At 42.4% G+C, this 60,948-nt stretch overlaps 1 protein-coding gene and 2 long non-coding RNA genes across 3 annotated transcripts in view; 2 read left to right on the forward strand and 1 right to left on the reverse strand.

Annotated features, from left to right (window-relative positions):
• The window catches only part of LOC141747793 (uncharacterized), an 18,597-nt gene extending 13,225 nt beyond the window's left edge, over window positions 1–5,372 (forward strand). The window contains exon 2 of the long non-coding RNA XR_012588808.1: window positions 4,538–5,372. This is a non-coding gene — a long non-coding RNA (uncharacterized LOC141747793). The remainder of the gene's footprint in view (window positions 1–4,537) is intronic.
• An 11,527-nt stretch (window positions 5,373–16,899) lies between these two features.
• LOC141746994 (uncharacterized) lies at window positions 16,900–24,568 on the reverse strand. The gene is made up of 3 exons (XR_012588567.1): window positions 24,450–24,568; window positions 18,472–18,647; window positions 16,900–18,027 (listed from the first exon to the last, which is right to left on the reverse strand). It is a non-coding gene; the product is annotated as an uncharacterized LOC141746994 (long non-coding RNA).
• RNF11 (ring finger protein 11) lies at window positions 24,472–58,157 on the forward strand. The gene is made up of 3 exons (XM_074596374.1): window positions 24,472–25,027; window positions 54,691–54,860; window positions 55,442–58,157. Exons 1-3 carry the CDS (start codon window positions 24,905–24,907, stop codon window positions 55,611–55,613), a joined length of 465 nt encoding a protein of 154 aa, XP_074452475.1. The 5' UTR covers window positions 24,472–24,904; the 3' UTR covers window positions 55,614–58,157.
• The last annotated feature ends 2,791 nt before the right edge of the window (window positions 58,158–60,948 follow it).

Raw genomic sequence — 60,948 nt, forward strand, 5'->3', positions numbered from 1 at the left:
TGTCTGTAATAATTTCATTTTGTGGAAAAATAGACTTGTCTATTTACTTCAGGCTGCTGATGCACGATCAAGTGTAAGGGAATCCCTGGCCAGCTGCAGCCTCTGCTCCTTTGTGGACCAAATTCAGAGACAGGAGAGCAACCCGGATTATTACCTAGATGGGCTCCTAGGTGTAGGAAGAAATACCATTTTGCCTGCAGTGATGGTAGCTGACAGTGTTTTGGATTAAAATGAGCCTTAGCATCCTGACAATTAATTGAAATTAAACCTTAGACTCTGAATCCCCAGGAATTTCTACTGTCACGCTGACAAAGTGCTAATCTCTTTTCTCAGTTTATCCTGACCACTTTATTGTCATCTAAAATAACTGCAAATGGGTTCAGACATAACTTGTACAGTAGATCCCAGGCCCAAGTGATTACTTACCCAAAATACGGAAGAGCGCACCTGGCAGACTTGCTGGGCACCAGCCTGACAGCTTTATTAACGCGGTAAATGCAAGAGGCATGGCTCAATCTGATCTTTAAGCTCTGTGTCTTCTAATGCTCAAGAACCTCTTAGCTTTGAGATATTTAAACCAAATATTTAAGCCGTAAAGATACCTCAGGTGTTTTAGAGTGATGTCACACTGCTCAAGCAAGACAAGGAAGCCTCTGAGTTATCCAAGGGCTTCGGGGCTCCGCGCAGTTCCCTGCAAGCGACAGAACTCATGGGATTTTAATGACGAGGACTCATTAGAGCACTTCAATTGGAACATACATTTCCACTAAAAATTTAGTGACAAGTTGCTCTTACAAACTCAAACAAAATCCGACAGATTTGAGACAAGGCAAAATTAAAAGTAAAGTAACTTACGGATTTTCTCTGGATATCCCGAGCTAACGACAAACAGCAGAATACATATACCTGTTCCTTTCCTGTGACTCACACAAATGCAAATATATTCAATTATATTAAAGGTAAAGTTATTATTGGTCTATTTAGTAAGCAGACTTATGAGAAAAAAAATAAACATTTCCTAGTGTGTTCCAAGTAAGGATCTTTACCTGATCTTTGCTTTTAAAGCCCTGATCCCAGCAACAAACTTCGAAAACTGGCATAGCATTCTGTACTTGAAGTACTATTGAAGCTGCTCCTTTGTTAAACAGGGTATTACGAGTTTATAGTAGGGACAGAGGTTCCTATTCAGAAAAATACTGAAGAACATATTTTAAATTAAACATATCTTCACATTATCTTGCAAATCAAAGCTTACCTAAGCAGGTGACGCTTCCAAAAAATATTATAATGAACCTCCCCCAAAAAAGCAAAGGCATATTAGTGTTAATTTAGAGGGATCAGCCACCTTATTATTTTGAACTTTTGCTAATACGAGATCTGACAAAACTGAAGTTCTGTCCAGTGTTAGCACAAAAATTTTTGAAAAGTAGCATTTATAACTTCATAAAGACAAATGTATTTTTAACGTTAAATAATATAGGTGGAAAATGATAAAAAGTTTTTCATTAAATCATAAAGCAAACCATTGCGCTTTGGGCTATTTTTGATACGTGTTTATCACGCTGTTAGATCCGTTAGTAGGTCAATCCTTTATTATATGTTGCAGTGTCTGTTTAGAACCTCACTCGTAACTATGAGCTCAACATACCAACTCACGCAGTACAGCATGGTATCATTGACCCGCAACAGTACTACCAGCTCCAGGATTACGAACAGGGAAAGTATCAAACATCAACTCTAAATCTGATTTTACCCTGCCATACAATTGAAATCATGCTGCAGTATGGATATAGATTTGGCCATGGCTCTGGGGTTAATATTTTTTGGATTTATTAATTTATTTGTTTCACAATTCTACTGTTGCTTTTCTCATGTATTAATACAGGCAAGAATGTTTCACAATGCTAAAAACCCCCTTGTTTAGCTGGAAGGCCTTTTGAGAGAATATCGTATGCTCTCCTCTAATTATTCCATAAAGTTAAATCTTTGTCATCTTCTCTCTTCCCTGGTAATTTTCCACTGTTGAGAGGAACAAGAGGGAAACTTTATACCGATTTTAATCTATTTTCCCTAGTGAAACAAAGTAAGAAATAGGCATAGCACGCATAATATGTTAGCTACGTTTTGTCAGTTAGTCTTGCCTGTAGAGAAGAGGCTGGCATACAAAATCTGATGGACGTTTCCTCCCTCTTCTAGTCAGATCCATAGCCTCTTCCAGGAGGGAACTTGGGAGACCCCTGACTTGATCAGTAACTTTCCTAAGTGCACAGATAGGTCTGAAGCCTCCACCATCAAGAGAAATGGTGAGAGATGCTCTGAGAGGGGCTTCAACGTGTGCTGTCTCCAGCTGCAGGGCTGAGGATGAACCCAAATCTCACATCCCGGAGCAACAGCAGAACGGATGCCTCTTCTCAAGCCAAGGTTGGAGCCAATCTGTTCCTGAATTGCAAGACAGGGCTGGGGATGTTGCATGGAGAAAACACCTGTTCCTGAATCCTAAAATTAGACAAGCAGGCAGAGAGGGACTCGAGGAAAATGGGTATGGTGGGTAGGCTTTCTCGGAGCTGCAGAAATAGGGCGAGATTTTAAATGGGATAATTTTATTGTAGAATATATAAACTGCCCTATCAGTCAGATGAAATTATTACCCACTCACAGACTTCTACACAGCTAGAACGGTATTACTCATTCTCCTTGACAGAAACCTAGTACTGTGGTTTTGGTGACACACTGAGAATTTATTTTGATCTTTCTTGTGTTTTCAGATGGAAATGTACTGTCTCCTTCCTGATCTTGGCTTAGAGTCCACGCTGAAAAAAACAATTTTAAAGGGAATAATAATAAAAACTTATGTGGGTTTGTTTGTAAATGCTGGGTTTGGGCCTCCCATAATTAATCATTTTTTTTTTTCCTAAAAGTCTTTCTAAGTACTAATAAGAATGGTCTATTCTCTCTTGCAAATGACGTATTATGTATGAGTTTTTCGACTAGAATAAAATATTGCCTTTTAAACAGGAGTGGATGTTATCACTTCCAATGTGCTTATATGTATTTCCTGTGCTTAGATATGGCCTAGCAATAACAATACCACAATTACCAGAACGTATAATCTATAACGTAGTCCTGTGTAAATCAACACATAGCCCAACGAGTTGCACACATCCTGCAGGATACCACTGCCATTCTAAATTGTTTCCGGTTAATACTGTGCATCTGGAGGATGATTGCTGAGCCATGCTCAGACTGACTCCTAAGTTAGAATACTGGAAGTTACCTCCTTCTAACACTTAACGGTATCTAAATATAAATTTAGGTATAGATATAGAGCTAAAGCACGTTTTGTTCACGATTGCCTAAATAGGAAAACAGAAAACCAGACTCAGAGGAAAACCAGTTTTGATGTTTTAAAAAGACGGGATTTCCAATAAGAATGCAAAGTCATTGCAAACATTGCAAGGGCAAATGTTCAGGATTTCAATTTAGTTGTTAAACTGCTAAAATAATGCATACCTGAGTTTGCATATAGTAGAGACTTTGGATTTTTTGGAATAGAGCATAATTTCTTCTTGATGTAGAATATCTGAAAAATACACATAAAGTCAGAGAAAAAGCAAAATCCAAACTAAACCAGAAATATGTCATTTTAATTGCAACACACATTGCTGCCATACAGTCAGAAAAACCTTACAGGAATACTCTGACGAAATGTCACTGTCATGATTCAGTTAGTCCAAACTAACTAACTGCACTGGCTGAGAAATGAAATCTAGTTGCCCTGTTCGGTGACTTTGTACTTTTAGTTAGTTCTCTGATTCTGACTTTTCCAATCTGATGTTAAAACCAACACGAAGTTTTAAAATGCTGAAAACCACTCTAAAATATGATTTTAAAAATATTATCTCTTTTTTAAAAAAAAAACCACAAACCAACAGAGGTGACCATTGTGTCATTTGATAACTTTTAGAACTGGGTTTACTGAGCCTCTAACTCTCATTCCAGTTGATACCCAGGAGACAGACCATGATTCATGGGTGTATATAACTTCCACTGAGTCTTACAAGACACCAGAATTCTAGTGTATTTAAAAATAATAATATAGCAATTTAGAGAAAATAACTTATGCAAAACCTGATATTTTTTCTGTTTCTAATACAAGTCTACTAAACCAAAAAGAGATTCTAGCAGGAAGCAGCAATCAATGCAGTGCTTGTTTGAAAGGCATTTTTAAATTACCCTTTTTTTCTTGCTGCCTTTGGTACAAAATAATACGATGAATAAATGACTCAAATAAATGTTAGCATGCGTACCTGCACTGCAGAGGTCATGGAGAGGAGCAGGGCAGGGGTAGCTGAAGAACTGAAGACACACGTCTGATCTTGTCTGATCTCTAGTCTGATCTTGTGCAGGAAGGTGCTCAGAAACTTGATCACCTGTACTAAGCACAGTTTGAGATGGCTGCCTTTTTAACCATGATTAAAGAAAAAGGACTACTACTAAATGTTACCTGCAGATACTAATCCAGCTGCTCTCATTCCAGGTCCTCCTGTAAGCACTTCACACCCCTTTGGAATTAACCGTACACTATGATATGACAGGTGATGGGGAGCCTGGCTACCCCTGGCTGTAGAAAAAAACTCTGAAAATTAGGCTCCGATGTGCCATAGCCCCACTAGGGTGACTGCACTGAAGCTGAGGATGAACTACTCTGCTTGTCCAGATTCAGGCTGACTCCCGCGGTACTGCCAGACATGCATCTCCTCGTGCTCTCCAGGAGAAGACACATCCATGGGGCACGGCGTTTGCCCTGGTAACCTTGCTAGGACACACACAGCTCTCCTGGTCTCAGTCTCTACGGATCCAGCTCTTCATTCTTCATCAGCCCGTCTACGTGCCCCTGAGCTGCCTCTTCATTTCTGTACATGGTTTTGGACAGTCACAGGTGTGTGGGTCTTGCTCCCACTCAACACAGACCCAGCTCTGCTTACACGAGTGACTTACAAAAAAAAAAAAAAAAAGCCTGCAAACCTGTGATGTAATTAGAAATGCAGATGATACAATGCTTATAAAATAACTATTAATTGTTTAATAATGCAGGTACTTGAATCAGTTATAAAAAGCAGGTATAATTATAAAATTTTATTTGTCTTATTCATTGCTAACTTTTTAGCTGTGGCACCACCTTGTGGACATTACTACAGGGAATGAAAAGTTGACTAGTAGCAACAAAAGCAACTAAAACAGAGCAGGCATTTTTGAAAAACAAGTATATTTACATATGATTTGCTAAAGCAGAGTAAAATAAATAAATTCAAAACCTGATTCCTAAAAATCCAGTCATGAAATAAAATGTATAATAAATGTTGTCTTCAGCGTACTCAGTTGTCTCTGCAGTTTTCACCAACTCTTCTGAGCATTAGCCAAGAAGAATGGTAGCCTTCAAAACTATTTTTGTTCCTGCTTGATTGATTAATTAGCAGTGTCTGAACCTTAGTTCTGCAGTTTTTGTGCAAACAGACACTACTTGTGCAACTATCCCAAGCAACAAGACTTCCAAAGTCAGAATTATAACACTGAACACATGGAGAAAACCTTGGGTCCTGCTCCATTAATGTAAACTCAACAGTGAGATTAGTGTCAAAGCTAAGCCACAAGAAAAATAATCTGACAGAGATGAACTGTTGGACCTTTTAAATGCTTGCTGAAAAACAAGAACAAAAAAATCAAATTAATTCCACTCTATTGGCCATCAGAACAAACCCTTTACACTTGAGATAACAGGCTGTTACTGTTAGGAGTACTCTATTTGCTATACAGACAAATCAGTAATGCACAGAGGAGCCGGAATTTTAAGCAGATGTCGTCCCAGTCGTGTGTAAGATATATCCATCCTGTGTATGCCTATCTGACTACGCTTTGGAAGCATAATATTAAACATGCAATTGCGTTTTCTCTTCCTGTTTCTTCAAAAAGTAACTACATACAATTTGTGAAGGTGGTGAAGGGGAAGATGACAGCTTGGACTGAGTTTCCTCCCCTCTTGGATTGTCAACGGGCCGTGCTGAGCTCTGCCTGGGGATCTCACGTGGGTGAAAACCCTGCTGGGTCTGAGCAGCTCCCGTGTCTCTGTCACAGCACCAGGGGGTGCACACCCTTCTCTCATGGCTCTTCTTCAAATACAGATCTGCAGCCCAAACACTGCAGGACCTTCCACTAACACTGACAATACCACAGTCCCAAACTGTCCTTAGCAGTATACAAAAGCCATTGCAGATAATTCACCCACCAGAGCGTTTCCATTTTTAGTCAAACTCTTTGACAAATATATAACTACTAAAGCAAGGCACGGAAACTCTGCAGCCTTCAGCTGAGAAAATTTCTTTCAAGTAGCTGTCTCAGTTGATTTTTCTTTCTTTGTCTTTTAAAATGAAGTTTGCAGAAGCTTCTGTCTTCTCACCTCTTCTGGATTTTTGTGCATTCACAAACTCTTCCCAATTAATCATTATAATGATAGAATAAATCAAATTTTGCTGGCAGCCTCAGAGGCTGCTTCACAACTGCCCATTGCCCTCAGAGGCTGCTTCACAACTGCCCATTACCCTTGTGCCATTTCTAACTGAAACGGAGTATTACAGCAACCATCAGAGTTCAGTAAATGGAATGAAATGAATAAATACATGCAGTTAAGAAACTTTTATGGGGATGCTTGTTTGACATCTAAGGTAGCTCTTAGAAGAAAGCAGTCTAGCATTTGAGAAAACCAGACCACTCTGGGAAGAAACCAAGTACAGAAGATCGCAGGCTAGCTAAAACTACATACTGAGCACTGTCAGCCAAGGAAGCAAACCCATCTGCCGTGGAGTCTGCAGACCTTACCCAGGGGCTCTGGCTTACTGGGTTTTGGCGACACGTTACTCACACGGATTCCACAACCTACATACCTTCTCTGTTCTTACAGCCATGTATCTTTAGTAAAGGAGGTAAACGATCATTGCTGCCACCCACTGCATAGTCTTGGAAGAAGAGGGATGAGGAGTAGAGCTAAGGCATTGGCACAGCCTCTGAAGACTCCGTTAGCTGACAATAATCTGATTTACAGATACTGCACCAAGAAAGAAACCTAGATGACAATGGAACTCAAGAGCCAAATTTACTCTTTGTTAAATGACCACTTTTTCTAATAATAATGTTAATTGTCAGACAAGTTACCAGCTGACAAATGAAGACTGGAGTGGATTACAGGAATGGAGTTAAAACAGCTAAAGCAACCTCCCAGGTAGTTCATTCCATAATAATGTCACCCTGAAACAGATGATCAGGAAAGATCAGAATATACATCAACACAGATTTTTTGGAAGTCAGTTTATTAAAATGACATGTAATGCAATTAAATAAATTGTTTGGTATAAAGTCTGTATTAGAAAACACCGGAAAATCATCTTTAGCTAACATAGCATAGCTAAACATACACAGAGATGGTTAGGCCAAAAGAACTTTGCAATTAATGAAAGAAAGTTTGAGGAGAAAATAACAAGGTTTATTTTAAAGGAAACAGTTCCATTAATGATGTAAAATGATACGATGTCATACCTGTTTGTTTTCCTGGGCCATCTGAAACAGAACAGCCTGAACACAGTGGATGCTGTTACATAAAATAACATTATTTTCACATTAAGTGTTTCTTCTTTACGTAGATATTTTGAACCATTTATTCTTCATTCTAGAACAGACACCACTCTTGTTGCAACCAGTGTCTTTCCTTTGGGAATGGAAGTATTGTACCTGTTTTATGAAAGAACATAGAGTAAAATGTTGTTTTTTTCCTTTAATATCTCATAAAATTAAAATATCTTTTGAAACATGAAGACGACAATAAAATTTTTACAATATAGATACTTTCAGAGTTTTTTCTTAGAAACTCAATTTTATTTTGTTTATTCTGTTTATGCTGGTAAAATTGTTTTCCTTTAGTATCATCTTCCTACAGTGAATATTAGAGTTATTTTACTTTTTGTGCTCAGTAGTTCGCTACTATAGCCGCACTGTTTGGAGAAAATACAGGGCTTCAAAATTCTTACTGATTATTCTTAGAGATTGACTATTACAATTATTTTCAATTTAACTTAATTATTTGTTTCTGAAAAAAATAAGGCATTTTCTACCACTTATTCATACTGAGTGCAGAGATTCTCCTTAGGCACCACCAAGGGAATTCTGTTCCACATTGCAATCAGTTGCACTAGTGCAGCCTTGTTAATGGCCCTGGATATATTCCGATGGAAGTTTTCATCCAGAAAATCGCAGCACCAGTTACAGTAAACCCAAGGTGAGCAACACAGAAGAGACTGTGCCAAGTCTATTCTTACACTGAACTCTGTTTATAAAAATATCTTGTTTCTCGTCTTCTTGAGCAGGTGAAAATGTTATTTTGTGCCCATTCACATTCAGCTGATTTGCTTTTTCGAAAGGAAGCTAATAAGCTGTGTTGTAAAAATAGCCTTTTATTTCCATAATGGTATTTGCTCCAGTCTTGTAACTCCCTTGAATGTTTTAATTATATCTTTCCTGAAAGTCAATAAAGTAGCATGGCGCTATATTAAAATAATTTTCTTTGGGTTTCTGCAAGAACTGATTTCTTGCTGAATTAGCATACGAACTGCAAAACCAATTTCCACAGCATCGGTGACCTTATGTCACCTTACATATTACAGAACCTAGACAGAAGGGGTTTCAGAGGCCTATAACAGTTTAAAATTATTCAGTATAAATCCATTTATTACACTGATACATGTAGGAGACAAAGTTCTGAAATTATGGTGCTAATCTGCACGGCTGAAAGCCAGATTTCTGCATTTTTAAATGCCGTACCCACCGACACAGAACCGCAGGGGCTACTAACAGAAAATGGGATGGGACAGGCAGAAATCTGGTCAGGCTGGAGGAAATCCTGGCAGGGAGAGAATGAGTGAGAAAGCAGCCAGCACCCCTGGGGTAAGACCTCGGGGTACACAGCCCTTGTGTTGGGGAACAAAGGGGGTTCCTACCACCGGGAGAAGTAGAGAAGGGCACCAAACCCTAGACCTGGAGGTTTCAGGGGGTCCTTCAACAAGCGCAGAATACTGAGGCGACATTCAGAAAGTTGGTGGAAGGGGTGGATAAAGCCCAGCTCCTCTAGTCCAAACGCAGAACCTATGTGGTCTGCAGAAAAACAAAGTGCTCAACTCTCTAGCTATCAAAAGACAAGGTAATAATATTAAGTTATTTAATACTTTATTCAGTGAACGAAGGTTGCATAAGCCTCTATGCTTATTAGGCATTAGATTTAATTTCCTGTATTACTGAGAAATGGGTGACTTGGAGCTATGCCAGGCTTGGAGAGGTATAATAGGCTATAAATTTATAAAAGGAAAACAATAGAAGTAGGAACTGCTGCTAGAGGTGTCAATTTAAAGGAATACTCTCCCCACCAAAAAACCCATCCCACGCAAAGACTATTACAATCAGAGGAGATATGCTGTAAAAGCAGTAAGTCAGGGAAAAGTGGTGGCAGAAGATGGGAACTTACGAGTAAGTTTATTTCACCTTCATACGTTATTTATGTCTGAAGACTTAATTTTGTGGCTTCAGGTCTTCCGATAATTAGCATTTATACATTTCTGTCTTAGTCTGTAAGACACCATGTGACTCCATGTATTGATAATAAAGTTATTATCTTATTGTTACTTACTGTTTCATTTGCTGGAATGTAAAAAAAAAAAAAAAAAAGAAACCAAGTGCTTTACAATCCTTGTGTAATGTTCCTCAACTTCTTGTTTTCCAGAGTGCTCTCCCTCTTTCTTAAAGGGAAATGAGGCAATATGAAAGACAAAGTTTTCTAAAGAAGGAGGATCCAGTAATTCTCAACACTGCAAGTTGGTTCCTCAGCATCTTCAGGATGAAAAACCACAGGTGAATCTTCCTATCACTGTTCAGCTGATGTAAAAAAATACGTTATCTCACCTTTCCATATAAATCTCGTGTCTATTAAGAAATGCAAGCCACTTTTTAATTTCAGCTTTGTTCTTATTCTGAAGGTGCTAAAAGAATAGTTACAAGCTAAGTGTGTAGTGCCATAGAATATGCAATGTAATTATATATTTTGATTTTTACCTTGCTCAAATGATGATATTCTCAATTCTCTGAGACATAGCATGTGCCTGTTACTGCAGCAATATGTCAAAAGACATTACAATTTGTTAGTATCAGTACTAGTAAGGAAACAAAGCGTTTACTAAACCAACAACCGAATTCTGCATCATAAAGCACCAAATATTCATTTCTAGAGTAAAGTATATGGTAAGGTTTTCCAGAGCAAGACTAAGCAAAAATAGGTGTTCAGATGGAGAGAGGCTGCTACCATCTGCAATCCAGCTGAAGCGAGAAATCGTTATGGGTATTCGGTGTCATTGATAGTAAGACCCAAGTGATTTCTGTATTTGTATTTTTAAGTCAAATATCACTCTGATGAGATACCCAAAATGCTCAGCAGCTCCCATTATGCCTTTTCTGGGCCTCAGCTATCTGGATGTATTTCTAGGGTCACAGCCTTTGCTTTCTTTAGGATTCCTACACAGGCAAGTTCCAACCAAAACACCTACAAGACATAAGCAAACTGCTTCAAATATTCACAGCATCACTGAGGTTGGAAGCACCACTGGAGATCATCCAGTCCAACCCCCAGCTCCAAGCAGAATCACCAGGAGCAGGCTGCCCAGGACCTTGCCTGGTTGAGTTCAGAGTATCTTCAAGGTTGCCAACTCCACAACTTCTTTGGGCAACCATATGACAAATCTCCAGCCTCTTAAATCATCTTCACGGCCCTTCCCTGCACTCGCTCCAGCAAGTCCATGTCCTTCTTCTTGTGGGGAGCCCAGAACTGGGCACAGTACTCTCACTGTGGTCTCATCAGTGCTGAGTAAAGGGGAATAATCACCTCCTGTGACCTGCTGGCAATGCTTTTCCTAATGCAGCCCAGAATGCTGCTGGCAGTCTTTTCCAATATATCTGTTTACAGACATAACAGAATATTAATGACATGATTAGTTTTGTATTTCCAGGGCCTACTATATACCAGGGTAGTACAAACTGTATCATTCTGATAATACATGTTTTATGTCAGTATCAGGGATTATACATGCTTTTCCTAAATAACTGTCACACTAAATATAGTTTGGGATGATTATATACTGCCTTGTAAAAACATCTGTGCACAGTGTATTTCTAAAGGTTAACGCTGAAAACCTCTAACGCTGAAAACCTCTAACAGTGAAAATCTGGGTATTTTAGTTGGAATTAAGGCATCTTGGAAAACCGCAATTCTAAAGAGTATGAATTCTCATTTTCATCATGTTGTTAATGCTGAGATCTAAAGATAGCAGATTAATTACCATTATGTTTAACTCACAGATAACCTTTTGTAGCAGTAACATCCAGCTCATAAACTTCCAGTTTCCAAAAGCACTCCATACTGTTCCAGAAGCCAAAAATCCATTTCTCCCTCATGTATTTCTGAGAACCTTCCACTTCCTCTGCAGCTGCCACAGTGCAACTGTGGACAATACACTTATGTACTGTCAACACACAAATTTTCTGTGGAGAAAGGTCCATAGACTTTCCAGTGGGTCCTCAGGCAGCCTAAAGCAATGAGATGTTCTACCAGATTTGTTTGTCTTGGCAAGGAAGAGAGCAACCTTGTTCTTGAAAAATCTACATTTAGTTCCTCAACTATAAACAATTTTCATCAGTTCTTCCATCTGCAGTATACGTCTTTGTTTGGAAAACAATTTGCAGTGTTTCTTGTTATACATGTAAAATTGTTTCTGTTCTGCATGAGCTATGACTTAAGGGACCAAAGTTTCATGTGGTGGAAGGAGTTTGTTCCCTCTGAATCCAGTGGTACCCTTACTGCGTGGGCTGGTCTACAATTTCTTTGCATTTCTCACAGTCTGTGACTGCAGAAAACAGAAACAATTAGGCAAAGCAAAACTCCCTGCCATTAGTGACATAGCAGTACACAAGCCAATATGCAGTCTAGCTAATGTCCTTGTACCTTCTGGAATAGTTTAAAGCAGGATGCAAAATATTCTTCCAAAAATACACAAAGTCGTTTCCATCCTTTTTCCTATAAAGCTATGCCAAAAGCCCCGGGAAAGCCTTTCGACTCTTCAGCTAACATGCTCAAAAGAAAACTGGGAGACTGGCAAAAACCCATGACATAATTAGGACAATGCTGGGATTCAGATTAACATTATGAAAAGCAAACACCTTTCATACCACTCCCAGCTCTCACATACCTGTGCTGAAGTGAGATTAAAATTCAGATGCTAGGAAGCAGAGTAGCTCTTCCCAAAACAACATTAGATTGGCCCAGATGGCCACAACCTGCACGATTTTTCATAGTCTGACTTTCAAAGTGCCTCGTAGCTGCTGCCTCTCGGTCTCAGAGATGTTGAATATCTTTCTCAGCTTTTTCCAATGCAGACCAGATGTTGTATTATGATAATTCTCTCACGGGCCTTTTCCATTTTGACTCTCCATCAGCTAGGGATCCAAAGAGACGTTACTTGAAAAACAGGAACCATAAAAGAGCCAGGAACTTATAAATTAAAACATAAACATTAATTTGTTTTCCAAGATACAGATGTCTTTTGTCAGTTCAAGCCTTGATCTCTCCACCAGTTAAAGGCAACGGTTGTTCTGTGGAGGCATGCACTGGAAATTAGCCAACGGGCATTAACTTTTGGTTCTGACTGAACTGGGGAAGATTTGAAACAGAAACCCAGAATTAAAAGTTGCGATCGTAATTAATGGCTGATGCCATTTTAAAATGGTCATGACATCAATACCAGAAAAAGTGTCTTACTATAAGGAACTGTAGAATTATCAAGCCTGTTAGAGAGGGCTCGGAAGAGTTTCAAGTTGTCTCTGGTGATGGCAGGGGCCCTTCCTTCCCCTTACCTTGCTGATTTTTTATGCCCAGGGACCAGGATCCATCTCTGGGGAAGTGGATCCTATGGTGGTAACTAATGCAAGCGGTAGTGGGGTTACGGCAATGTGGCACCACCACAGCTCCAGATAAAGGGACAGGGCTAGAAGAGGAAGGGACACAAGGCAGTGACAGCACAGGTGCAGAGCAGTCGAAAAGGCTGATAGCACAGACGTAAAAACATAAGTAACTGCATACTTTAAATAACTATTCTGGTAAAATACTACAGTAACATCAATACTGTCCTTTAATAGTTTCTACAGCACTGTATCCTTGCAGCAGTTAATTGCAAAGACAAAACACTGTCTGGTCAATAAAATATGAACTTTGATATGAAGGATTGGCTCTGGTGAGTTTATAAAGAGGTAGAGCAAAAGCTTTCCTCCTTTTGATTAAAAAGAAGAATCCGCTCGAAGCGCAAGCCACCTAGCTGCAAAAAACTATGCTGTTGAAAATCAAACATAAAGTACTATCCTAAAATTACATACCAAAGTTGGAATTCAAATGTCATTATGGAGACACAGCTTTAAGAGAACATTCTCATATATTACAAACAGAAGTGCTCAGAGTTCAACTGCATATATTTAATTTTGTAGTAACGTAATGCATCAAACCTTGTTTTCAAATGGCCACTGAAAATCTTTGTATCTTTTTTAATGTTAAATCACTTGGTATATCAGTATTATTACATCTCTTAGCATTTCAATATCAATAAAAATTTAATATACAAAGATTTAAAATAGTAGAAAGGCTAGAGGCAACCAAAGGAAACATTTACAGAAATGTACATAATAAAGAGATAAGGATAAAGACTTACTTTCTTTTCTAACACGACCTACGTGTGCTCTAATTTTTTACCTTTAAAAAGTAGCAATTCACAAGTCACACCTCTTCATTCCCTTTCAAATCAATTTTATACACCTACACAACTCTTCTGTCAGTGGATTACTGCAAGTTCACACTTAAACTCTGAGTTTCCACTTCTGCTGTATTTTCTTGATAAAATCTATTAGTACACAAGATTCATATTACTCTGCAACTTTTAGCAATTAACCCTCTGTTTATGATCCACTGCAACTGAACATTTTATTGTACATATTGGCAGAGGAACGTACAACAGATCACTCTGCAGTATCTTCATGTCATCATTTTCCTTCCTTCTCATATGGGCACATACAAGCAACTGTGATTTCTAATACAGTCTAATATTCAAAGTATCACTGAATGCTTGCCTTTGTCTTATACCCCTCCACAGACTTCTGCTTTTAACACCAGTTTTTTCTGGAGCCTTCTGCTCTAAAAATAAGGGAATAGTCTGTCCTTTATACCTTTATCCTCTCTCTGTACTACAATGAATTCACTTGGTGGAGCAAGGATTCTGAGCAATCGTTACTCCCTCTTGGACACCTCTGGATTAAATTCTTGCTCTCCAACACCCTTTTAGTACAAGCTTTACATATTCGTTTTCTTTTTCTAGCCTACAGCTTCTTCTCTAGATTTCACATCACACTAATATCTGTCTGCACTCCTCTTGTTGAATTGCTCATGCTTCATTATTTAAGCGCAGGGAATTATAAGTAGCTGTTCCCACTTCATATGCTCTTCCCTTGAGGATTGAACTAGCATCTGCTGTTCCCCATCTCTGGAGGAAGAAACACCTTCCACAAAAAGGAACTACGAAGCTCCTTTTATGACTTCATTTCACACCAAGAAAGACTTCTATGTGCACATGCTGGTTCCAGCAGAATTTGCTTTCAGGTAAAAATTTTTGTCCTGTACACTGCTAAAGTCTTAATATTCTCTCCCTTAAGGAACAGACCGAGGTCAAAATTCAGAATACGCATTTTTCTCAAAGCTTTTTCCCTGGCTCAGACAATTTCTCAAAGATGCCTTTCACCAAAAATGTAGAATTCTATTTCAAAAGAGACTTTGGATTGCCATGAGGAACAAAAGGAGTCAGTCAGGAACTCCTAAGCATGCACAGGCACTTCTGTGAATTTTTTAATAATATGCTGGTAACGTGCATTATAGTTTTATCTGTTAATTTTTTAAGAACAGTGACTTTTTTAGATCTACTTATGTTACGAATGACTTGTGTTTATGTAATTCCCAGACTACTGAAGGATGAAAATCTAAGTCTTTAGATTCAATATGAAGGAAGTACTTATTTTAAACTAAACTGTAAAGTGGCAGACGTACGCTCACTTTTACAGGTAATTTTAAGTATTAAAATACATTGTACCTGGTATGTCTTTGAAGTGAAGATTTCATCCAGACCTCTCTTGATACAAACTAGGAAATTCTTTCTTGGCTTTGAGATACCCACATCATGAACTTTTGTCTCTTTTTAATCACGATGCTTAGTCAGATATCCACCTGTAGCAATAGCAACCTCTGTTCTCCTCCCAACAACGGGGCTGGTATGGCACCCTATTCACACACCATATTCCTCTTTATTCTTCTCATCCCTTCCGAGCAAGCCACTCTGACCAAACTTTCCCTGGGTACACTACCTTCACAGAAAAAAAAGCGGTTACATTTTCAGTCAGAGATGCAGGATGTCTTTTGAAGAGTACATTGGATTTAAGCACATACCTGGCTCCTGCTTAAAATTCACACAGATCTAACTTGCAAATTCAGTGAAGAGCATCTCTTTTCTACTATCACTACTCAGAACTCCCACTGGGATCATATTAAAATCTTAACATAAAGACCATATTCTCATATTCATTATCTTTGTTTCTCAAGAGGTTATGTTGCTCAAGACATTTTTGTTTTTCTGTAGAGTATAACTGTCAAATGCCAACCTGAGAAGTAAAAAAAATGGAGCTACAGATGTTTTAGCATGGAGGCACTTCTGCCAAACTTTCCCTAGATGTCGCTACGCTTTCTGGCTACTTCATCATAGCCTTTATTATTAAATGGAAAACGATCATATAGTTTCCTAATTTCTTCATATAGAAGAAATAGAAAACTATCATATAGTAACCCAGTTTCTTCAGAGTGACAAAACAATATTCTAATCATATGTATATATTATTCTATATGACAGAATATATGTAATATATTCTACTAATTCATACTGAAATCTGAAAATAACTTTTATCATGGGCTTGTTTTCACACTCTTTTTACCTTCCTAAAACTCTTTTACCAAGTATGTTGGCTCACTGAGTCTGGAGTTGCTTGCCCTTTTCCATTACCTTGTGCTGAAACCAAGTATCTCCTTAAGGACATTCCCAAAGTTTCCCGATTCAGCTTTCATGCATGCTTTACTATTCTTTCTGTCTTAACAATTTTTTTTTCACAGAATGTCCTTCTGCCCTTATATGATTTTGCCATCCAAAGACTCATTTATACTATACAAATGCTAAAGGAAACTATTCTGGGAATTCAAGGCAGGATTCAGGCTTGTTAGTGTTTTAGCTGATTCAGACTTAAAACAAGAGTTCTGGGGACAACATCCTTGTTTCCATCCCGGTTTATCACCTCTCTGCATTTCACTGTTTCTTACCTTTGGAAATAGCCTTCAAAAAGCACATGCCAATTTCTACACATGAATGCAGTTTCCATATTGTCCAGCAACATGAAGACTCTCCATTTTATTGCAAAGACTACCAAAATACCTTCATATTTTCTCCGTATTTCAAATCTCAGTTGTGCTGAAGTAGTCATTGATTGGTTGTCCACAAGATGGGGCTTCTACAACGGAGATCTTTGTATCCAAATTCAAGATTCTGACGCAAAAGCTATGAATGGCACCACAGTTGACAGGAACACTTTTGGCCCATGCCTTCAACTTCTGGCACAGAACAGTCCTCACACAAGGAACCCCACTCCCCATTTCTTGCGTAAAAACAATAATCTCTCAAGAAATCAAAACAGCAGAAAGTGATTTTACCTTGTCCTTAACCCTTGTGTTGTGCTGGTGTACAGCTTACGACTCAGAGGCAATACGCACCACTACAATCATCCCGCATCTTGCAGAGATTCTGTAAGGTCATCTATTTCTACAGGAGCTTTTGTGGACAAGTACCAGCGAAGTGTATGTTGTTTTGAGACATTTCCTAAGTCAGTATGTAGCCCAATACACGAATTTCTAAAGCAGTCTGCAAGTCCACTGTTAACAATGTTCCTGTTAAGATGATAACACCTCCAAAAAAAAAGTTAGAGAAAAGTAGCTCCAGAGAGCCTACAATTTCTACAAACTTAACCGAAAGAGGGAAATATTTGCTGTTACAAGAACTCACTTTAGGTATGCACTTCAAAATAAATGAAAAGAAAAATAATTTAGACACAAAAATTTTGAAACATTTTTTCAAAAAAGTCGTAATAAACTTACAGTACCTTTAGCTGTCTTTCAGTGTGTGGGAAGTGTTTGTTTAAACAGTATGTGATTTGTTCTGCTAAAAAAAAAAAAAGGCCTCCCTCCTGTTCTGTCAGATCTTAGCAGCTTAAACAATCGAGATTTTCATGTCTTATAGGAATCTCCACACAACCGAAACCAGGACTGACTAACTGGGAGTGTACAACTACCCTCTTGTATCCTTTCTTGTAGCACTACAGAAATCAGGAAGACTTAATTTATGATCATTCCTGTGTTCTGCACGATATAGTTGTTTTCTAGAAATTTTTGCAGTAAGCACAGTATTCCGTCAGATAACAGAAGTGTTGGTGCATGCAAAAGCAAATATTGGTACAAATTTCCAGCCTGCTCTCCCTCCACAAGGAAGGTGCACACACACGGACTGTTCAATAAGTAAAACCGAATCTTAAGAAGAGGAAACACTTCTGGCCAGACGGTAAAGTTAATTTCCCAAAGATCAACGCTTCCCCAGTGCCAGAGGCAGTCATCCACAATCACCTAATACAAAATCTTCAGTGGTTCCTCCTTGCATTCCTTCTGTTCAGTCTCCAGAAACTTGTCTTCTGCAATTCAGCTGGCTAAGCCATCATAGACCAGAGTTTCAACAGGAAGTCCAAAATAGTACCCTTCAGAATAATCATCTGGAGAAGCATAAAATAAGAAAATCTGAGTAGGCAGGAATTACCCTGAGAAGGATAGAGAGTGACAGTGCGCTACAAACTGAAGTCAACGATGTTGTATTATGAAAAAGGATGGACGCTAAGTTTGATAAAGGGCATTTTTTCACGTACTAAATAATATTCTCTTTACTCAACACTGAGGTTTTAACTGGAGTACTCTGTCCAGCTTTGGACGCTTACTGAAAAAGTGGACCAAAGAAAGAGTCTGCATGACAGTGAAACGAAGGGGAGATTTACAAGTTGCGATCTGTATGGAAAGACTGAAACAAAGCAGCATGATAACAGTCTTCAGATATCTAAAATCACTGCAACAATGCGGACAGGACACATAATACAGAGCTTGACTTATATCAATCTTAGATATTAGGAAAGATTTTGAAATTACAAGGGATTAGAACACAGTACCTACAGATGTCATTCAGTATCCAGAAACAGTTTCAACAGTTTTCTGACAAGGAACAACAAAGACACAGGCGATCTCGGACTGGGAGAGTTGCACGCAGAGTCACACTCCATAGCTTCTCGGGAATCTTTCCATGCGTCATTTTATCAGTCTGTTACTGCAGAAGACCGATAGCTACCTACAGGAAGAAAACAGAGATTTTAGGCTGCAGGAAAAATGGTGAAAATCAGAGAAACAGGAAGACTTAGGAGAAGGTGAACAAGAGGTATTTTAAGTTGTGCAGCGGAAAGCATATTCAACTTGGACAAATAATAAATGCTCCAATTCTGTTTCAAAGAGGAACAAGCATTTTGGATGCTACCTTACTGTTGCAGTGAACTGAAGGCTTTGTGAGGAACCAAAAGTCTCCAAGACAGAAGTAAATTCAGATGAAACAATATCATGTTCAACTTCATACTCCTCATTAGTTGAGGTAATTTTGGCTTCTGGGCCTGCTACTCCAAATATCTATCTTTTCCCCACATCTTGGGCAGAATATCCCTGAACCCACAGTGATGGCACCTGGTGACTAACACACTGGCCACTGGAAAACTCTGGATAGAGCTCACTCCTTGCAAATTCAGGAAGTATTTACACATAACAAAAAGTGAAGAACAACCACCACTGCCATTAAAATTTAAAATTAAATTAAAATTTATTTAAATTAAATTAAAAATTAATAGATGAGTTGAAACATAGATTTCTGTGTATTGAATATCCACTACTTGTTGAACGCCAGCCCAGTACTGGGGGCTCCCACTGATGTGTCACCGAGTCACACTCCCGCTCAAACACAACACTTATCCTGCAGTAACTGTGATTCCTTAATATTCTGCTACTGGGAACTTCACCAGCCATTCTACTTATCCCAATTTTTACCTACTGCCTTGCTTTCTTACTGGTATTTTCTAAGGATATACGGAACAGTGAGAATTAAAGTGACACAGCAGTAATGCATCTGTTGTAAATCACCCGAGAGAAACGAAACAATATAAGCCAGTCCGGAACCTTCTGGGGTTATCTGTATACAATCTACTGCAACTAAAACCATTCCTGAGACACTTTACCTAACCCGCTTTTCAAAACCTTCAGTAAGCAAGATTCCCAGGTAATCATTTCCAGCGCTAAACTACTTTTGCAGTTTGAAATATTTTCCTAATGTCTACCTTAAATCTCCTACTCCAAGCCCATCACCTCTTGCCCTAGACCCACTGAACATGAAGAAAAACATATTCCTTCTCTCTGAGGAGAAACTTTTAAAGAAGATTTTTGAAGATCATTACCACTTTTCCCCAACACTTTAATTTTCTTTAGACTAAACAACCCCAGTTCTTTCAGTGTCTCCTCTTATCATGTTTTCTAGGTCTCTGATCATTCTTGAAGTTGAGACTGTGGTGGTACGTGGTACACTGAGAAAAAGGAAAATTGACTCCTACACAAAATTCACCATGAAGCTGTCTGACAGAGGGTTTGTTTGAAGAGGTTACTTTTGTATGATGACTGTCTGCTTTGTTGTTTCAGTTTTTTAATGCCAAAATACACGTTCTTTTTCTTCTTTGTGACATACAGTGGAGGTACCCCAGTGCCTAGAGTAGGTAGGCACTACACTCCTTGGTGATAAAACATTTTGGATCTGGGGAAAACACTTATTATGGAAGGCAACTTATTTATGACAATAAAGGACAACATATCCTTATCAAGATGGTATCCTTGGGATAAATTGATACAAGTGGTATTTGTGATACCAGGATAATTTAAGCAGAAATCGAAGTAATTTTTAGAAACATGAGCAAAATGCTGCAACCCAAAGTGCATTTCAGGGAAATATATTAGTTCCATAATTACTTTCTAGTGCTGCATTCACTCTCTCTTGAAAAACAATATATACAATTGTAATACATACTGAGAAATGTCTACGGTTCAGCTAAAATCAACAAAACTAAAAATAACCATGTGCATTTTAGAAGATGCTATGTTCTTTATAACCAGATAAATTAACTCAGTCATTCCCATAATCAGATTCACATACCTAACAGAAGAATGTTGTTTATTTCCATTCTCCACAGGTATACAAGGCCCTTTTTTCCAGAAAAATGAGTCTTATTCACCAACATTACCTGAACAAACAGTGCTATCTCTGAACCTATAGGTACGATGGCATGCAAAGATTGCACTCAAAAGTTAACTGGGCTTCTGTATATGAATTGAGAAAACAATCTTATCCAGAAGAAAGATAAGACACAATAAGAGGTGATAAGTACTGGAAAAATAAGGCTGATGGAAGAAAAGGCAGTGAAAAAACTTTTCCATGCTGAGGACAGAAAAGGTCTTTCAAAAACTTTTGTTGAGCATGACACATTAAACATATACCAAATGTTGTCCAACAACAACATGACCACGGATCACATAAAATGAAGTTACCAAAGGGTCTTTTATCTATAAATTAGGCAATTTATGATGTCCATTTTGCAGAGGAACTATTAACAAGAAAGATTTTTCATATCCTAAGTGGTTTTTTGATTTTTAACTCAAAAAGAAAGGGATTTTTCAGTAAGATAGCTCATCATCTCCGTCTAGCCCAGAGGAGCCTTAAGAATATAGCATTATGTGACTCGTCTCCCCTCGTATCAAGAACCTCGAAAACAAAACATAACCATTCAACTGTTCGCATCCTTTAAAAACATTTTTCATTAATTCCCATTTTGTTTTTAAAAATACATTTCACTTAGAAGATGCTAGGTGCCAAAAAATGGTCAGAACAGATCTGTACATGACATTGTCGTATCCAGACTTACCAGAACATAAATCCTGCACACTGGAAAATTTCAGGCTACCTCATTTCCATTCTGACAACAGATTATAGGTAAATGTTTACAGGTAAGAAGAAGTTTCATGGACTTAGGTTGCCAGTTCTGTATTTATACTAGTCCGATACAAATTTTTCTATTTGCATTCATCTTTTCTATCAGTAGTATCTATGCAGGCCTAAGACACTACATGGCTCTTTCTTCCATCTGTAAGATCATTTTAAGGCTCTAGAAAATCCAGTCTGATAATTGTTTGTTCCCCAAATTAAGCAGGGGAAGCAAAAACCAAAGAGAACTAAAGCCATCGGTTAAATTGTCCTATGGTTCTGCTGGAACAGGGAAACTGTATTTGTAAATCACATCCTCTCAGAAAAAAAGGACCATATAAAACCTATTTGTGAGCCTCCAAGTCTATCTGGAACAAGGATCTCCTACAGCCTGAACAGCTCATAAACAGGGGCCTGGTTTTTTTTGTTCTGTAGTCTATTTGGTCCATAGTCACCTCCAGCATTCTGCATATGCAAGGACCACCTCTGTGTCTGTTTCCACAAAAGCAGATCCTTCTAAGCTGCCTCTGTACTTAAAAACATTATCTACCAAAAGCAGGTACAGTGAAGCCTGCCGTGTCTGTTGAATTTTCTGTAACTTAATTCTGAGAAACAGTGAAAACAGTTCATGCGTTCTCTAGAAAAAAAAAAAAAAAGACTCCCATCAAATAGTTATTGAGCAATAAGAACAACCAGCCTCAACTTGAAATGCTCTTCGCTGCTTTCTTGTCCCCAAGAAATGTAGTAGCAAAAGGACTAGCCTCACAGTCCCACCACAGCATACGCAGTGAAATCAAAAGACCACATTTGTGCATTTGTGAACACCAGAATTTTTCCATTCTCCATCTCCTGGACTGCTGTACAACTGTTGAGCTGGTGGTGCAAAGCCGTTAACGGCCTACCTGACATAACAGGAGTGAATGGCCTAGAAAACAAGTGGCTTAAACCATCCCTACTCCAAAGAACTGGTAATGACTGCTAACAGCTCTTCCTCGTTCAGAGCTCTCACGGGTGCAGTCTGTCACGTTGCAAAGCCAAACGTGAACTGTTGCTTCCTCTTGGGGCTCTGTGAGCCCACCACGGGAAGCAGACATCTCACGGCATTTCACAAGTCTCCATCTTTGAAACATAGCCCAGATTTGGAGCATCCTGTGCCTACTAATGGGAAAGCAGCTTAGCAGTTATTGCTTTTGGACATCTGACTCTAGGTAAATAAAGGCAACATCTATACTGTGGGACCCCTGAGTGACCCAGCTGTGTTTCGACCCATGTGTGAATGCTGGTTTACAAAGAAAGGAAATCTTGGCATGCCAGCCAGCGAAGAGGCACCACATGCTCCCACAGGACCTCCACAGTGTACAGGATCCCGACTGGAAAGCACACTGTGGCACATACCTGTGGTCTACAGAGCTACACCAACGACAAAGGATGAAGCTCCACAGAGAGAACAAACCATGAACTGACAGCTGAATGAGGAAGTCTTTCTAGTTGCCAGTAGTCTTGTTCCCGTTGTTGCCACTGCACCACTGGAAACACCAGTAACAGAGCTGGAGTCTCACCACCAGGCTCTCACAGCAGCCAGCTCTGACATTGCCTTAACCTTGAAATCATGACTGGGCGAGGCAGTGGTTCGCTGGATCCTCTCCAGCGATTGCTTGCCTAATTCTCCTATTAAAAGTCAACATACTCACAGGATAAACACCCAAATGACCAAGTCATGTACAGCTGTCATTATTGTTTACAGCAGCCCATTGCAAAGCCTCTCCATCATGAGCAACAGTCACAATTTGCGCACAATTTTTATTCTCAACAGAGAGTTGAACATCTTAGAGAAGCCTAAAACTGTGTTTGAACCCCATAAATGCCAATAATAAATTTTCTGTTGCTACGGATTTCACACTGGGGCTGTTTTAAGTTATCCATTCATAAGAGCAAAACAAAACTCCTAAACAGTAATAAAGTGAAATCTTCAAGAAAGAACTCACATGGATAATCAGCAAAAAGTCTGTTCCCAGCCTGCGAGGTCCACCACAGGACCTCTCCAATGCTTAACTAAAGGTTGCAGGGCCAAATATGTCACCGTGGACAACTGCTGTGTGGATACTTTGACCTAAGATGGAAGCTTGAGTGCAAAGTGGGACTGACCTGGATCAGCAGAGAAGCCCGCGATAAACAGTGCCCATGCTGTTACTGCGTTACAAACTGTACTTTCTAGCTGTCCTCATCTGCACCAAATTTGTTTCACTTTAAAATATACTGTGACAAAAGGGGATTTTTAAATATCGTCCATGGTCTGAATCTGAAGGCCAGGGACGGATTCTGAGGAAGGGTCCCAGATGACAGAAAGAACATTTAAAGACTCATCCTGTAATGGAAAAAAAGTGAGTATTGTTCCCTCTGTGGGGGTCTGTGCCAGCACAACAATGCAGGGAAAGAGGGGCATTCAACTCTATTGAAATCTGCATTTATCTATACTTATCCATACTTATATCCAAGCGTGAATACATTTTTTATGAAGAAAAAAAAAGGAGCTAAATACATGGTTTATCTTGACACCTGCTTACAACACAAAGAGCCTTCAGAAACACAGCAGTGATACAAGTGCCTGTTGCCCTTTTTGCCCCACGCTGGGGGCCAGTGCCCGGCCCCTACAGCCACAAACCCCAGCAAGGCCAGCGACCAGTACCGGAGGAGCCCCCGCTCCTCCCCGAGCGCCCACCCGGGGTGACCCACACGATTCCGGGCAGACCCTCACACGCACCACCGCCACCCGGGGCGGGGGCTCCCCGGCGCCCCTCAGTCCCGGTACCGCCGCCCGGGCCCCTCCGCCGATGCGGGGCGGCCTTTCCTCCCCGGCCGCGCCGCCATGCCCGGAAAACAAACAAAAACAAAGCGCTCCCGGGGGTGGAGCGTAAGCGGCACCCACCATTTTGGGGGCCGGGAAGAGCCCACCGCACCGCAGGCGGCGGCAGCCGGGCGGATACCCCGCCTCACCCTTCCCACCCCTCCGCCCCGCTCCTCCTCGTCCCGCCGTGGGGCGGGCAGGGCTCCCCCCGCCGCGGGGCCGGGGCCTTGTCGGTTGCTAACCTGGCCCGGCGGGGAGGAGTGAGAGGAGGAGCCAGGGCGGCCTGTGCGACAAAGCCCAGTGCGCAGGGAGCTGGTGACCAGGAAGCAGAACAGCGCCGGGGCTGCCGCGGGGCGGGCGGACCCCACCGGAGCCCCGCTGCCCCCACGCCGCCGCCCCCCTGCCGGGGGTGGGAGGCCGGTCCTGCCGCCCCCCCTCCCCACTCTCCCGTCCCTGTCCTCCCCCCGTCCCTGCCCCCGGCTGCGGGGGGTCGGGGCGGGCGCGGAGCGAAGCGGGAGGCGGCCGGGCTGCTGTTAAGCCGCTTAGGGCCGGGGCTGGCATGAGCCTCCCCGGCGGGGCGGCTGCGGGCTGCGCGCTGCGGCGGGGAGGCTGAGGGCGCGGAGCCGCCGCCGGCGGGGGCTGGCGGTCCGTCCCTGAGGAGGAGGGGGAGCCCCGCTCCCCGGGGCGGGGGGAGAAGATGGGGAACTGCCTCAAGTCCCCCACCTCAGATGACATCTCCCTACTCCACGAGTCGCAGTCGGACCGCGCCAGCTACGGGGACGGGGCTGAGCCGGATCAGGAGCCGCCGCCGCCATATCAGGTAGGGGAGGGGAGCGGGCGGCGGGGCCCCGGGGAAGGGGCTGAGGAGCGGGGCGCAGGCCGCTCGCCCTGAGGGCCGGGCCGCGGACTCCCCCCCCCCCCGCCGCTCCTGCGCTGGGCGGCCCGAACCTCTCCCTTTCCGCTCACGCGTACCGGGGAGGTGGTCGTGGGGGGAGCCGCTTTGTCTGCACCGCTCTCACAGCTCGGGCCTCTGGGCGGGCGGGAGGCTCGGGCCGGGCCCGGCCCGGCGGGGGGCGGTGGGTCCCGGAGGGGGCCGGGGACAGGCGGTGTCCGTCCGGCCGGTGCCGCGTCCTTTGTTGCGTGCCGGCGGTGACATCACCGTCTGGCGTTGCGCTGCTCGGGTGACGCTCCGGGACGGGGACGGCTTTGTCCGGGCGCCTTCGCCATCGCCCGGGCTCCGCTCCCGTATTTTTAGCAGCATCTGATCCCCAGTAAGTAACTGGATCCCGTTTCCCTCGGCCCCCTGGGGCGCCAGCAGGGAGGGGTTTCCCATCGCTGGGGTATAGATATATTTTTTTTTTTTTTCTTCCGTCGCTGAGAGAATCTGTTAATTGACGTCTTGATGACGAATCGAGAGAAATAAAATGGCCAGGTGTTTTCCTCGGGGCGGAGGATGAGGTTGCTGTAGAGTGTGGGGATGGCCGCGGAGAGGGGAAGCTGAACTTGGGGTTGCACTTGGCTGCTCCTTGCCATCTCCATCCCTTATATAGCAATGTATATAGCCCCGAGCGAGCCCTCTACAGTACATCTTCCAGCGTGCAGCGCTAAAAAATGAGGAAAAAAAATAAATAATAATTCTAGTAGCATAACGGCACATTTTGTGCAAGTTCTAAAAGTATTTTCCTACCTGCGGTGATTGGGTGCGTTCCAGGGAAATCTATAGCAGTGACACAAATTCTGGAGGGTGAGTTGGGAGCTCTCTGTTTTCTGGGGTGGGAGCCATTTGGTGCTTGCAGGCCTTGACGTATAATTAACAAAAATTGCAGGAAGCGTTTAACTGGGCAGACGTGTTATCTACAAACGCTTTAACACGTTCAGGAATTACAGCTCTGATAGGATGCCCCTCAAGAGGAGCCCTACGCGTAGCAGCCCTCGCTGGGGCAGGGAAGCCATGCTGGCGCCCGTTGGTTTTGTTTGGGTGCAAAAGCTTAATATTAGAATAAATTTCCTGGTGTGGGGAATCTTTTTTGGTTTTTTTCTGACTTCTAAACTGTGTCTCCTGAAGTCCAATAAAGGAAAGCGCTTGGTGGCAGACTAAGTTTTTTAAAGGTTGTGTTCTAAATTAAGCCTGAATTGTCCCTGTGGTTTAGGAATGCATTGTATTTTTGTCAAATCGATGTATGAAGTTTGGCTGTTTGTACTACTTGTTGCATTTATGTCTGTGATACAAGAAAGAGTTGTGGAGGTTTTTTCCCCCTTTGAAAACAACCCGTTAGCTCTTGTCATAATCACAAATTGGGTGTATGCCTTATGCAGGCCTTCTCGTGTGGAGGTCGATGTAGATAAGTACTCTTCCTCTGTCACTGTTTTTTTTTTAAATTTTTTTTCTTGATGAAGAATTTCTTGTTCGCAAGTGTGGATGGTTGACTGAGGACACAGTAGACAGTAAAGTAAATGAACCTACAGGTGTCTGTTATCGGGTGAGTGTATTCATAGCAAAACTTCCCCCACTTGAACAGAGCTGTGTCGCATTGGGGGATGCGCCCGCAGGCACTTGGCTGCCTCGAACATCGAACAGCCCCTCCTGAAAGCCCCTCCTGAAAGCCCCTCCGCTGATCCCGGCAATGCCTAAAGCTTCACCTTAAGGCAGCATTTTGTGTCTCATATAGACAAAATTGAAAGCTACAGATTTTGATCACAATGGTTTGTGACTTTTTTTTTTTTTTTTAAAGGCCTTACCTACAATATTATGCTGCATTTCGTGCACTCCCAGGTCACGATTTAGAATTTTGAATTGTTTGGAGTTTACAAGATGCACAAGCCAGATTGCAAGTGTAAACAATTCCTTATGCTTTGTTATTGCTGTTGTGCTAGCGATAGGTTACTCTCTCTCATTTTAACTTTCAAGTGGCAGCTTTCATTCAGTGTTACAAATGGGAATTTAGGAGTTTTGTCCTTGTGTGTGGTAATAATTTCTTTCACGGTGTCTTAACCAGAATTAGAGTATATATGAGGCTATATAGACCTGAGGAAGGAAAGCAAGGGAGAGGATAAAATGAGTTTGAAAACTAGCTTGTGGCAAGAAACTGGGAGGCTTGTGGCAAGTGTGTGCAAGAAACTAGGAGACGAACAACTTAAAATTTAACTACTGAAATTTCAGCTGTAAAATGGATATATCTTTAGGAGAGGATAAAATCTGGTATGTTTGCTTCTTTTGGGTTTGCAGCGATGATGTGTCAACTTCCTGAAGAGGTCTTGCAAGGTATGCAAACTAGGAGAAGGAAGCTTCTTGGGTGAAGATACAGAGTCATAGAAAATTACTTCTATGTCTCTTATAATACATAAGTTAGTTACTTTGACATTTAAAATACTCGTTTTGTGTTCTGACAGGATTCTGCCATGGGCATCCATCTGGGAATCTTGTTAAGCCATAATTTTTATTTAGCTATTTATTTCTAACTGCGCCCCCAACAATCATTTCAGTATTGCATGTCAAATTTCTTTTTATCAGCGAGTGCTATTGAATGGGCTGTGTAATTAAAAAAAAAAAATAAAAAAAAATTCCTGCTTCCAAAAGTGAGATTGAAAATTGGGTTGGCAGTATGGACACATGGAGTAACAGGGAATGTAACTTCCATTCAGAGGCACTGCGTGTACCTGTCTCTGCTCTTGGTTTCTGTGGCAGTACGTGTTAGAAGCTTCAGTGGAAAGGCTTCAGAGAGGAAGCATCTTTTTAAACAGGTATTTGAGTTAACGAGAACGTGGTCCATTAAAACATCAGCCATTTTCCACTGCATCAAGCTTAACAGCTAACGTGGGAAATAATTAAAACCCACCAAAAAAAAGACTGTGTGGGGAAAGGAAGTGATTTCAAGAGTGGACCAACATTTTCATAGACAGATGCTAATTTTGCATGCCTCCATTTTAGAACCCAGAAATTACAACTGTTTTTCTAAGTGCTAAGCACATGCAACTCCATTTTTAACCAGTGAATCTGTGATTAGGAAAGAGTTAGCTTTGGGTTTGTTTTTTCTCAAGTCCTCAAAATTGAGTATGCTTTCAAGTTTGTTTTCCTTTTCTGTGTATGACTTCTTCGCCATCTGTTGGCAATATGCCTTCTGCTGTTTTTCCATACAAGTTCACTGTTTTTTTTCCAGTTTCTCTTACTTCTAGTAGCTCGTCTCAAAGAATTTATTTTGCAGAACAGATGTGCCACTCTTTTTAATTCTTGTCTCCTATTTGTGTTCTTAAGTAGTTCCTTAATAGTTGCAGGAAATAATTTGCCAGTTTATTAAACTTTGGAATTTTATACAGTAAAGTAAAGAATACTTTACATCTTTTCTGTCTAAGTTTCTAAAAAGTACTGCTGCGGACAAAGTACACTGCACTCTTCTGAAAAAAGACATAACCACTTGCTAAATTAACATGCTAGAAGCATGGGAAATAAATGCAGATTCTTGGCATTGGTACTGAATTTATAAAAGCACATTTGAAATGTTGATGTGGCAGATAGACCAATAAAATATTTTACCCCTTTACTTGAAGAGGTCCAAAGTGTTATCTTACAGGCCCAGATAAAATGTTTTAGTGGAATCTAATGGATTTTTTTTTTTTCCTATTTGGAGGGATTAATTTAAAAGCTTTTGACCTGGATACTCCTTTTGATTAGGCCGTAGGCACAAAATGAGACGAGAGATCACAAACATGAGCTTAACCCGATGTCGTGCTCCCGTAATCTTCCAAAAGCTGTTGGGGACAGCAGGTTTTGAAAGCGCAATTTAGGATGCCTCGTGGCTTCTCTTGAACTGAGGTTGCTGCGGTGGCCTCCTTGGGCTTCCTCTGTTACCTGAACATCACCCATACGTGTTGTACCCTCATTCCCATCCACCTGTCTTGTGGTGCTTCGTGCCAATCCTCCCCAGTTCAGGGAGGTGGCCCAGCAGCCTCCGGTGAGGGTGCCCGGGGTCGATCACTCTCCGGGATCCCTCAGGCTGGGCACAGGGCAGTAGATGCAGCCCTGGAGTGTTGCTTGTCCAAGGCGCTGGAGAAATCCCCAGTTTGAACAGTCAGAAAACTTTCCTGAAATAGTCTACTGCGTTTCTATGTCAGACTTGCCTCCATGGGCACGTGTGTTGGATGTATTTTGCTCAACAGAGAAGCAAAGTTTTTTATTACGCTCTCATCATGACTTAAGTAATGTATTACATTGATGTTCCCATGCTCTCTTCTCAAAGGCATGGTAATTAATATCATTAAAAGTTGCAAACCAAATTAATTCTGATATAGGAGTTGCACCCATTTATAGAAACATCTATATGAAATTCTCTTGGGCGGCGAATGAGATGATTTATCATCTGTGATGGTGTGTATTTTACAAGAAGGAAGACTACAGTAGTATAACGTGTTACAGTTTGACATTGAGTGGTTGTGCAAAGCTAGAACTGCTGGTATATGTTGGAACAGCATAAGAGGAGGAAAGACGTGATGGGAAAACATTACATACAGAAAGCTAGCCATGAAAAAAGTAAACCAACTAGTAAGTTTACTTTCACATAAGAGAAAGGGGTATATTTAAAAATTGCATATGCAGGTTTTGCCCTGTTCTCTGCTTGTCCTCCACATCTCGCTTGATGACGTGTATGATTTACTGTTGCGTTTGTGGATGTGGACTGAAATACCACTTCAGTCCATAATTCCTCATTCCAGTGGAAACTTCAAAGGGCTTCAAACAAGAGCGTCTCTCTGTTGGTGAGTTACTGGCTGGTGCCTTCTAGCAGCAGTGCCCTACCTGCAGATTTGCTTCAGCTGGGAGAGAAAGGGACAGGGGAGCTGAAGCTGGGTTTGCTGCATGGATGAGAAATGTTGGAGGAAGACAGCGATGTTTTGTGTTTACTTCTTTTCAAGAATATGATTGCTTGAGCTACTGTATATAACTGGTTCTCAGAAGTGAACAAGCACTGTAATAATATTCTGGAATTATATCTCTAACCGTGAAAGACCAAGCACTAAGTGCCGAAGTCACTCCTGATAAATTGTTGTGATACAATTTAGATGGCTGCATTCAGAAAATCTATAGGCCCTCCATGTCTTGTGGTGCTGTTCTGGTAAATTATTTGTATGTGCAAAGCAGTAATAAGCCTTTTTTTTTTTTTAAAAATGTTTCTATAGGGATATACAGTTCATTTTTCCAGATAGTAATGAATTATATGTATTATGAACTTCATTGTAATAGCATCCAAGGATATTTGGTTAGTGAACAGTATGCCATGACAATTCTTGCTCCTTCCACGTCTGAAGAGCTTAGCAAGTTGTCTAGAGAATTTTGTTGCTGGTAATCAGCGCTAGACAGAGAGTTTCCTGCGGCTCCTAAGTCTGGCTTCCCTTCTAGATAACAGTTAGAAAAAACTGTGCACCTGTATTTCCTGTCTTAATGCATACTGGTTTCGGCGTAGCCTGCCAGGCTGGCTGGCTGGTGCCATCTTCCATTTTGCTAGTGAAAAAAGCTGGGGGGGGGGCAGGGGAGAAAAGAGGAAGGAAAATAAAGGATACCAGATGGGTATCACAGAGTTAGGTAACTTTAATCTTGAAAATACCCATTCATAAACTGCTTTTAATGAATATTTTAATGAATATTGGCTGAATATTGTAATTCTTTGCCTGCTTAAAATAGATTTTTAACTCCAATTGGTTATAAATATGCATTAGATGTGGCTAGAGGAAATGGGAAGTGTATGCTGATGTTCTCCATGTTATCATCCTTCTATTATGAAAATCAGAGCCAGTTTCAAGACTCAGTGTTGTTGAGTTGGCAATCGGTAAAGATCTATTCCTAGCCGTTTTGGCCAGAAGGTTTTCCAAGAGGAATTTTGAAAAGAATAGGATATGTTTATAATTTTATTTGATGAAGCATTGCTTGCTGTTTTGCATGGATTTCTGCAAGAAATGTCTTGAGTTGGATGAAGATGCTATACAAGGTCCCTCCCTGTCTGCCCGTGTCCCTGTTCATCAATTAAACAAAGGAAATAAGCTCGGTTTAATGAACACTTTTGCAGACCTTGGTAATGGTTGTAGTCAAACTGGTTGCAAAGTGTAATGTCAAGAAACGAAAAATAACACCACTTGCTTGTGACAGACTTGTGTCTTCCAATCTTTGTGCTTGTCCTTGTTATTGCCTCCCCATAGACACACAAAGAGAAACGTATTTATATTTTGAAGAGGTAATGGTCTGTGGAATAGACTAAAGCAAATCAGCCGTGACTTTTCTATGAGCTAATGAAACGGTTCCTAAGAGACCAAAGAATTACAAAATGAGCAGGTTTTTAGGGATGTCATGGCTGAGTTAGAATAAAACCTCTCGGGGGGGAAAAAGCTGAAGAGTCACCATTCTTTGAGTCTAAAAGGCAAAGTGAGCTTCTGTCTTCATTTAGACAGCAAGAAAAATTTGCCCTGACATTGTGAAGATCTCAGAAATGAAGATGTGTCTTGCTTCCTGAAGAAGATGTAGAACATGCTATCTTTTTGTAGAAGACGCTATCTTTCTTGTTGTTCTGCCAGCCTCTTGGGGGGCAGCCGCAGCAGCAGCAGCCTGTCCCGGCAGAGCGAGAGTCGATGTGTAGCTTCTTGCTGGGTACAGCTGTACTGTGAACTACAACCAAAAAATCAGTCCAGCAGCCCTAGCATAGGCATTCATCATTCTTAGTTCAGTCTTCTCTTTAGTTTGTAACTTTTGGCAAACCACTTAACTGGTCTGTGCTTTAGTCTCCTCAGTGTAAAATGAGGAGTAAAGGAGTAATAAAGTTTATCTTTAGTGCAGGCATGCTTGGTAATTTAATTCCAGTTGGTAAAGTGTTCCATGATAATTTGATTTTAATAAAATAATATTGCTCCATTATAAGATGAAGCTCTGCAGGAATTTACGACAAACCTGCTGCTGTAGAGAGGAAGCTTTATCGGACGATCTGTTTAAGACAGTAGATAAGTCTCCTAAAATCTGCTTTGGAATCTGATAGTTCAGCGTTTATTTGGCAGCCTGTGCTCCAGATGCTCGATTAGCAGGAATGAAGAGGCCGTGGAGGTGGCAATAAGAAATCTTGCCTAATCAAGATGATGAATCTTCATTGTGCTGGGAGATCGTGCATTCTTTCAGGCAAGCCAACCCAAACAAGCAATACTGCCCTCCCCAAAATCCAGGACCACCATGTGTTTAGGAAGCTCTTGTTTCCCGTATGTTCCACTGGTTCATTTCTGTGATCAGCAGCTGTTGTTGGCCGTACATCTGGACTTCAGTTTTAGAACCACGGAAAACAAACTAGTTTTATGTTTTGAAGAGATAATGATCTGTGGCACGGACTAATACAAATCAACCGTGACTTTCCTATGAACTAACGAAACAACTTCCAAGAGACCAAGCAGTTACAGAGAGTGGTTGTTTTATTTACCAGTCCTCCATAGGAATCTGCCGGCCGCTCTGTTCCTCATCAGCGAAGAAGAAAGTCGGAATGCTGGTGGCATAAAAGCTGCTGGGCCACGATCCACGCGCAGTGACACGGACAAACAGCAGATGCGTGCAGCAACTGGAGGAGGAGATAAAAGAACCGTCCTTTCAACCGCAGTTGCGTCAGCCAAATCACAACCAGCTGGTTTATTGCATCGGGCATTTCTGCTGATCCACCAGACTGCTTATGCACGCTCTCTGCTTCGCACACGTGCACGCACGCATACCATCGTATCAGAGGCTGGGCTGATCTTTGAGCGTTCTCATCCTGCCTCTTGTTTTTAGCCACTGGTTTAGTTTAGGGATGATGTAGACCTGAGGTGCCTGGGGGAGGACTGAAACTGTGGGAGGAATGAGAGAAACTGTGACTCAGGAAATTCAGTTTCTCCCTTAGCCCCAGCATGCGGTGATGAATGTGCAGGCTATTATCCCTGCAATACTGAAACCTCTTTCCTTTGATCGTATTTTTTGGATACTGGAGAGGCCTCTGTGTCCTCTCAGCTGTTCTTTCCCCACTCGGAGCAATTTTTATTTCTAGAGGCATAGTTCAGAAGAAGTCTTGTACGTACTTCACTCAAGTCCAAGGCCAAATGCCCATGCAGGGACAACCTCCTCCTCAGTCAAAGAGAAATCTCAGCTGGCTGACAATGCCAAGTTTTTTAGAGCTTGGGATTGCAGCTAGCCCACATGCCATTAGAGTTTGGACTGCTAAGAGAGGTCCTGGAAGCATCAAGGAAACGCCCGGTTTATGACTAATAAAACTTAATGAAGCCACGTGAATACCCAGTGGTGAGCAAAAAGTCATTCAGGGCTGGTTTGGACAAAAGCAAGGAATCTGCTATCCTGCAAGCCGTGATTAAAACCATTAAATTTACCAGATACTGTCAATTTCTAATCTTTGTCATGGCATAACTGCTTAAAAAAAAAAGTCAAGACTAGACTACAACCCATAAATATATCTATAATATAGCTACATATACTTGGACAGTAGTTCTGTAGAAGCTGTGAGGTTTCCCTGTAGTCCTCACCACTATCGCTCTTTATAGCTCTCTTGATGATTTGTATACAATCTCTAGCCAGAAGGAAATGGAGCAATATTTACCTGACTCTATTTATTCCCATAAGATGCATCTTGGTCATGAGGGATAGAAATCTCGTATGACTCAGTGTGTGAGCACTGCAGAGTTGGATGAGGCTGGGTGCTCTTGCCCTTTCTGTTTCAGAGATGCGTGAGACTTATCTAAGAGATCAAAGTGCATCAGATTCCATTATTTCAGTATCTATGAGCCAGTATAATGCATGACTACTCTGGGACGATGCCTGTGTCTGACTTTTATTTATCATTGTAATTAAACCCAGATACAGAGTTCGTTCTGTGTACTGAACGTTAATCACAGCATTTTATTAACACGGTTGACGAAATCTGTAATTCAGACAGTGGAGAGTAAGACTGGTATTTGTTTTGCCTGAATAAATTAATTTTATTTAAAGTTCGGAAAGAAAAGTGATTGCTCTCAGGTTTTGAGCAAACAGGTGTAAGCATTGCTTGACTACAGGCGTACCAAACTGCCGAACTGGTTCGGTCTGTGCTGTTGCTTAAGAAAAAGCAGTTAACTGCTGTACTCAGTGGAAACTATATAAAAGGCTCAGATCAGCAAACTAATGCTCTACGTTCAGGTTTAGTTAAGACATAGATATTTAACACCTGTAGACTTTATTTTGTGCTATAGAATAGTACTTGCTTAATTGCCGTTGCCAGTTTCTGATGTTCTGGGATTTCTTATGGTGGTTTTCTGTTTAGGTGTTATGATTTGTATTGCAGTTGCTTCTGTGTATCTTCACTTTAGCTTATGAAATATGACTAAGTCATTGCTTTAGTGTCTGCTTCAGAGTTCTGTAATGTTACATCTATAGAGTTGGAGACCTTGAGGCAGTTGCAGGTTGTCCCACAATGAGTGGCATCCTTGAAAGTATATTGTCCTTCTTGAACAGAAACAATATCACTTTTAAAATTAAAGCAAAAATACTTAATTTAAATTAACTGTTAATTCTTTTCTAGGTTAGTGCTTTTTTACCTCTTAGCTCCTGGGTCTCTGAGGCTCTATGGGCTGTTTTTACAGTGCTCACAAGAGCTAATAAAATCCCCTCTGTAGTCACTAAACTGAGAATATAGGTCCACACCCCTACTTGAAAATTTTTAGGGATCTGTAAATCGCAAACTAGTAAGAAGCACTGCATAGGTAGTGTTACTCTAAGGTCTGTCCTGAGCCAAGAAAACTCCTGCTTGCCCTGGTAGAGGCACGCCTCTAGCTAATGGAATCCAGGTGATGCTGCAGTGGCTGTGATGGCCAGGTGCCCTCCAGCAGCTGGGCTGAGTTAGATGGTGGCCTTTGGCCTAAACATGAGTGGGATGCTCGGTTGCTCTCCCACCCCATGCTTGGCTGGAAGTGGTAGTGGGGTAGTTAATCCATTAGAATGGATTCACATGGTAACTCACCTGGAGCTCTGCTGGGTTGTGTATGATCCTTGCAGCCAGTCATCTGTAAGAACGAAAAATTTTTTATTCTGTCTGAATTTAGGCAAACTCTGGAATTTCTAAGAATTTAAGTTGTATTTATTTTGCTGTGTGGCTAAACTACTGAAAGTAAGTTTACCAAAGAATGCCCATTCCTTTTGTAAATATAGTGGGGCTCTTGATTTATGGTAGATGGAGTTAGTTATTCAAAGACACAGTGTTTAATGACTAATGACTTCCTTTAGGGTAGAAAAAAATACTATCCACACAAAATTTCATGCTTCAAGTAATCTTTGTTTTCCTCTATAAACTGTATTCTTGTTCAATGAGTAACTTGTTTTTTTTTTTCTATCTCCCAGAAGAAGGAAGATGACCTAGATCTAGAGCTTCCTGGGGAAAAGTTCACTTCAGCCCATATATAGCTTCTCCCGAAGTGTCTTTATGTAGCTGTCACCTACTCTGAGCTGATAAACTGAGAAGAGAAGAGCTATAGTTTTAGGCTGAGGTAGGAAAGGACGGTGGTTTATCCTTCCTCTTAATTTTTTTGGGTCTAGTAAACACATTTTACGCATATGCCGCTGTCTGGATTACAGCATGGTGAAGGCCAGGCTTCCAAACTCCCAGCTGCAACGTACAGAACTTCATGTTTCTGTGTCTCCTCGATGTGCTGCCGCTGAATAATGACCAATTACCTCTTGGTTAACGAGTGAATTGGATCATGCCTTTGTGCTGGCAGGCATTTCTGCAGTGGACTCTGAACGTGATGTCCTGGGGTCAGTGTGTTCTTTGCTCTGGTCGGATCACGCAGATGGAGATTCCTCCAAGCAGCACTGCTGGCGCGGTGGTATTTTTGTTGGAAAGTGAAAACTGGGAAAATGGTAGTAACAACTATGTCACAGATGCTACAAATGTTTCCACCGCAGGGTAAGGAGTCAAATGGTGAGGAGTACTGTAGGCTGAGGGAAATTTGTCCATCCCTCTGTCAGCGTAAGGCATTTTTTTAAATATAGGGGAGTTTATCTAAGTCAGCGCATCAGCAGCTCGAGCTGTTTGGGTTTCTGCAGCCTTTCTGGGGAGAGAAGGGTACTTTCTGTGCTTCTAAAGAAAGAGCCACTGCCTGACGAGACCACAGGCTCCTTTCCTGGGTCCTTCACCACAACGGGGACGGGTGCCAGTGGAACCCATGGGTGCTCCTGTGTTGGGGTGTGTACACCTCCGGCACATGGGGAAACTAGCATCTGTGTTCCTTTATCTTGATTTGAGGCCGGATTCTGCTCCAGGATTTAAAAATAATGGCTTTGACAGACATTGCTTGGGAGTGAATGTGGCCAGAGCCAAAGGAGAGGCTTGGGGACCATCTCTGTGTTCAGTGGGCCACAAGCTGAAAGCAGGTGAAAATGTGGCCTGCCTTGTGATCAGCATTGCGTGGTCTGATCGAACTATCCGCTGCTGCCAAAAGGGAGGGCTTTGCTTTTCCCTCCTGTTTCCCACTTGCAGCCATGTGCTCTGCAGTGGCTTTGTGGTGGATTTGGTGCTTATCTGATCCCTGGGTGAGTCAGCTCAAACCCTTCAAGTGTCTGAAATGGGTTCTCTTGCTCTTACTTTCCTCCTGTCAGATTAGTGAACCAAACTGACTTCTTGGTGGAGATGAGATTTATCTGCACTCTTTGCCATCTGTGTATTGTGTTCTACTTTGTGATATCTCTGGAAAAGTCTAGAGGTGTCAGGTATTAGATGTGTGCTATTACCACCCAGTATTACCGGAGTTTTGGCTTCTCCGTGTTGCAATTAAGGATATTCTCGAACTTAATTGCATACCAGAGCAAGCACAGAAGGAATATCTGATACTGGTTTAGGCAGTGAGTGCATTTGGGAATGGTCTGTAGATGAAATACAGTCTAAAGGTGCCATTTCTAACTTCAGTGCAGTGGTGATTTTGGTTGGAGGGATTTTGCTGCGTCAGGACAAATCTCTGATGTAGACAAAGCCTTAATTCTGTTTTTCTTAAATGGGATCGTTCTGGTTTAAAAACAAAACACCAACAAGAAAGCATAATGAAAGAATACAAATCTGTCTACTGCAACCACCATTAAAGTCGCTTGGATGCTTTTCCTTGCTATTTTCTTTTTTGAAGAAGCTTCATTAACATTACCGAACAGTAGTTCGTGAGCATATTTGGTAAGGAGAGGAATGGGTGAAGGCTTTTGCAGCCTGTTCATGTTGCGCAGCAGACTGTGCTATCCCTTGGGACACAACTGCCCACAGTAACACCATTCATCTGCTTTGCGGGGTGCTGCTCTGCCTCTTTCCTCACACAAGCCTTCCAGTTATGACTCCGTGGATGGGTTCCAAAGTCTGAACATAACTTGGCAAGCTTTGTCGCTGCTGTTAGGAGCTTGATTACCTTTGTGCATATGTATGTGAGGACTGCCAGTGTATGTGGCTTTTAATAAAACAACCTGCCTGTTGTCTAAAATGTTTAAAATTAAGAAATTATTTAAGTATGCAAGAGCAGAAGCTAAGCTGGCCACCTCTTTTATGTGTTGCGACTCCTTATTCTGGTTCGGTGTCTCTCAGGAGAGGCCACCAGTCTCCTATTGAAGCCAGTCTTAAATTAAAACAAATTGAGGGACAAAACCCTGTTTCAAGAAATAAACTTGGGAAGCAGATCTTGCAGCTTCTTCATGTGTCCACTTATGCAGTGTTTCTAACTCTTGTAATTTCTGCGGTAATGCCACGCTTACACATAGCTTGAACCCTCTTGCTCGGTACCTTTCTGTTTAGTTTTTTGAATTCAGAACCAGTAACGCTGAACATGAGCAGTAAATACCATCTTTACATCTTTTTTTTGGATTTCGTGAACTGAGTCAGGTCAGGCTTAATTTTTGGCTTGGAGACCTACAAAAAAAGCGACAGGAGATGTGGCTGCTGGGGCAGTGAGGGACACCCTTCCTCGTTGGTCACCGGTAAGCAAATGGCCCAGCATCTTGCCGAGGCTGTGGGGTGCTGCAAAGCTGTAGAAACCATTTTCTGAATGAGACCACTTGCTGCCACTAACGTTTCCTTGGTTTATTTCACAAAATATACTAGCTAGGTTTCAGTCTGAATATAGTAACTCATTTCAGCTGGATGGAATATATCTATTTAAATTAGACCAATAGCTATTGCCCTTTCTTATTTAAGAAGACTTAAGTAACACATCAAACTGAAGTAAGGTACATATTTTTTTAAATCCTAGATGCAGAATGGTTACCATGTTCCAGCTATAAAGTGCCTGTAGTCGACATAGAGTGCAATAATCCCACGCGTACTTGTTCACAGATGACCTTACATTTTGCTTGCTGCAGGCCAAATCCCCGCCAGTGGTGCAGCTGCCCGGTGCTACTCAAGCAACACAAGTGGGTTTATAAAGCTGGAGATTCAGAATGTGCTAAAACTTCCAGCTAGCATACGGTCAGCAGAACAAGCTTTATAAAGGTCTTTTTTTCAGCCCTGCCTCCACTCCTGCTTTTCTACCTGTAGGTTGTACTGAAGGAAACGGGCTTTGGCCAAGAACCTTTGTCCTTCTGCCGTAGGTCTCTTCCACCAGTGGGCTATCGAAAACCCAGCAGAGATCAAACCAGGATTGGTAATGGGAAATTATTTTGTCCAAAACCACGTTTTCTGATTTCTAAAGCTTTTGTTTTGTTGGGGTCTTAAACTTCCAGGTGGATGTGACAGTGTCTGCAGACATTTATAACAGCTTCAACAAAACGAGGCTCAGATTTAATAGGCATTATTTTCTGTATTTTATTTAAATTGGCTCGGAGTTAAATATGACAAGTATCACTGCTAGTTGTTATACTGCATCATAGACTATATTACTTCGGATAACAGCCCGGTTTGGTACAGCGTTGGGAATTGCATATTAACAAGTGTGTGAACTGGACTGTTTTCTGGTGTCTGTGAACAAGGGGATATGTGGATAGTTATGCGTATGCTCAGCGAAGTTATTTTCTGCAGACAACATATGATTTTTTTTTTTTTTGCAAGATGATGGTTAGGCTTTGCCCTTACTGCTCACGGGGAGCCTCTTTTGATCAACCAAGAACTAAGGCTCAAGAAGCTATTTCACAATTACAGATTATTTATGGCAAACTTGCACCTGTTATTCTGGTACTGAAGAGATCTTTAGTTGTTTTTCTGATGTTTACTCTCCTGATTTATTTAGAGATTGATCCTGTATCCTTTTCAGCCTTTGTTTTTCTAGGCTAATGCTTCTATTTTTATTTTGTTTGTTAGTGGATGTGATATTCAAGCAACTTGGTTTTCCTGAAAAACAAAATCTGTCTTATCCATAGTCAGTGAAACTAAAACACCCAAAAAAAGAAAAGAAAAAAGATTAAAGTAGGGTATGTTTTAAGCAATTGAGGGATTGTTGACTGACTTCTCAGCATCTTGTGGTCAATTTTGTCATGGTGACTGATACTGGAAGCCATAGACAATATTCACTTCAAATCTGCAAAACGTGCAGGTCAGAAGTCCAAGGGGGCAGCACCTTTTCATGTGCTGCTAACCGTTATTCTCTCTCATTGGGGTAAACCATCCCATAACATGCTGAAGACCTCAGCAGGAATGCAGCATTACATGAAGCGATACAAAACCAAAATCAGGGCCAGGCCTAAGTTATTTCAAGGCTAATTTCTATACAAAGCTTCAGTGGAGCGAAGAAGTCTTCTTCAACCTGATCTGCCAGTCTGAAATTGCTCAGACGGGGACTTGCTGTATGGCTTTCAGCAGATTTCATTTGATGAATGTCAGACTCGTTTTTGCCAAAGTTCATGGAGAAAGCCATGCCCAGCCCTTGTCTGCCCCCAGGGAAGCATCTAGAGCTGCCCATCTCCCAGAAGGATCGGTTTATTTCTGCTTCTGCTGTCTGATTCAAAACAACAGATGACAGAACAAAAAATTGTTTGTGGCAGTAATTTCTATTCGTGTAATTACTGCAGGGGAGATCTGCGTATAGGAAAGGAGGTATCCCAAGTAAAGACAGGAATTCAGACTCACCTTGCTGCCTTGCCTGTTGGGTTCAGAGGTTACTCAGCAAATCTTTTACTGTCCCTAGGGAAGCGCCTTCTGCGACGTCACTTAACCACAGCGGTGCGTAAGGAGACAAAGTGAGTTTTGTCCTGTAGGTCCTGGGTCTTGGAGAGGCGGCACTAAATGCCGTCTGCTTCCCGGCCTGCTCTGCTGCACCCACCGCCTGTCGCAGATGCATTGGAGAGGTGCCCTTTTGGGGATTGTACGGTGAGCTAAAAAGTCTAGAAAGATAACAAAAATATTTCTGTAGATATTCAGTGGTGATAGTTCTGCTTATGGAGTAAAAATCCCAGCAAGAAGCTTCTTTTTTGCCTCTCTTTGAGCCTATCTAGCTATTACGGTTACCTCTGTAGTTACACCCTAAAGACTCCCAAGGTAACGAGGCATATTCTAGACTAAATGTCATAAATGAAACCTAAAAAACTCCCCGGGTTTTCCTGATAGCTGTTTTGCTGTGGCTGTGTGTATTTTTTTGACATGGTAACATACCGAATACCTCCAGATTTACTGCCTCAAAGCTCAAGTGTTAGTCAATTCCAGCATTTTATCGTGACTGCAGTTTGTCTGTGTGTGTATAAACTGGCAAAACTTATTTTAGTGCTTGTGTGGGTTGTAGCAGGACATGGTTATTCCACCCTAAACATTAATGCAGGAGAATACGATAAGTAGAAGTATTCCTTTATATCTTCATAAAGCCTGAAAGAGTGTTGGCAGCATAATGTTAATGACATTAGGCTTCAATTTCAGACTCAGAGGGGCATCGAAAGCAGCATGTGCCGATAGTAGAGTTACGCTTTGCAGGGCTGAAGTGGTTTCCTTGTACCCATGTGTCTAAATTGGAGTATTTGAAAGTCACAGGTAATGTTCTTGGGGGAAAAGTGCTTTTAAATTTGTACAGATAACCTTTTTATTTCCACATGATCTTCTCAACTCCAGCCCTAAATCTGCGTCCTGTCTATTGCTGTGTTAGATGTTCAGGGTTTCTGGTGTAGCTCACGCAACACGAGAGATCCCTCGTTGCGTAGCGATGAGCTAAGGCTGCAGATCGGCAGCCTCTGCAGCTGCTCTCGTACGGGGGTGTTGGGGTGAAATGCGCCTTTGTCTTCCAACCAGTCAGTCCATATTGGGAAAAATGACCTCTCTGTTTTCATGTCCCTCCTCTCAAACGGTTTTCTGTTCTTCTGAGATTTTTGTAGCCTGAGCTTTAATTCAGGCAAGTACTTAAGTAGGTGCTCAAGTGCTGCGTCCCTGGTAACGTTTGAAATCCTTACTAAGTGTGCTGCTACTGGGGCAGCAGTGGGGACATTTGTGATTCTCACTACCTGATACTTGCAGTCAACAGGATGAATCCATTGCGGAAACCTGAAGTTTTCCTTCAGAAAGCCAATTTCAATGTAAGCAAAGCTCTTGCCACCTTCCATGAGAGCGGGTGTAAGCAGGGGAGTGGGCTGACAAAATAAGAGGTTTTTCTACATCCCTTTGGGGCTGAATGAGGTGAGATGGGAGTCGCGGTGGCTGCAGAGGCTGGGCCGGGCGCTGCACTCCCTGTCTCCGCCCATCGCCCTTGTGGAGCCTCGGACCTGCTTCAGTTCAAACCACCTACTCTGGAAGCACCTGTGCAGAAAAAAACACAAGTAATTTTGGTGTAAAACCAGCACAGGCAAGATCCAAAAAAAAGAGTATTTAAAAAAAGAAACAAAAACCAACCAAACAACATAGGCTGAAAATGCTGATTAGACAGGTGGTTGCTTATACGGTTAGTGATGGACGTTGTACTTTATTAATCTGTGAAGCCCAACCTTTGCAGCTTGTCCTGGTTGCACCAGCAACTGTCTGTATGTTTCATACACAGCACTAAAATGAACTTGTGTTTTCTGGTGACAGATTAAAGAAGTGACCAGATGCTCAATGAATTGTCTCTATGCATTTAAAACTTTAAAATAAGTAGGTAAAACACATTCTGGAAACATTTCGCTTGTATAACCACCTCCTGAGAAAGCTATTTGTGATTTTTTTTTTTTTTTCCCTACCTGTTCTTGGCACAGGCCTTTTTTTCTGTTAGAAGAGGTTTGACAGTTGCGTGAGATCACACTTGGATTTGTGCCCTGTGAGCTAAAAATGCAGAGTCACTGCTTGCGAGGACAAGACTTCGCCGGAAAAAATAGAAACATTGCCCTTGTGTTCACTGCTAATACTGCATCGAAAAGTGGAGCTTCGTCGAGCTTTAGCGTGCCTTAATATTCATATAGCTGTTCCTTGCTTTTAGATAGAGTGCTGCTTTAAAAAAACCCACAAAACAAAACAACCCAAAGCAACAAACAAACAGATTTAGTAATAATGGTTTAATGCCTGAGACATTCCTTTAAGATTAATAAACGACTGGCTGAGATGAGCCGATAGCCGGAATTGGTGCCTCTGGCTGTTCACTGCTGCTCCTCATTAATGCAAAGTTGAAATAATTAATGTTATTATCAAATGATGCTAAACAAATAGCCAAATGGCAGTTTTTGTGTGTGTTCGTTCTCACCCAAGGCGGAGATGGCAGCGAGTCTGCGCCTGGGAGAGGTGCCCGTGCGGCGCCCTGGGCTGCGCCCAAATCTCCTGCGTCCAGCCCGGCAGCTCAGGGTGCTGTTGGTACCACCCCGATTCAAACCCCATTTCCAGCTTCAAAATGTGGACGAAATGGCAGAAATCCCCCCTGTCGGTTGCCCAGGATGTGGCCCTTGGGATGGCTGCGCACAGAGACTCGTACTGCGTTTGAGGTGCCCTCATGTAAGGCAGGTATATGTGAGGCTTCATTCGTCTGTGGCTTTCAGGCAGGCTAATGCAGAAACACGCTTACAAAAAGCTGTGGTTAAGCTGTTGCAAAATGCAGCATTGATTATATCCTTTAATTAGCCTCAGGAGGCCTCCTGGCTGCTTCTGCACAGTCCAGTCCCCTCCTGCGCTGCTGAGGCTTCAAGTCCCATCCCTGGGTCTTGGGGACACCCACTCCGTGCTGGGAACCCGGGCGCCGTTAAGAACATGAGAAGGCCTGTGGATGTGAGTCTGCCATCAAGCTACCAAGGTGTGGCTGCTTCCTGCTTGAGCAAGCACTTGTAATTGAGGATGGCCTTGTTAGGGAGGCAATTAAAATATTTCAAATTGAGTACAAAGTTGTGATCAGGTGAAGTATAACGTAGACTCCTGAGTTTTGAAACAAACCCTGCTGTCAGGGGCTGCGTTGCTGACAGGGTCTCGAAGCAGGTGCCCCACGCCAGCCCCCTCTCTGATTTCGGGTTTCCTTGCTCTGGGGTTACGCAGACCCAGCTCACCACCAGCCCCATCTGCTTTTTGACATTCTTTCGCAGTAGGACATGGACTGTTACCACTTTTCTCCCCGAAGTCGTTTATCCTTAGCAGAGGTTTGCTTTTCTCTCCTTTCTCTGTGGTTTGGCAGGGGTTTGCACTGTGCGAGTCCCTGTTTGCTGCGAGGCCTGATGGAAAATCCTTCATTGGGTTTCTGCTTGGCTTACCTTGCCAGAGGGAGGCCATTGCTAGCCCACCTCCCTGGGCTAGTGCCATTTGGCTGCAGTGCTCTGCCTTTCTTTACCTGTCCCTGGTCAAGTGGAAGGTCCCTGTCCCCTCTCCTGTGTTGCCTCTTCTGCCTGTTTTGGTTGGGTAACAGACTATAAGAAAAACCAACAAACTCATCCTCTTTCAGACCTCTTTTGGTGCTTGCTTGCAACTGGGTGGCTACAGAAAAGTATTATTTTGTGTCGTTGTGTAGGGTAGTATGTCAGGGGTAGATGATTCGAGATAGCTGCTGTTGATCTGCCTGTTTGTTTTCGTTATCTGTTACCTCCTATCTGAGGCTAAACTGACACCTCCCAGAAGACCCTACGTGGGGGTGATGTTCCCATTCCAACTGGGGTTCTTGTGTCTGGTTTAAGCCCTGTTTTAGCAACTTGGTGCGTGAGGACTTGCGTTTGATGTGATGGTTTCGGATGTGTGTTGAAGGTCGCTTTATGCGAGGCTTTCAGCTGCCTCCTGCTCAGCCCCCTTGGCCCGAGGAGGATCCTGCCGTGTCATTGGATGGTAACACCGAGATAGCACCATACGCTGAGCCTAGAGATCGTTCGTCACTTGATTTCGCTGATCCTTTGATACCCTACTCTATACTTTTCCTAAAATGCTTTCCTAGTTCTGCATAGTATTTCTCTGCTGTATGTTATTATGTTCTTATTAGTTCAAACCAGCCTATGTAAACATACATACACACATCCTCTGTTTACACAGGGAAGTACAGCCTGTATTTACACCTCAGCAGTCCTCCCCTGAAGGATTGCGCATCTCTTCAGCTTATGTGCATTTTCATGTTTACTCCCTCTTTTGGCCCTTTGTCCCCAGCCCGTCCTCTTGACTAATTAGGGCTGATTTCTGTAATTTTGCTACCTTGTTCCTGAAGTACTGGGAAGGGCTGTTTTGTTCTTAGAATTGCCTTCAAGCTGACCTAATTCTTGCCAAAAGATACATTTTAGCACTCTTGCTAATTTTTAAGCGTTTGGAGTCAGGATTTCACAATTGGCTTAAGTCCCTGACAGGGGCACTCCTCCATTTTCCTCTTGGCTGCCTGTTCCCAGCTTTTCCAGCGGCTGCAGCGATGGCACAGCCGATGGTAATGGCTTATTTGCTTTTCACGAGGCAAGGAGTGTGTCAGATCAGTGTCCTCGCAGCCAGCGACGGGAGCCAGCGCAAGGGCAGTGGCAGGACCCGTGGTTCTGTGGTCTTAGTCCAGCTGGACTCAGCTGCACCCTAATCCCCACGCTCCCCGAAACAGCGCCAGGAGGTAAGCAGGGGCTACACTGAGTCGGGGGCTCAGTAGGCAATTTGGGGCATAACGTGTGCTATTATTTACTCTTAGTGCGTTACATTGCCCACCCGAAGTCTGTATGCGTACACCCTCCATTGGGTGCCTGCCTGTCCAGTAATCCGTATCAAGCCCTTCATGTAAGGGATTGCTCAGAGTTGTCCGAGTGATGCCATGCTTTGGGGGCTGTAGGGTGGTAGATTTGGGCCACGCGGACGTCTCGGGAGGCAGAAGCGTGTGTGAGCTTAAGCTTTTTTGTCTGCTGTAGCCTGAGGTGAGTCAAAGCCTCTGAGTGAGTGGTTTGGGTGGGTGTGTGTGGGACACCGTGTCTGGGACACACCACACGTGTCAGATCACGGGACAGGCTGTGAGCGAGCCCGTGTGCCACACCATGTATGGGACCCGGCACAGCGAGCGCCCAGCCTGCCTGCAGGCTTTACCTGTTACCCAGGATGATCAATACTAGCATTTTTAGCTGTTATCCCTTTGATTTCTGCTATGAAGAAGTTGCACTGATTGATATTTACCCTTTCCAGAAAGTAAATATGTGTCTGAAAGAAGTGTGAACGATTCTCCTATTTCTGCGTGGACTGTTAGCGTTCTGTCAGCTTTTCCATCGTAGCTCCAGAGTGCTTCCCCCGTCTCTCGTGCTTGAATGCAGCCTCCAAAAAATGTGTTAACTGGATTCGTTTGTTTGGGATGTTCTTTTTGCATTTTTGCTTCCTGCTACGCAGCAGTTTCACAGTGGTAAGTGAATGGGACACAGTAGGTTCACTCTGTACCTTTCAGCAGAGGAGACAGCCTGAGAGATTTATTTGTTTTCAGCCTCTTCTGCTACAGGACCATTTTCTTCTTCCCAAAACTTCAGGTTTTTATTTGTCGTTAAATAAATGCTCCTCATTTCTCCAGCAGCCGTCTTACTTGAACCATAAGTACTGTGTTTAACGTAGCCATAGCACTGTAATAACTGCCTGCGCTTGCCAGGCAAAAGAAGGGGTTTCTGCAAAGATAACCGCTTGGCGTGAGTAGGAGAGAACATGTACCAATAATGCAGATGTTGTGGTTTGCGTATGGGGTAGGATGATCCGCAGACATGTGCTGTCCTTCTACCACCAGCTGCGGAAATGGGTGCTGGCCCCTTCTGCTAGATTTTCTCCTTACCCAGCTGCTTTTGCTTTGTCGTCCTTGGGGTGTATGTGTCTCAGGAGGATGCATTTTGTGCCTGAGTGTCCTTAATTTAATGTTTAGGGGGAACTGTTCTGTTCTTTCCTGGCTTTGCTCACTGCAGCAATTTGTCAGAAAAGCATGAATCTTTGTAAATTGTTTATGGAACTTTTCCTTCCCTGTATAAAAAAAAAAAAACAAAAACAAAAAAAACAAAACCCAAAAAATCCCCAACCAACAACAAACTATTACAATAAACATGCTAGGAGCTGTAATAAGAGGACTTTGTTATCTCTCAGAAGGTGTGGCCTGATGCTGTAAGTGGAGCTGTCAGTGGGGCTGTCTGGAGAGATGGAGTCAGCTCTCTGGTGAGCAGTTCCATGGTCTGGGATGTGTCGGTGTATGTGTTAGCCACTTCCCTGAAGAAATTCACACCCTGGTGTTTGATGGGATCACTGGAGAAAAGAACAAGGACAGCTAAAACCAACATGAAGCTGGCAAACAAGAATTCAGGTAGTGGGACCATACCCAGGGATGTGGCTCTTGAGTCAGAGAAACCTGCTTTGCAGCCTGGAAATACAAAAACTGTCTGGTTGTGTCAGGAGACCTTGCTTCCAGGGATTAATTACTGCTTTTTAATTACTGCTTTTCCCCTACAACTCGTTCTTGCTAATCTTCTGTATTTAGGTTTGCATTGATGGTTAATCAAATTTCAGAGCAGGTGACTACAGAGCAGCAGGTGATCTCCATCTGCCAGGTAGGGCTGGGCTTGCACTGGCCAAGCTGAAAAGGGCACCGCCAACTATTTATCCTGGCAGTAGGTAGCCTTCTTGGGTTTGCGTGACAGCACAGGTAAGAAGCTTGAGAATCAAGTCCCTTTCTCTAATAAATCAAGTCCCTTTCTCTAATAGCCCTTGTCACCATCTAGGAAGGCAGCAGGCAGGACACATCTAGTTTGTAGCTGCTCTCTGTCTGCCCCAGCCCTGTTTTCGGTAGCAAAGCTGAGCTCAGGGGACAGGGGATATTTTAAAAGTCAGTAGCCAGGACTCCCTTTCCTTCAGGGCTGCTTATCTTTTCAAACTCTTCAGATACATTTATTTCTCAGTAATTTCAATGGAATAATTGTGAAAAATTTACAGTTTTAGTAATAGCTTAAAGGAGGCTCTTCCATCACTGCAGAACAACCATGGCTTTCACCAAAAACCACCTTCCTCTGAAATGCTAGATGGCTCAGCCCGGGTGTTGCTTCTAAATTGGCGTTAGCAGCTGGAGAAATGCTGTGCAGATTCTGCAGGTTCCTCTCCTCTGTTGCAGACTGTTTCCTTAGTCTGTTGTTACATTAATTACTGACCATATCTACAATGCCCAGTTCCTGCAACGCCAGAATTGTTATTAATCTTCCCTTAAGAGCGCTCTGGTGGGAAGCATGTACAAACCTGAACGCATCCCAGGCGCAGGGGAGCCCTTGCTGGGGTTTGGAGCATTGCTCTCCTACTGGCTACGGACCAGTCAGATGCTAGCGCACACGTTTATCTAAATGATAATTGTGATGCTAATAAAACCCCAAAGGAAAAACTGAGATGCGAAACTTCTTATGTTGCGGGGTGGGTCTTTTGTCCCTCAGAGCTGTCAAACTTAGCAAGGAATATATCAAAGGAAAGTAAAAGTAAAGTGGTTTTGTTTAAAATGATCACAAACAGGTAAAGTAAGCTCTCTTCAGCAAGCAGTGTAGCAGAACAGTCCCTTAATAAATCTTAAAAAATGAAGTTTACATTTATTGGCCTTAAACTTCCATATGAATCAAATATACTTTCAAAATCTAAATGGTGTGGTTACTCTCCTTAGGGAGGAATGTGGGCATCCTGAGAAATGCAAGGAGTCAGCCATATTTTAAAGGTGAGCGTGTGTTTAGCAGAGCAGTGTAATGAATCTGTTTTGAAAGGTATTATTTGTTGGGAAAGGACTTCTTGGATCTTCACGCTTCTCGCATAAATGAAGAGAATCAGTCTTTGGCATCCTTGAAAATTTGGTAAAGGATCAGTTACAGTTTTGCTTAATACGGTGTTGATGTCTAATCGCTCTTCTGACTACGTTACTGTTAAGTGAACGGGGTCTGCTGGACAAACCCTTGCTTTAGATTCCAGCTTGTCCCAGAACGGCTCCTCTTGAGCACACGTGTGTCCGCTCTGGTTGTCTGTCCCAACTGTCTTCTCCAAGCAGGAGAGGTGAGAGGAGGGGATTCTTCTTTCAAAAGAACATTTTAGCATAAGTGCTCCGCTATTGCAGTTATTTATACTGACTGGCTACCTGGAAGCAGGAATATAAAAGATTGGGTAACAGTATATACCATTACATGGTATTTTATAGCAACTGGTATTCAGCTTTATAAATGAACTGTTCTCTTCTATGGCGGAAAAAGGTTTTTTATAGTTGGCAGGCTGCTTGTAATATTCTCAGGATTATTAAAGTAAGCTGTAGTTGTCGTATAATACACACTATAATGGTGAGTGGTTTTACAGTAATATGTCTTGGGGGAGGATGTTATTTCAGAATGTGTATTCGCATATGGATGGAGTTTGAGTCTTTTCACCCCGATCAGAATGGCATTCACAGAAAAGGCCCCTGGACCATCATCCCAGCGAGTTCCTTATGAGTAATAAAGCAGCAAGAAAAGAAAATTTCATAAAATTCAGCGGGGATTTTTCAAAAAAACCCAAAAAGCACATTATTTTTTTTTTTTTTCCTCGCACCTCCTTACTTTACATCTATAAACTGAAGTTGTTCTTGTCTAAATTAGTTATTTAGGCTTCCTGCTAAGCATCTCACCTTGGAGGTGAGAAAATGGGAAAGCGGCGAGGCTGAAAGATGTGTGCGGTGAGGATGAGCGAGGTTGCGCGGCTGTCGGAGCTGCGGAAGGGCCAGGCCACTTTTCCGATGGGTGTTTGGGGGCTGGCGAGCAGTAAGGCGTATGTGGCCCAGGCACAGCTGTATGTGAACCGCTGCTGCCGGAAAACACGTTTCGAGAAAGACATTTGCATATCGGAGGGATTTCTCAAAAAAAGAGCTGTGGGAACGTCTGGGGAAATTCAGATTGAACTGTTATATTTGCATTAATTAATTAGGCAGCAGCCGCAAGGAGCGTAAGCGCTGTACCTACTGGTATTCAAAAAATGTAAAAAAGACTTTGGATAAACGTAGCGAGGAAGATGTTTGTCTGCTTTGTCAGACTGATTTAACAGATATGCTGTTGATCTGGTGTTAAAAAGCAAATAAATACCTCAGGGCAAGATGCACTGAGAGCACTGGATTAGATGAGGAAGAAAATTTAGAGCTGGAAAGCGAGCAAAGTGGTCAATAGGGGAAGGCAGGTGGCCGTGGACAGGATCTCGGGGACAGCGGCGAAGCTGTAACCTCTGGAACTATTAGATGTTATGAATTATTCATCTCACCTTTGACCTTCCTGAAAGGATAATTTGTGCGTGTTGGTGCAATTATTAAAAACAAACAAACGAACAAAAGCCCTGATAAACATACTGCTGATATGTGGCGTAGAGGGATCTTGAAATAATCTTTATCCAGGGATTAAGAGTTTCTGATCTACCACTGACCTGTTTTCAGAGTATTACAAGTCATTGCACTTGCAAAAACAAGATGAAAATGCTGTCAAACAAGAGGAAAGCAGATTTACAGCAGCATAAGTAACCAAGGTAGGCTGCACTGATGAGAAAACTTCAAACTAAAAATCGGGCTTGATGAAACCTCCTTTTCCTAGGCGAGAACCCAAAGCGTGCTTGGGAATCTGTGTGCAGAAACAGCGTCTGCGCCTTTTAAGCCATGTGTGAAAACGTTTATTTTCATTAGAAGTGAAAAATGCAGACCTCCAGATGCCCTCCATGAATTTTTTTTTTTTTTCCCCCCGAAGAAGGAGGAGCCTGGGTGAGATGGAGACACAAACCCTGCTGTAGGCCTTAAGACTAAATTCGTGCTGTTATTTAAGGGCAGAATAAACATGAGGAAGGAGAGACTTGTGCTGGCACCACCTACTTTGTGAACGACAAAAAGTTGTGCATCTCCAGGACTGGGGCCATCTGAGATATTTCATCACTACTAAATTCATATGGGGAAAAAAAAAATTGATTACAGCAAATTAAGTGCCAGAAAGTGATTTTTATTCCATTGCCTGACACTAATATGTGGTTTTGATTATTTGTTTTGGCCTTTTTTAAGTTTTTTGCATGGAGGAATAGAGTTCATCTTGGTTCGAAACGCCTGACATCTTTATCAAATGACAAATAACACGGACTTTGGCTAGAAGTTCAGTATTTCGTAATTCTGTCTGCAAGAACATTTTCCGTGGTAGATAAAAGTGAGACACCAAAGCAATAAATTCATGCTTGTCTTTGGAGTAAAATAATAATTACTTGGGTAATAGAATCTCTTTTATATATATATACACAGTCAGGGGCCTCTACCTATAAATGTTGACTGAAGTCTCGAATCCTGACATCGTTCCCCTTGAATATCCATGCTGGAGCGAGCAGGACCTTGCCTTAACGTGGGCTGATAAAAGCAGCCGTTATAAACTGTGAAAGGTTTGGAAAGGGGTGATTAAACCCGCACGGGCAGGGCTGCACTCTGGCCTTACAGCCGGCTTGAAATTACTGTCGGATGAGCTTAGCTTCCAAAAATGCTCCAGAGCTTTGGTCATGGAGAAAGCAGAGGATGCAGCTGCTGATGCTGGGGCTGCCGGAGCCTGGCTCGACTGGTGTGTGTGTGTGTTGGGGGGGGTCAGGGTCTCGCTGAGGGAGCACTTCACCCAGTCTGCTCCGTCTCTTCCTTGGATCCCACTGGGGATACGGCATGTCCCTCCAATGAACTGAGTTGGGGAAATCTGGGCTCTTGTATTCTCATGAATAAACAGTTTTAAACATTTTTAGACTCGTACAGGTATAGGCACACCTTTTATCTGTCGGAGGGGAGAGGACTGGTTTGAAAAGGTCCTCGTCTATGACTCTGTGCGGCTGCATTCTTCCGTTTTGCTGGTATGTCTGTATCCAGGGCCCTGCTTGCTTCGCTTCATTTGGGCAGGCTTTTAATAGTAATCAGGAGGGGAGATTAAAGTGCCACCAGACAGCGTGCTGAGAAAGTGCAGCAGATCATGGGTATTGAGTGGTCACCCATTTTTATTTACACTAGTACAATTTTATGCATTTTTCACAACAGCTTGGCAGCTACACCAACCCCATTTTTTGTAATCACAAGCATGAAGACGTCATGGTGAAAGACAGCACCATTTCCACCCAGATTTACTCATCTGACAAGAGATTCTTGTCTAGTATGTGAAACTGTAGAAGCCCACAGCTGGCAACTATAAATTCCTGCCGTAATTGGTTATGTCAGACATGTAGCGCAGGGTGGTGGCTCTGCGGGGAGGGAACCTGAGACAGGATGCCAAAAGGAGCGTTTCCGTACAGCGCTGGCAGGCAGGAAGGCATTTGTGTATTTGGCATGGGAAAGGGACCCCAGGGGTCCATCAGCCCTGGGGTCTCCGCAGGGAATAGGACACCCCCGGGTGTAATGCAGAAGTGGGTTCCCCAGGTGAGTAGTCCCTGGGTGGTCGCTTGCAGCAAGAGCCCGTAAAGGGCTACAACAAGGGAATGAGGCTTTTGTTCTTGTTTGGCCTATTACGGGCTTAAAAGTTTTTTGTTAATTTACTGTCCAAAACTTAACTGAAACAGTCATCGGTTGGATAGCGTGACTGACTTCTCATCTCAGAATTGTCCAAATGTGATAGTTTTAACTCGCAATGGATTCTTACTGAACCGTAGTTTCCTTTTGCTGTGTAACTTGTGCTGGGATGATCGGTTTGCTGTTCTTCTGTAGGCATTCACTATCAGTTGTGACTGCTAATTTCAGACATTTTGAGAGTTTCTTGGATCTTTTTTCCTCTTCCTCCTATTCCCTCCTTCTCCTTCCCATCTATTTCTGCATTATCACTTGCAGCCATGGTTTTGCCAAGGGGGGCTGTAGTAAACACAGAAGCCTCCCCTCCTCCTGCCCCTATTGGCACCGACCTGGGCCAGGCACGTGGTTAGTAATCCCGCTCCTCTTTTCCGAGACGGGAAGGAGGGTGCATCTCTCTCCACGTGCAAAATGTTCTGTATGCCTCTGTGACAAATAAAGGAGCTAGCAGTAAGGTCTTCTGCTATTGATTTAATAATCTCTCCAAAGAAGTACAGCAAAGCCTTGGCGGGTGGGGGGGAGGTTACCGATAGTTTGTGGTATTAAGTTCTTGAAACATAAAATGAGGACGGGGCTCTGCCTTGAGCGGAAGCGTTCAGTGCAGAGGGTCTGCAGCGTTTGAGGCGGCGGGGGGAAAAGCTTTATTTTGCTGGCACCAAAGGTTGCAGAGCTGCTTCGTGAGCGCTGCTCTATCTGACAGGGCAACCCTGGCTTCAGCTGGTGCTTTTTCCCATCCAAACAATGATCAGAAAATACTTTAGATAACTTGAACCATTAAAAGGCAGCTGATCTAGAAGAAACCTGTGATTCTGTGACATACGGTTTAGAGTAGCCAGGAAATTAATCAAACTTACAGAACCACTGGCATTTTGTCTTTTGAACCTTCTCATAATTCCTCTGAGTTCTGCTAGGAAATGGGAGGGGCAAATCCTAGTGTAGCTAAACTGAGAGAAGACTCTGGATTTTACCCTGCAGCTGAATTGCAAGTGGTAGGCATTGTGTTAAAAGAAGAATTGCCAGGCAGACTTGTATTTCTGCCTGGCGTTTCTTGTAAGCAAGGACTTCTGTTGCTGGGCACCCCCGGTACTGGAGAAAGGCTGCACGCTGCTGGGGCCGCTTTCCCCTGGCCTTCCAGAGCCCTGTCTGTCCTTCTGCTTGCCGTGCTTCCTAGCAGTGAAGGAAGAGTCACTTTATCAGGTTTTACAAGTGCGTTAAACCCCATATCTGGGCTTTGCCGGGTGTTGGCGTCAGCAAAGACTGAACGCTGCCCTAGAGCATTGCCAAAAGGCACAGAGGGAACAGGAGAGGGGAGCGCGGCTGTGTTCCTGCTGCTCCAAATACTTGGGAGATGCCCACAGCGGTCCAAGGACGCGCATGCTGCAGAAGGTGGTCGCTCCGTCACAGGCAGTGAAAGCCCATGTCTTCCTCGCATCAGCGACGAGGGGGAGTTTGGCAGTGGGGCCGATGGCGGAGGTGATGTGAGCTGCATCAGCGCTTCTGCGGTGCAGCGACTCATGCTCCGTCAGCCTGCTTATTTTGCAGCAATGTCCTCTGAAACATCAGCTCTTGCATTTCTCAAACGGAGGAATAGATGCTCTTGTGTCTCCGATGCACCGGGTTTATTTTCGTAACACATCTATAAGTTGAAATTTTTTTTCTGCTGTTTAAGAAATACCATCAAAATAGGCCTATTGCAAGAAATCATCTCCCTATTCACAGTAGATTTATGGCTGCTGGCCAACACTGTCCTAATAGTGTCTCCTGTTCAAAGTTGGTATTTATGTCCAAAAAAGTGCTTTAAATGCAAGTAAAGTAAGTACCATGTTAATATAAACATTAGTGACAATACTTGCTCTAAAGTTCGTTAACATTCAAGAGAAGCTTCTGAGAACGTGGCAGAGGAAGGACTGCATCATAGCTCCATGTCGCCTGTTTTTTGTTTGGGAAATGTGTGCTTTAAACACACAGCAGTTGAAGTCCAGCTAGGGAGAACTTGTAAAATCATGCTAATCTATGAGAGCAAATGTAAAACTTACTGAAGCTATTCTTTGTGTTGTCCAGGCGAAATGTTTAAACACACAAGAATTAAATGTGCAGTTCTGGGTTGGAGCTTGCGTGGCCCAGAACAGTTCGCATAAGTTTTGGTTACTACAGAACCAATAAAACCTTCTTCTCTAAAACTCTTAAGAATAGGCACTGGCCTTATTTTTGCAAATTATTCTTCCTAAAGGTTAGAAAAAAATAATCTACTTACTGCTGCAAGTACTGGGGTCTCTTCGTCAGCCGTTACCTTGTTCAATTTGGTATCTAAGCAGTTCCCCAGGTGCATGTAAGGTTTATTTGCCTGCCGTCGTGGTGGGGTTTGTTGCACGCGTATTTCACGTGTGAACAATTCCTTCCTGCAGACAAAAAGCTTTTGCAGAGAACAACCACGAGCAGCTCCTTGCTCAAGATACCGGCCTCAATTCTTTATCCCATTCTCAACATAATTATAGCCCCAAAATTGCAAAGTAGGAGTGGGAGATCATACAAATGTTTGTAGGACTAAGAGAGGACAGTTAAATACGTTGTCCGTACCGTGGTGCGAAATGCTAGGGAAGCCTCTGTGGGTTTTTTTTAACTGGAATATTTTCATTTTAGGAGCAAGTCCCTGTTCCTGTTTATCACCCGACTCCTAGCCAGACTCGGCTAGCAACACAGCTGACAGAAGAGGAACAGATCAGAATAGCGCAGAGGATAGGCCTTATTCAGCATCTACCTAAGGGAGTCTATGATCCTGGACGAGACGGCTCCGAGAAGAAGATCAGAGAGTAAGTTACAGAAACCGAACTGAACTAATGTGGTTGTTGCGTTGGTTTATAATATTGCCCTGGGAAACCTGATCTTGTCCTGCTGTCTTTGCCTTATTTTCAGGAACTGTAATATAATGTAGCTTTCTGAAAAAAAAAATGACCATGCAGAAGGCGCTTTCCTGTTACAGGTGAAACTTACTTTCCTGACCCATGTAATTCATGCCCTTAACAGCTTTTTTTCCCCTCTTTATCCTCTCTTCCCAGGGAAATAATTTCATGTTACTTCCTCACCTTTATGGCTCCCTTTTACCATTTCTAATTTCACGCGCTGAGCTGCCCCCACCATGGCTATAGGCGGCTTCCTGCCCTCGCTAACGGTGTAACCATGGGCACACAGACCACAAAGGAAACACCAAAAACAAATCTAGTGCTTGGTGGAGCCAGCGCTGAGAGCGCTAAGAACTGCTCACGTTATCTATGAGTACTAAAGTTTGTTGTACTCGAACACATCCAGGAGTAGATATTGCACTACTTCTCGTTTCCACTGTGGTTAACAGCAGCTGAAATATTTTTATCTTTTTTTTTTTCTTCCTCCCCAGATGTGTCATTTGTATGATGGACTTTGTTTACGGGGACCCTATCCGATTTCTGCCGTGCATGCACATTTACCACCTGGACTGTATAGATGACTGGTTGATGAGATCCTTTACCTGTCCATCCTGCATGGAGCCAGTGGATGCAGCACTGCTTTCATCGTATGAGACTAACTGAGCCAGGGTTTCTCCACTGAACCTTCCAGGAGACCATCCACTCTAATGGGTTTGATCCTTTTGTCATTCAGCCCAAAGAGCCAGGAATTAGGAATTAAAATCGTGCACAAAGTATACATTTCCTAATAAATAAATAAAAAAATATTCCTGAATGGCTGCAAATATCGGAAAAACCATAGTATTTTAGAGACTATAGAAAAAGTAGGTTGTTATTTTTAATGTAAAGCCTTGACCCACCATTGTCTTTTAATGTTTGTTCTTACACCCATATATAGGAATTGTGTAAAGTGTTACAGCGACTGTAAATGTTTAAACTGCGTGTATCCAATTTTATTAGCAGCAAGATAAGAGTATTTTTTTCCTAAATAAAGTAACCAGTTTTGTTCTGATTCTTTTCACAAGTCCTGGCATTTGGGTCAAGGCTTTATTGAAATCTACATTTTATAACACTGGCACAAAGAAATAGTTTTAAGCTTGTTTGCACAGTTCTTTTTCTTTTTTTTTTTTTTTTCTCCACTGGAGATGGAATTCATTGCCTTAGGTCTTTTTAATAGTGTATTGTTATTGTTGGGCTGGCTCTATGCTTGAAAACCAGTTTATTTATAACCTGTTAAAAGTGCTATATTTTGTTTGCAGTTAGGAATATGCAGACTTCAAAGTGATCTGCTAGCCTGTAAGCAAACTGAGATGCATTATCCCTTTTCTACAAGTGATGTGGAACATGAAGATACGAAACAAGTCCTACAACGAAATTATGGTTTTGTGGTTTTTATAACTTCGGTTTTGATGAAACAACAGTCCTTAAACTTCGTCACCTTTAACTTGACCAGGTTAAAAGTGGGCCAGAGGGACAATAAATAGTCAAGCTGCCATGACTGAAACAAAAATTATTTGGAACTAATGTAGTGTTAGCATTGATCACTTATTCTACTTCTTGCTCCCTAAAAATGGTTGTCTCTGATCATAGTAAATGGATACTGCATCTCTCGTTCTTGTAGTTCTTAGGTTATCAGAAGTTAAGAATAAACATACTGTATCTCAGTCTCCTGTATTAAATCTATCTGTTAAGCCCTGCTGGCCGACGCATCAGTCCACCAAGCAGATACGAAATCAGATATGAGAAAAATATATTTTGTTCTGCACGTAAAGGCAAAATTCCTATAAATACAGACTGTCGGACTAGCAGTTGAGGGGGGAAACAGTCCTGCTATAGCCAGAATGACGCAATTAGCTAATTTCTGTAGCAAACAGTATGTGCTTGTTAAGAGATGGTCTAGCAAAAATTGTAGCTGTAAAGACCTTTTATCCACTTGGCATGTTTTTGTTTGGGGTTTTGGTTTTTTTTTTTTCCTTCCCTCCTTAATGTACCCTACTGTGACTTTTATACATTCGACGCAACGCCGATACATTGAGAAGTCCTGGTGTTGCAAAATGAGATGTAATCTCAAGTTAACCACAACAAATCAGGGACTGTTCTTGGTTGTTTTTCATATACAGTTTGAGTACTTGGTACCACAAGTTGTGTTTAAAGACCCAAGTACTTTGAAGACTTAGTCTCCTTACAATATAGAAGAATTGTGCACGCTATGGATAATTTTTTTTTGAAGGGTTGGTCAGCAAAATGTAGAATCACTATGTTGGTTTATTTATTATTCCTGCAGCTGCCAGCAACCTGCTCTCTTAGAGAAGAACTCCAAGTAGCAGTCAGAAGGAACTGAAAGCAGTAGCCAGTTGTAGAGATTCACTCAAATTGCTACACACTTATCTGGACACAATTTCCTGCCGAATTCATACATACCTAATCAACATGGATCAAAATCTGGGAAGAAAGACCAGAGAGACCTGAAGTTGTGCAATATCACTGTTCCTTTTCATCATTCCACGTGTGTTCCTTTATGTCCTCCGTTTTGTCTGTTTGGTTTGGGGGTTTGGTTTCTTTTTTTTTTTCTTTAAAAAAAAAACCCAACAAACACTGTCCACATTAATTATTCATTTCTTTATCTTGTTAAAACTGGCAAATGAACAATTTGAAAAAACAGCATTATCATGTTGGTATTAGTCTTTATTTATTACAGGACTCGGTTAAGAAAGATGCGGAAGAAACATGAAGTGACCAGCTCCTGAGCTGAATGCTTTTCTAGGCACTTTGTGTAGTTGAACTTATAACGCTGATATACTTAACGGGCTAAGGGGAAAAACTACTTTTTAAAATACTTGTTAAATAGCAAAAAGGTGTGAAGGGCTAAAACTAGAGTTGATGACACAAAAACATTCCAAAAAGTTCAAATTTTAGCTTAAAGACAAGTGTGTAAATGTAACAAATAAATCAAATGATTTTTCACATTTTTAGGTGCAATGCTGTTCTGGATGATTTCTAATTCAAAAAAGTAATTGATCTGAGTTTAACACAAAATAATGTGTAACCTGAATTTTAGCTACAGTTTGGAAACCAGATCTATGTCTTAATTCCGCCATCTGTAAGATGAAGATAATATTTACCTCCTGGCTCAGAGGTGTCTAATAAATGACTTACGCTTCGACCCTAGCAGATGGTGGTGCGTTTACAGCACGGCTGTTTCCTAACCAGGGGCTGCGGCAGCTCCGTGAGGGGAAGGGGCTGGCTCTTACCTGGACCTGTTCAACCAAGCCCTTCCTAGGCCAGGGCTGGGTGTTGCAGGGGGCACAGGCCCATAGTAAAATGTCTGCAAAGCTATTTAAAGAAAAGAAAAAATACTCTTAGAGCTACCGTGTGTAAATAACCAAGTTTGTAGGTGAAGCACCAGTCATCAAACAATGTTGCTTTAAAGCGTTTTGCAGGGACGGTGCAGTACGATGAAAAGGGTCAGTGCAGCAGCGCTGGTTGTACTTTAGAGCCGCAACCGGCAAAACAGCCCTGGCACAGACCCCGAAATAGCTGAGCGGATCGTCAGGCTGGAGCCGCTGCAATTTCAGGCGAGAAGGCAGGAGACGTGGATGGAGTTTGAAAGTCCACACCACAGCCCCTGGTAGCAACCTGCTGTCCAAAGAGCTGCCACAGAGCCGGAGCAGGTGGGAAGCGAGGGCATCGCCAACACCCAGGATGTTTGCACAGCAAGGGCAGGGTTACGTTACATTTGCAGACTATAGTAGGAAATGGATTTCGTCTCATACAACAGAAGGAAACCAAATTCCCACAAATTTGAGGCAAAAGAGATGCAATGACAAGCAATGAATACTCAATTTTATAAAGCCCTTTATGCTTAAAAATTCTTGCATGCTACTGGAATTACCACTTTAATCATGTTACCTCTAAGGATGATAATCCTTATTACTTGTTGCCAGTTCATTATGGAAATCTGGGAGAGAATCATAGAATTTGTGTATATATCTATAAAAAAAAAAAAAAAGCCCAGAGAATTTCTTTGTGAGGAGCTAGTGTTGCAGAAGGGCTTTAACCACAAGGTTTTAAAAGTTCCTGCTGTCTTGCAGCATCCCGGGGCTGAAAGCAGTTACGTGTTTGGAAGGCTGACAGTGCTCTCTGCGCCGTGGTAGAAGCGTACATTTCGAGGCTGAGGGATTATGAAATACCTGAACTTACTTAAGTCGCCACAGTTCTGGGCCTTCGACATTTCCTGTCCTTGTGCAATCGTAATAAAGATGAAAATTCTTCTGAGCCCGCCCATCAGTTAAGTAAATACCGAGATGGCTGAAACCAAACATACAAGGCCTCTCGTCAGTTAAATCCTGGATTAATACGGCCTTAGAACCCAAGCGGATGCGAGCTGATTACAGACAGCGTTTATTACAGACACCACGTTTTTATTAAAAACATACGTGCTAGTTGATAACCTATAAAAACACACGAATAAAATCTGTTCAGAAGAACCCTTCTTGACTTAATAGCCAGAATAAAAAATTAGCTTCAAGGATTAACTTTTCCTTTTATATAGCGTTTAACTTTGAAGAATATAATTTATGCTAAGCATCCTTTGCAGATTATCTTGCATTTCAACCTGGTCTGGGATAAGAGTTAGGGGCTTTGGAATTCTTGGTCTGAAATGCGAAGTTAATGCATTTTGATAAAAAGACCAGTCTAAACATACTCTGCAAAAGCATCTTTTTGATTTAAGCAGAAAAAATAACTATATTTGCAGGCTGGCACCTGATTTCTTACAATATCCGCTCTGCCCTGACACCTAGCTCAGTAAAAGCTGCAAAGGGGAATCTATAATGACAAGAATAGCTGTGAAACTGCCTGTACGTGTTTGTAGCAGCCCAAAGGTATGTTCTTACTCAGCAAGAGGGGCCCAGCCATGCTACAGACAACCAGAACGCTCCCAAATCTCCGCTCCCCTCTCAGCTGGAAACCCAAGTAGCAGTAACTTCATAAGCCTATTCTTTGCAGCACCAATCCCTAGAAAATATTTGTCTTTAGTTTAAAGAAGGCATTCCAACAACAACTCTGTGCACAACGGTAAAGGTTCAATCCCCTGCACGCGTTACGTACACCGCCACGTCTGCCGGCCGCACCAGGCCCTGCTCGCCCTCGCCAGAGGCACTCGTGCCAGGGTTCTCCCCGCAGAAAGGCAAACATCCACCTTTTCAGCATCCTTTTCCCTATCCTTCTGGCACATCAGTGGCCGCTGCCTGTCGAATCAAGCGTTCCCGCTGGGTAAGCAGGCTGAGGGGGAGAGACAAGGCAGAAATTCAAGGGGAATCGTTCCCGGACTGTTCTCTGCGCAGGAGGGAGCCGATCCCGGGCGCTGCCCCCCCCGACACCGGGCTCGGCTCTGCCGGGGCAAAGCCTGTGTGATGCCCTTGAGCTCTCCAGCACAGCACAAAACTGCTTTTTGGTGAGGTTACTCACTGAAGGGCTCTTGCCAGATTGCCCATTTGTTGGGGATTTCTCCTTGTGGAAGGCCATGTACTGCACATTCTGCTTCATTTATGGTCCCACAGCAAACCATTAGTAAAGGCCTTTACCTCCCCGCATTTTCCTCAGCGATCATCTGAAAAGGTGTTAAAGCTTTTGCTTTATGTATCTCACTTTTTTTTTTTTTAAGTGCTGAATTTAATAGTTCAAAGGGTTCTGGTAACTTCTCAAAAAGCTTTGGCTACAGAGCCTGCTACTGCTGCGTGTGAGTATACGTATGCGTACTTTTTGTGTATATGTATACTTTTTTATATATAAATGCGTGCGTCACAGATCATCCGCTTTGAGTGGACATACAGCAAAGGCAGTACACGTGAGCTTCCTGCGGTTCTTTAGAAATACCAAGAATTATTTGCCTGAGGGATGAGCCCAGTATCACGGAACAGGAACCTGACCCCGGACCCAGGTATCCATGAGCCGCAAG

The sequence above is a fragment of the Larus michahellis genome, chromosome 8 (genome assembly GCF_964199755.1).
Source record: "Larus michahellis chromosome 8, bLarMic1.1, whole genome shotgun sequence".
NCBI classification, from domain to species: Eukaryota; Metazoa; Chordata; class Aves; order Charadriiformes; family Laridae; genus Larus; species Larus michahellis.

Excerpts from the sequence above, each read along its gene's own strand:
- RNF11 (XM_074596374.1), top strand. The coding sequence starts at position 24,905 with ATGGGGAACTGCCTCAAGTCCCCCACCTCAGATGACATCTCCCTACTC. Across the intron at positions 25,028-54,690 it reads AGCCGCCGCCGCCATATCAG|GAGCAAGTCCCTGTTCCTGT; the intron begins GTAGGGGAGGGG and ends TTTTCATTTTAG. Across the intron at positions 54,861-55,441 it reads TCCGAGAAGAAGATCAGAGA|ATGTGTCATTTGTATGATGG; the intron begins GTAAGTTACAGA and ends CTTCCTCCCCAG.